Source organism: Xenopus laevis, chromosome 9_10L (assembly GCF_017654675.1).
Source record: "Xenopus laevis strain J_2021 chromosome 9_10L, Xenopus_laevis_v10.1, whole genome shotgun sequence".
Lineage (NCBI taxonomy): Eukaryota > Metazoa > Chordata > Amphibia > Anura > Pipidae > Xenopus > Xenopus laevis.
In genome coordinates this window covers 64,265,167-64,337,255 of record NC_054387.1, presented here as the reverse complement: position 1 = coordinate 64,337,255, position 72,089 = coordinate 64,265,167, and the positions used below count along the sequence as shown (strand labels likewise).

At 37.1% G+C, this 72,089-nt stretch overlaps 1 protein-coding gene across 1 annotated transcript; it reads left to right on the top strand.

Annotated features, from left to right (window-relative positions):
* The first annotated feature begins 14,704 nt into the window (after positions 1-14,704).
* nxph2.L (neurexophilin 2 L homeolog) lies at positions 14,705-71,269 on the top strand. The gene is made up of 3 exons (XM_041576916.1): positions 14,705-15,341; positions 15,475-15,628; positions 70,524-71,269. The coding sequence occupies exons 2-3, from the start codon at positions 15,575-15,577 to the stop codon at positions 71,262-71,264; spliced, it is 795 nt and encodes a 264-aa protein (XP_041432850.1). The 5' UTR covers positions 14,705-15,341; positions 15,475-15,574; the 3' UTR covers positions 71,265-71,269.
* Positions 71,270-72,089: the final 820 nt, after the last annotated feature.

The following is a 72,089-nucleotide window of genomic DNA, read 5'->3' as shown; positions in this document are numbered from 1 at the left end:
TATGTACTGCTATCTCTAGAGCGTTACTTCTTTAAAGTTGCGCATCAGTGGGACCTCATTGATAAACAGCTCAGTTCTTAAGATCACTTAATGTATTCATATTGTGCTCAGCCGTGCATCCATAACAGAAAACATAGGAGGGAAGGAAGGCTTTGCCCTCAAAGCACAACCTATACATTATTTATCCATATTTTGCTTCAGCAGCCCCCAAGTACATCCACTAGACAATACAAAGCACTTTTTCCAATATATTCTAGCAATGATCATATAAACAGCACTGAATCCACTCTTCGTATGCCTGTGCAATATCAGGAAACCAAATTGCATAGTTCACTCAACTTAGATAAAAGCAATAGAGCTGACGTAGTGTTGATAAACTGGGCTCGTCTTCTATCTGTAGATTGTAATTAGGTTGGGGCCATCTATTTTTGTGAGCCAGCAGGCCCAATGGAACAGTATTATGGAAGTTTGGGATCCATTTCAATATGCAAGGATTCATTGTACCTTTTCATACATTAATGGGGTTGTTCATCTTTGAGTTAAATTTCAGTATGATGTAGAGAGTAATATGCTGAGACAATTTGCAGTTGGTTTTAATTTTTTATTAGCTTTTTATTCAAAAGCTCTCAGTTTGCAATTTCAGCAATGTGGTTGCTAGGGTCTAAATTAGTCTAGTGACCATGCATTGATTTGAATAAGAGACTGGAATATGAATATGAGAGGGACTGAAATAAAAGATGAGTAATGAAATGCAGTAATAAAAATACATTTGTGGCCTTACAGAGTATTTGTTCTTTAAATGAGGTCAGCAAACCCCATTTTAAAGTTGGAAAGAAGAAGAAGGCAAATAATTCAAAAAATTTAAAAAAGAAAATAATGAAGACGATTGAATTTTTTTTTAGAATTAGCCATTTTATAAAATACTAAAAGTTAACTGAAAGGTGAACTATCCCTTTCAATAGGTTCATCAAGCACATTGGCACAAGGCAATGGAAGCACAGCTGCTGTGTGTATGTATTGAAGTTGTGTTCCAGGCACCTGAGTTGCTTCCCAAGAGAGAGTAGACTGTAGTACATGCCCACTACCACATTTATCACCACAGGGGTGTGGCAAATGAAGCAGCAAAACCTCGAGCCTGCTGCAGCGCATAGGACTGTAGGTTGATGAATAATGTGCAGTTTCAGTATCTATTCGCAAAACTTACCATCGTAGAGGCTGGGAGTTGAGTGTTCAAAAAAATACTTTCTCTGTTGGGCCAGGGACATGCCTTTAGACCACCAGAACGGTGGTGTGGGTGGAGTCATGCTCAGTATAAGCAGCAAGGCCAGTTTATCAATCTTCCCAATATACCAAAGACATTTTCAACAAGGCACAGATTTGCAAAGGTAAAGTCCTACTCTTGGCCTGCTGTTGGTAATGTAACCAGATTTTGGACTATGCTAGAAAACATGGCCACCATTAGTTCTAATGGGACCCTGGATGACGTATTTCAGTAGAGTTGTCCAACCTATGGTCCTTCAGCTGCTGGAACTTGTACTTCAACAACAGATGGATAATGTTGATATAAAGTATTACTTTCACATAAAGAATAACTATCACCTTCTTACTCTACTGTCATCATGTTATCCTCCTCTCACCATCTAATCCTACTCTCACATAGTATTCTTCTGTCTCCTGCATGGATTCGCAGCAAAATTACGCACTTCACCATCGGCAGATTTTTTTTCACAAAACTGTGTCAAAAATTCTTAACAAAAAAAAACACAAGAAACAATACCTATTCACTTCAATGCATTTGAAATGGGAAAAAACGCCCACTGACTTGAATGCAGTTGGAGTGAGGAATAAAGTGAGTCGCCCATGGACTCATATATGTTCCTACAAAAAGAGTCGCAGCAAAAAAGTGTAGCCATCAAAAAAAGTTGCCCATAGAGTCTAAAGTATTTGGCTACTAAAAAGTAGCTGTGACAAAAAAGATTACTGTAGGGGTCCCTACGGGTTAATCTGCCCTGCAGCTTTAAGGCCCCCACCCTTTTCTTAGTGTGATCTGCCCAGAGAGGTAATGACAACTTCCTGCCGCACTGCTATATAGTGTGTCTAGGGAGCGGACTCTTCCTCTTTGGCCTGTGGATGGTGATCCAGGTGGGTGTGCTCAGGGGAGCCTGGGTACAGCTAGGCCCAGAAAGGCCCATGTGCTTTGAAGAAGAAGTCGGGGACCAGGAAACCCCGTGAATGAGGAATAGTTGCACTAGGGCAGACTTGTCATAGTCTCTCTAGGAGAGAAAGGCAGAGAGGTTAAGAGAGAAAGAGCAGCTGAAGCTCCAATGAGGATTTGCAGTAAGGGAGTAGCTTCCCAGAGGCTCTGTGTGTTGCCTCCAGTCAGGGACCTCAGTGAAGAGGGACTGTAGGGTAGAGGCTGCTTCCTGATGACTTCCTAGAGGGAATGTGTGTGGATACTGCAATTGCCTCATAGAGGCCCTTCCTCATTGAAATGCCTAATGCCTGCAGCTCTGTGTGAGTTTTGTGCTATTGCCTCATCTCCTGCATGAGTAAGTGTGGTCACTTGCCAAGTGCATAGTTAATAAACCGTTCCTGTTTGTACCATAAGAACCTCTTGGCGCCCATCTTTTGTATGTTTGTATGCACAGTAGCCTGAGGGATGTAGTTGCACTACACTGTAGAGGGAACACTTCCACATGGCGAAGGCCCTGACCCTGTTGTGTAAGTCGCATGTAATCAATGCTCTACCCTGCTAGTGGGTATTTGACTAAATACAGCCAAATAGGTGCTACATGACCATAGCCTTTAATTTTTCAGCAGTTTTGCAAATTTGTCACCCATCACTAATCACCATCATCAGACAGCCACCATTTTATCCAACTCTCACAATCTTATTCTGCTATCACCATCTTATAATACTCTTGTCATTTTATCCTACTATTATTATTATCTAATACTATTTTCACCATCTTATCCTACTGTCACCATCGTTTCCTACTGTCACCATCTAATCCTACTCTTGTCCTACTTACCCACTCATGTCTTGTTACTACCATGCTCACTACAGTGTATCTGTTATCCACCCCACACACATTCTTTATGTTTACAACAACTTCTGCTTGGGTACGGGGTAGACATCCAGATTAGCATCCTCTCTGAAAACACTTCTAGAAACATGGTCAGTTGGTGGTGATTCTAACATGATGGTCGGTCATCGCTATAACCTAAATGTCTTTGAATTTTTCAGAAAGTTCAAGAAACTATTCTTTTATATACTAAATGTGCCGGACCTAGTAAGCAGGAAAATATAAACCCAAAAGCAGCAATAGAGTTTAATAAGGTCCAATAATGCAGTCTTCTTTCCACCACAGCCTAGTTTACTAGCACTTAATCAGTTAGAGCTACTGGAATCAGATATCAGGTACTTATCTGCATGGGCTCATGCCAGATACATGTTTTTAAAATGGTTTTGGTCATTTTGCTCTATTTGTCAGTTGTGACTCCTGTACTTTAAAGACATTTAAGATATAATAAAAATATGACTCAGTACATGAAAAACCAATTATCATTTCCATGGGTCGGATAGCAAGACAGAGTCAGTCCACTTTTATAATTCAGGAGGTGTGCATCTAGATTCTAAAATTAAGGGGGGCTAATTCAGGCTTGTTGGAAGTACTAAAGAACTCATTTATTAATGAATGTGGTCGGAAGGTCAAGAGCAGCCTCATCGATTGATGTAGTGTAGATGCTCCTAAGGAATCAGACCCAGGGGACAGTTTGACAGTGAGCACCAGACATGATAACATGCCGACGGCGAAGGTTTATAGCACAAATGAATCTGATTTGTGTCAAATCAAACACACACAATTGTGCTCATTTTAATGTATCAGTCACAATTGTGCTACATAGTAGTTATAATTACACTGAAATTATGGCAGAAGTCATTGCATTATGGGTTAAAAAATTGATGAATTGTGCCCAGAACTGCACTTTGCACACTGCTGTTACACGCGCTTATAATCCCTTAAGTAAGGTATGTAAGTATGCCATTGTTATTGACAGCAATATTTTGTTTATTATTATTCTGTTCTTTGGTTCTGACTGATCAATTATGTTTACAAATAACTTTAAACCCAGGTAAAATGTTTGTTTTTTTTCTTTTCCAGTTGTGTGCCCTTTAACAACAAAGACAAATTAATATGCATCTACACCAGCAGATGGCAGCCTCAGTCTGATCTATCGATACAGAGATGTTTATGTTTTATTGAATTCTTATTGTACAACTTTTTGTTATCTGAACAGGAAAGGATCATAGGGTACTTACCTCCATGCCCTGTGTCCTTCTAGCATTATTGATGTCATCCAGCCAGGTCACCAGCATATCTAGTGGTGGGACAACTACCTGTTGGATGCCAGGAGCCTCATAGAATATTTGGGAAGAGTACTATGGAGGAGTTTGATTTTGGTGCCCAAACTTTGGTCGGACAGACCCCCAAGCGTCTCCAATGTTCTACTGCACATCTAAGGTTACTAATTCTGTATATAGTGATTATTTTACCAGCTGGGCCAGATAGAAACTGTATATTATGTATGTTCTGTTTACTGTGCTTCTTCCATGAAGACATCTATAAAGAAATCTAGGTGATTGTTGTTTCTAAAAAAATGTGACCCTTTTAATAAAATAGAACAAAATAAATGGCATTATCGTTAGTTTCCCTTAAGCTCTTGTTCAGTATATTTGACTTACAGACCAATACGTGGATGCACCATACAGAGAAAGTTATCCGAGAGGAACTGCAAAATATCTCTCATTTTAATTGAATCTTTAGAAGTGCTGATAATTAATATTTGGTGCAAATTAATGAGGCTGGGCGAAAGTAACTCTTCCCTCTGACTATTAATAATAGAAAGGAATGCTGCGTTAATGTGCTCTCTAATGAAGCATAAAATTTGTATCCTCTCCGGAGTCAGGACAGATCTGTTATTAATTGTTATCCGAAATGAAAGTAAGGATGGCATTTAAATGATTGTTCCATAACTCACACCATAAGTCACAGAGGTAGGTAGTTGCACTGTTGGGAATACTGCCCTGGAGTGATGGTGGAGCAGAGAGAGTCACTCCTACCAACCATTGCCAGCTGGGAGATCAACTGCACTGCAGTCATTAGGTTTGTCAAGGTCTTGCAAATCCCACAGAATTTGGGATGGCAATGGGGTGCCTGATGCAAAGGTGAACTTCCAGGTTTAGAATTTGCCCATGGTCCCAAAAGTCTTTAGTTATGCCATTTGTGGCTGGTCCTACTCTTACCTGAAAAGGCTGCTCTCTCACTGATATCTACAAGCACAGCCACACATATTGTTGGTATCTATACCTACCTGTAAGGAATATTATACACCCCCCTCCATGTTTTTCTTTTTAAAGAAATGCCAAAATTGCCACAAGTGCATTTTAGTGGGAAGCAAATGAATAGTAATATAATTTTTCCCCAGAAGATGGCACTGTCTCATTTCATAACAAACCAATTAAACTTCTATTGACTTGAACTAGTCATATTTACTTATGATGGCCCAGATGCAGATATTACGACATATTAAAACATAAAACCAATTGAAACAGAAGAACTGTAAACATTTAGAGCTAAATAAATGAACAGGAAGAAAAGTGTCTTATTAGTCAGAAGGTGGATAAACTGTATAAAAAAGTAAGAGAAGTGGCTATGTTTGTATGTACTATGAGTAAACCCTGAGTCTTTGGGGTATGTGATTTGGGGTGTTCCCTGCCTGGACCATGTTAATTGTGGAATACATTAAAGACCCAAGTGTAATGTTTCTTTTATCGAGGACATCCTTACTGCAAACAGCAGCCCTATGTACAGGCCCAAACTGGCAATTTGTGGGTTCTGGTAAATTCCATAGGGTCTGCTTTAAAGGAACAGTAACACCAAAAAATGAAGTGTTTTAAAGTAATGATAATATCATGTAGTGTTGCCTTGCACTGGTAAAGCTGATGTGTTTGCTTCAGAAGCACTACTATAGTTTATCTAAACAAGCTGCTGAGTAGCAATGGCAGAAATTGAAAAAAAAAACTATATGGCACAGGTTAAATAGTGGATAACAGATAACATTATTTTCTACAGAGCTTATCTGCTATCTCCTGTATAACTTGAGCCTTTTCTCATTTGAATGGCTGCCCCCATGGCTACACAGCATCTTATTTATATAAACAATAGTAGTGTTTCTGAAGCAAACACAGCAGTTTTACCAGTGCAGGGCAAAACTGCATTATATTTTTATAACTTTAAAACAATTTAATTTTTTGATGTTACTTTTCCATTAAGATGCCATAGAAAGCCACTATTTAGTGGGCTGGTGGGGGCTATTTGAGCCTCTGTGTATTTCAAGTGCCACAGCTCATGTCACACTGCAAGGCCTTTGCCTGTAATTGTTTTTAGTGCAGGTCATATCAGTCATATCAGTCCTACTTCCCACCCTCTTTACCGCCCCACTCCATTCCTAATTTCAATGCACATTGCTTTGTGTTGCAGAAAAATTACTGCACCTGAGCCCTCTAGGGACAATGGGCCCCGTTTGACCATCTGGACTGAATTTATGATAATCTGTGGTGTCATTTACAACTGGTACAATGTAATATTGTCCAACAAAACTGCACAATTTCTTAGATAATGGAAAAATGCCTGACACAGCACTAGTCACAAGGATTTTCACTGGATAATTATGTAGTTAGGCTTGAGGTGTCCATAAAGTCAGAATTATAAAAGGTTATAAAAGGTTTATTGCCCCTTTAATTCATTTGTGGTGCAGTAATAAAAGTCACTTTGGACTGAGTGTGACAGGCACAGAACAGAGGGGCTGCTGTAAGTTGCCATAGACAGTAACTATTTATTTACTATTTATTGGGCTGGTGAAGGGCTTTTTTTGCCTCTGTGTGCTTGAAATGCCAGGCTCTATTTTGCATCCCAGTCCAGACTTATTACTGTATGATCTATGCGGCTACGGAGGTCTGGTGCTCTGAAATCCTGTATTCATCCCTGACTGAAGAAGGTGAAATAGCACAGACTGGACAAGAGATGGCACCCTATCATCAAGAAAAACTTGAGTCCATCACCTAGAGTGGGAACTTTAAGCTATTCTCCCTATATACTGTACTGTCAGGCAATGCGCATATTGCAATGTAAATTGGAGTAACTCACACACAAACTTCCCTGACACCCAGCCACAGAGAAAAGCAGAATAACAAGTAATTTACAGGTGAATTCCAACAAAAAATGACATTCTAATCTACTTTCCAGCATTCATGTATAACAGATGTTCAGTGGTGTTGTCTGTTCTCTTGGTCAGACTTTTGAAATAAAGTTAATATTCTCTTCCAGGCGTCGGCCACATTGTTTCATATGTCAGAATCAGAAATGCAGAGAAAAACAGCCAGATAGGTACTGTATTCAGTTGCATTTACACTGAGACATTTGCTTATAATTCCATTTTCTTTTATCATGGAAAAAATGTTTTGGGGTGTAGTTTTCCTTTGAAATAATAAATAACTGTTTCCATCTTGCTTTGACCTGAATCCTCATAATTATGCAAATTAGCAGCTGTACTTCACTGATGTAGTGTTTGTGCAGATGGCCTGTAGATGTCAATGTGCTCAGACTTATACTGTGCATCCTTCCTGTCAGCTTGAAAGTGAAAGTTACTGTTGTGTAATGGCTGCATGACTCATAATAAAGCAGTGTTATACATAACAAGTGTGTGCTATAATACCCTAAAGCAAAAGAGCCTTTTGCAATGCCTTCTGGGTGCTATTGTAAGTTCTTCGAATCTATTGCTGGGAATAGTTGAATCCAAAATTGTTATTGTGCAGTGTTACTTTAAGAATCTACCTTTATGGTTGCTTGACTACAGCCACCATAAGGCTTTAATGCTTGTTATTATGTTGGAGAAGGATGGGAATCAGTGACGTAACTATATGGTCACCGGGACTCCCCACAAAAAAATCCCGGTGTGCACTGCAACCCCTACTCAACTGCTCCCTATCCTACAGCTCCCTATCCTACAGCTCCCTAACCTCACTCCTGGTTGGGGAGGGGGATTATGTACAGTAGTGATGTGCTGGTTCAGCTCCTGCACAAAATCTTCGGGTCACGGGTGGGTTCGGGTTGAGCTCTTCTCCTGCTCTCCCTGCCCACAAACTAGCACTGCCTAAATTTATAGACTCGCACCTGCCCCCACCCCTTTCGCAATGTCACGGGTGGGTTGGGTGCCGATCTATAAATAGAGGGAGAATGGCAGGCCGGGTGCGGGTTTGGAGGGGAGGGGTTAGGGTCGGGTGCGGGTCGAGAATTTTCTCGTTCACCACTACTGTATAGCTATGATTTTGCAGAGAGCCCAGAACACTCAGCGGCTGCACTTAGATACTTCTGTAACAATTTAAGATAAGCAAAGATACAATTGTAACTATTTATGATAAGTAGGTTTCTTGGGAGAACTAAGACTAGCAGCTTAAAGGGTAATTCACTTTTATTAGCAAAACGTATAACACATAAAACTTCCAGAAATGTGTTCGAACTTTCATAACCTGCCAGATTTTGTAAAATTGACATGGTAATTAGGGGGTGTGGCCTAGGACCCTGCAGGCCAAAATCAAGGCCTGATAGGAGATCTTATTAATTTAACATATTTTATGGATTTGCCCAATGCACCGTTCAGCCAAATCCTTAGCACAGACCATAACTGACCCAGAGTAAAACCGACCCAGACAGAGGGGAATACGAGTGGTGCCTATAGGTATATAAATATAAACTATACACTCAGAATAATCAGAATAACTCTGAAACCATTCAGTCTGAATTCTGTTTACCAGGGTCTGTGACAGCTAGAAAACACTAGAATTGTATAATACAGAAATAATAAAAAATAAAGTCCCAAGGTAAAGAGCTGCTCTGTTATTTGTTGTGTACCATCACCCAGGCTTATAGATGGTATAGAGGGTGCACAGACATTCCTTCTCTGTATATTTGTATTTATAAATAATGGAGGGAGCTGCCATATTACCTTTCCTTAGCCAATAGATAAATATAAGCTTTCTTGGTCCGCTGCAAACCCCTCATGATAAAACATTATGGCAGCTCCTTCTCCTAGCACATATACCATATTTTAGGATCATTATAAACACTCAATATATAGACTGCAAGCTTCATGGGGAAGGAACCTCCCACCTTTTGAGTCACTTAAAGGGTTTGTTCGCCTTTGAGATTTGATCTTATTCAAATCCATGACCATGCATTGATTTGAATAAGAGACTGGAATATGAATAGGAGAGGCCTGAATAATAGTATCAGTAATAAAAAGTAACAATAACAATACATTTGTAGCCTTACAGAGCATTTGTTTTTTTAGAAGGGAGTCAGCGACGCCCAGTTGAAAGCTGCAAAGAGTCAGATAAAAAAGACAAATAACTATAAAATTATAAAAAAAATAAATAATGAAAATCAATTGAAAAGTTGCTTAGAATTGGCCCTTCTATAACATAATACAAGTTACTGTAAAGGTGACCCCCCCCCCCCTTTAACACTTAGAAATGATTACTGAAAGTCTTTTGTGATTCAACATTTCTTTAGGGAATTGTAGGGATGTGAAATAGTTACAGTTTCCCTACTTTTTAGAAATACACCTTAAGGGTTAACACCAGCATTGGGCTGGGTGTGTGGTAGGAGGAAGATTTCCCATTCCAAGTTAGTATTCCCTATGGGCGAGAGGCTTTTTGCCACCCCTTGTAACTGGTCGTTCTCGCTGCCGCCTGAGGCAAGGGTCTCACCTGCCAACAAGGAGATAGGGGATTAGAAGCTGTGGTTCTACCACAGATAGGGTGAAGTGTGAGTGAGGAACAGTGTGGACAACCCAGGCCAGGGTGAAGAAATTCCCACCCAGAAAGGTCAGAGGGGGCACTGGCGAGGTGTCAAGCTGGCTGAAGGAGGGAGGTGGCACAAAAAGAAAAATTCCTAGCTGGTGCAAAGAGGAGGGTCATAGGTCATATGACGGACTACTTGAGCAGTAAGTGGTGCAAGAAAATCCTTGGCTGGGTTCACAAGTCCGGTGGAATGTTGGGATGGTACTTGGCAAATCGGTAAAATCTGCATGAAGGAACATTTGACCCAGTGGTGTTCGTATGGAGAGTGAGTACTGTATGCTGCATAACTAATAAACAATTTCGGTTCAAGATTTCAGTGTACTGTGCCTTTATATTTAGAAGTGCTGAGGATCCCAGTGTGATACCTGAAAACTATAGTTCATCTATGGCACCTTTCCTTTCATATTCTAGTAAGGCTCATCTGAGAGGAAGAGGTGCATATAAAGCCTACACTGCTGAGAGTTACCTATTACCATGCTGTGCTGAGATTCAGGGCAGTGAGCTAGCTCAGAGTTACAGCACAAGGGTCTAAATAACATTACAACTACAAATAAATAGTATTATCAATAGTTTTAAATTGGGAATTGGGTTACAGCATGAGTTAATCACTTACAACGACACTTTACATAGGTGCTGGAGTATTAAGGGGTGCAAAAACAGGTCCCTTGATGTTTATTAAAGGAAAACTATACCCCCCAAACAATGTAGGTCTCTATTAAAAGATACTGAGTAAAACAGCTCATGTGTAAAACCCTGCTTCATGTAAATGAATCATTATCATAATAATATACTTTTTTAGTAGTATGTGCCATTGGGTAATCATAAATAGAAAATTGCCATTTTAAAAAATAAGGGCCGCCCCCTGAGATCGTAAGATTCACTGTGCACACATACAAACCACATGTAAGGTCACATGAGCCAATTAACAGACAGAGTTCTGCCTTTTGCTTCCTCACTTCTTCCTGTTACAGTTAGTGTTGTAGTATTTCTGGTCAGGTGATCTCTGAGGCAGCACAGATAGAGTCACGAAATGGTGGCTCAAGGCAAGAGATGTAAAAGGGTAATATTTATGTAAATATATATTCCAGTTTGGTAAGATTCTTTAATATGTCATTCAATTTGATATAAGCTATCTGTTGCTTAAGTATTCATTTTGGGGGTTTAGTTTTCCTTTAAGAAAACAGCCTATGTCTCTACACCTCGTGCATTGACCAGGCAGTAAGTACAGGGCTCCTTTGTAGCCTCCATCTGCCAGTATTCTCTAACTTGCACCTCTGAATGGCTCGCATATTGGAGGTGGGGGTTGGAGGGGAGATGCCAACATGTCTCCCTCCACCTGCCCCTCATGAATACATAACTGCTCACAGCAGGCAACACTGTATTCAAGGGGCAGATGTAGGATTTTGCACTCATTTTTGTTACTCACCTGTGGCAATTTTGCAAAGTACAGGGCAGGCTGCAAATAAACACGTTATACCTTTATTCACACTCTGCACTTTATAAATACAACTTCAGATATTTTTGTTCAGGAGTTCAGGTAGGAAAATGAATAGACATTTTAGAAACATTTTATATTGTACTTATCAATTAGAGAGGAAACATATTGGGGCATATTTACTAAAGGGTGAAAGTGAAAACTTGAAGTAGTTTCACCAAAAATGAAGATTCCCTCAATATCACCAATTTACTAGGAGAAAATTATCTTTGCATTGGAGTAAATTCACCTCACATCTTCAGGTGAACGTTCTCCAGTGAAAATTCAAAAAAGCAGTGAGTGTGCAACCTGCAGCCTCCAAGATCAGATAACGATGTCCTGTTTGCACTGCTGCTTTCTGCACCCTACCCTGTTAACATTCTACACTGCATTCCCTGCTTATACAATATATATATATATATATATATATATATATATATATATATATATATATATATATATATATATATATATATATCTATATATATATATATATATATATATATCTATATCTATATATATCATAACCTGGAGTTGCAGAATTACAACTTGTAGTATCCTGTGAGAAGTATGCTGCCAGCTACAGTTCTCTGATATCTGTAGACACAGAAATACAAAATATTGATACAGTGTCTGCCCACCACTGCTAAGCACACAACAAGCTCCAGACACAGTTAATAATGCCTCTTGGTCTATGACCCAACATGAAATGGCATGGGGGGAGGATTAATACACAAATCTTGGCTACATGGACCCTTGGCATTAATTCAGCTACAAATCTGGCATATAACCAGTAACTCTGTTTTATTTGCACTTTTACAAAAAGCTTCCCCTTTAAATTAGGGGTTGTTATAAAGGGGTTGTTCACCTTTGCATTAACTTTTAGTATGTGGTAGAGAGAGATATTCTGAGCCAATTTGCAATTGGTTTTAAGTTTTTATCATTTGTGGTTTTTAAGTTATTTGGCTTTTTATTTAGCAGCTCTCCAGTTTGAAATGTCAGCAGTCTGGTTGCTAGGGTCCAAATTACCCTAGCAACCATGCATTGATTTAAATAAGAGACTGGAATATGAACAGGAGAGGCCTGAATAGAAAGATGAGTAATAAAAAGCAGCAATAACAATAAATGTGTAGCTTTATAGAGCATTTGTTTTCTTAGAAGGGGTCAATGACCCCCATGTAAAAGCTTGAAAGAGTCAGAAGAAGACAAATAATTAAAACACTAGAAAAAATAAATAAAAACAAATTGAAAAGTTGTTTACAATTGGTCATTCTATACCATACCAACAGTTAATTTTATCATGTTAGTCAAGCAAGATTAACTTTAATTACACTGAATAAATTATTTGAATCTTATTTCCTTCAGTCTGGGATGTCCTAATTATGGCAAGCAGTCAGGAGCCATTTTGTGGACACTGTTATTAAGATAAGCCTTGCATCATCTCAGAATATTGTTTTTCCATTCCCATGCCCTGACTACACAATTAAATGGTTAAAGGAAAACTATACCCCCAAAATGAACACTTAAGCAACAGATAGTTCATATCATATTAAGTGGCATATTAAAGAATCTTACCAAACTGGAATATATATTTAAGTAACTATTGCCCTTTTACATCTCTTGCCTTGAGCCACCATTTCGTGATGGTCTCTGTGCTGCCTCAGAGATCACCTGACCAGAAATACTACAACTCTAACTGTAACAGGAAGAAGTGTGGAAGCAAAAGACACAACTCTGTCTGTTAATTGGCTCATGTGACCTAACATGTATGGTTTGTTGGTTTGTTTGTGAGTACAGCGAATCGTAGGATCCCAGGGGGCGGCCCTTATTTTTTAAAATGGCAATTTTCTATTTATGATTACCCAATGGCACATACTACTAGAAAAGTATATTATTATGAAAATGGTTTATTTACATGAAGCAGGGTTTTACATATGAGCTGTTTTATGAAATATCTTTTTATAGAGACCTACATTGTTTGGGGGGTATAGTTTTCCTTTAAGAGAGAGGAGGAATGTGTGGTGAGCAGTGACATCTAGGAAGTGCTGAATGCAAAGTGAAAGTAATTATTTGCCCCGCCTCAATGCCTAAGGCATAGAGCAGGGGCAGGCAATATTTGATTGACAGCTGAGATTTTTTAAATTAGTTTACAACAGCTATGAATGCTTTAATAAAAAATTTAATTTGGATTTCATGTTTAATTTAAAAAGGACTTGTATTATACATTTGTTTATGTCTGGGTGACAGGTCCACTTTAAAGATGAACCATCCTTTTAATATGTATGCCCAAAGGAGAAGTTGGGCACCAGCACTAATGCTACAGCTTCATACAAAGGCATTTCAATTTTCACATTTTCAGTACAGATTTTAAAAAAACATTTTTCTCAATACAGCCATTGGGTTTATATTGATTAAAGGTATGGAGTATAGACAAAGAACAGTGTTCAAATGCAACAAACACCAAAAAATCTGGGTCTTTAGGGTAGGGGCTTCACATGTATCCACTGGCTTGCGGCAAAACAGTGAGGTTTAAGCTGCTATTGAGGGAAACTACTATATAGTGTAGGAAATACAGGGGTGTAACTATAGAGAAAGCAGACCACACGTTGATGGAAGCCAGGGGAACAGGGGGTCTGCTTCTTCTAAAGCTGCCCTGCTCCCTGTTAAATGAAGCGCCTGCTGGAAACACTTTTTTCACATGTGCACATGCGTGTCAGCAAGCGGGGTCCTTTACTGGGCTCACTGGACGCCGGGCCCCTGCGAAGATTTTTTTGCAGGGAGACCTGGTGCTGTCTTGTTATGCTGCTGATATATATATATATATATATATATATATATATATATATATATATATATATATATATATATATATATATATATATATATATATATATATATATATATATATATATATATAAATATAGTGTACTTGTAGAATACCGGCACTTTTGGAAAAAAAACAGAAAAATGGATGCCTGGGTGCAATCCTTAAAATATGAAGACTGCTGATTTTATATACACACACACACAAATACACACACACTTGTGTTTACTTTGTGTTTTTTGGCATAAAATATTTGACATACCCCCTTACAAACTAGTGTCTGACTGGACACAAATTGGCCATGAAAGTGACCCATTTGTAAATTCATATGAGACATCTAGTTGCAGGGTCCCTTTCTCAGTTCTTGAATGTTAGCTCTTGGGTGCTTTTTTCCCATTTTTGGACAGATAATAATTATAAGCCATTGGTTGCATTTTCCCCTTTATTAATGCAATACTAATGTTTAAAAGCATTATAGTATAATATGTCCCTGTTCTGCCCCAGCCCTGCCATATTCCTTTCTGATTGCGGCTGCAGTTTGAAGTTGACCAGAGGTTATTTATGGGAAGGAAGGAGCCACAGACAAGCTTTGCAGTTCTCTGGGCAGATGTGACACACGCTGGGCAGATGGAGGAAAAGTCCAAATGAAATCGGTGTTGCACAAAAGCCGGCTGCCAGTTGCATTATTGGAGGTGTGTCTAGCTATTAATGTGGATCACGGAGCTGAGGAGCTGTGAGCTGCTGTGTGGAGCTAAATTGCTACTGTGTGCTGCTCAGATACAGCTGTAGAGTGAGTGTTTCACAGGGACCAGTCAGACTGAATGGGTCTCTTAGAATCTATTTGAAATTAGCCTATAAAGCACAAGGGCTCTAGACCCAGCCTGGCAACATCTACTTTTTCTTTGCTGCCAGCTAATAAATGGGAAATGTCCTGAAGAATTTCCACTAAGCCACAAAAGTTGGAATTCTGAACAATCGTCTCCTTTTTTATTTTTACATATGTTCTCGTATTGGGAATAAAACAGGGACTTATTCTTAATGGTTGTTGTTTTTTCCTGCATGGGGATTTGGCCCGGGAAAAGAATTGTGCTGGAATCCAACGTCTGGGATTTCACCAGGTAAATCAGTGACAACAAGGTCAGAGTTTTTGTGACATTATTGTCCATGTCAAATGTACAGGATATGTGGACTAATTTATTTTTTCTACCCACCTCTCCCTCCCTACCCCCAAATGGTTGTGTTTTCATTCAGGTTATCAGAGTGGTATGTGCCTATACTCCCACTGTGCACCCTCATGTGACTATGTACAAGGATCAAGAACCCCAAATTGTCTCCTAAACCATTAAGCAGAATGATGGATCTCCATTTGCTGTCTCTCATTGTGGTGAAGTGCCTCTTTCAGCTGGTAAGTGCCACTGATTTTCCTTCTAACAGTCTGATAATGTGACCAAAATCTGCAGAGGACACGGGTGCTGCACGGATGCACCCATTCATAGACGAGAGCCTTGTGCTTTCATGCTATGGTTTTAGTTGAAAAGCAATGTATTTTGGCAAACTTATAGACTGTTTCAAACTTTTCCTCCTCTGAACCTCTATCTGTTTTGTATCATCTTTACTTTGAGTCTCTGGTAACTGATGAGTTGGATCCTGGACAGGAGAGAAGACAACATGAACAGATAAATGCTTTACGTTGCCCTCGTGCTAGATTAGCTGATTGCCAGACAACTCTCCTTAAAGGCTACATAGTTATCCTTTGCTTTTGATATGATTGCTGAAATATGGGTGATCCTAGAGTTACAATAGGTAGGGTGCAAGAGAAGCTAATATAGGTTTCCCGGATTTGGCTGTAAGGCAAGAGCTTTTTGAAGAAGATTTGAAAGATTCAATGTCAAATATAAGACATTGACAGTTTATTTTTCCGATGCTCTGCAGTAGCTGAGACTATCCGTTCCACTAACTGATATCGGAGTTTAGCAGAATGATTCACAGGGTACCCCTATTCTTTCGGAAGCAGGTGCTGTTTAAGCAACTTGTATTGTTGAGCTGAAATGCTTGCAAATCTCAGCAGGTTGTCCCGACATCTCTCATCATCGCTTATTTCTTTTCCTGGTCACTAAAGAGTTAAACACATGTCAGTTCTATCACCCGTTACAAGTACAGGTATGGGATCCGTTATCTGGAAAGTTCCGAATTACGGAAAGGCTGTCTCCCATAGACTCTATTATAATCAAATAATCCAAAATTTTAAAAATGATTCCCTTTTTCTCTGTCGTAAGAAAACAGTTGGTTGTACTTGATCCCAATAAGATATAATTAATCCTTATTGGAAGTAAAACCAGCCTATTGGGTTTATTTAATGTTTACGTGATTTTCTAGTAGTCTTAAGGTGTAAAGATCCAAATTACGGAAAGACCCGTATCCGGAAAGACCCAGGTCCCGATGATTCCGGATAATAGGTCCAATACCTGTATATGAAAATGTTTTGAATATTGTATAAACTATTAATTGCTTAAACATGTTGTGTAACCTCCCCCCCCATCTCATTAATCCGTTCATCTTGTAGGTGAAATAGGACTGATCGTGAATTTGCTCTAAAACCGAAAGAAATGTATCTGTAAATACGAAATGTAGACTGGCATGTAACCTGTTATCTGGAAACCCGTTATCCAGAAGGATCTTTAAAACATTTATTTCTATTTAAATGAATACTTCTATGTTAAAATTATCACAATGGTTTGTACATGATGTGGAGTATAGCATAATTAATTTATATAGTGGGCTGTATATATATATATATATATATATATATATATATATATATATATATATATATATATATATATATATATATATATATATATATATATATATATATATATATATATTAGACATTCTAGATTAAAGTAATTCATCTTATCTGAACAATTCCAAGGTCCTATACACTTTGCATAATAAATACAGTTTGCATATAATATTTAATTGTGTGAATAGAATACAGTGTACTGAGACCTCCAAATAAAAAGAGGAGTTTCTGGTAGTTTAGTTTTATTCCATTACAGCATTTTGACTCCTACATCCAGCAGCCCAATAACCATTAAAAAAGAACCACCTAAGCTACCCCTGGGTATAGCGTTTTTAACTAACAAGTCCACTATTTCTCTTCATTCAAGGGTCCTTTAAGAGAACACATTGTACAGGAAGGAAATGTTTAAAAAAATTGCTTTTGCCTAATGAAAGAATATCATGTTAAGCAACTTCCCAATTGCCATTTTCAGGGGTTTTTATAGTGTAATTGCAATTTGCAGTTAAAAGTGATGTTTGTTTAACCCTTTTTATATTCTCTAGTTCTGATGCTTGCAACACTATAGTGGAACTACAACTAAGCAGCTGCCTTCTGCTACATTATTTCAGTAGTCAGAACAAGAAGTGAAGAGAACAGCCAGATACTGTTTTGGCTGGCAATTACATTTACATATAAGCGTAAAAGCACTGACAATGATTAATGAATGCAAATTAAAATGTTGCTTACAATAACTTTTTCATGTGTAATGAAAAAAAATGTTTTTTTTGGGGGGGGGGGCGGGGCTGGCAATTACTGATTTACCTCTTTTATGGTAATTTTTCCTTAGCCATCAGCTTGTTCCCATTGCAGTATGCAAGATGCTTAGATTTGGGACACCATAGTAAGGCCAATTTATTTATGTCTGGATTGAAACCAGTGGTGCATTTCCGTATATATCCAGCCCTCAGTACAATCACCATAGGATGAGATAACAGTAATAGCTTCTCAGTACAAGGCTGGGGGCAAACACTGAATATTAATGGGATAAATGAAAAGTTTGGCTGAAGACTTACACAGGGGGTAAAGTTATATATATATATATATATATATATATATATATATATAATATATATATATATATATATATATATATATATATATATATATATATATATATATATATTCCTTCATTCCTTCATTGGAGGATATGCATTCCTGCACTGCCCAATATGTGCCATTAAGTAGGTAGGGTACAGCAAACTATCTGTATGGTATCACACTAGGGCACAAACTCCTTCAACTGCAGACTGTAAGAAAGAGATAGGCAGGGTGCACAAAAGTACAGGACACAAAAAATTGTTGCAACTGGATGGCAAGCAGAGATTGGCTGAGGTTGTGAGAGTCACTACCAATCAATCCTTTTTCTGGCATATTTGCTTTGTAGCTCCATAGACTGCAGCACATATAGAGATGAGAGAAAGTATTCATGTGTGTGTGTGAGCATATGTAAGAGAGAATGAATGTGTCAAGTCAAGGTGCTTCTATGGGGGTTAATATGAATATTACCCATTTAGAGGGGGGGATATTAAGTCTGGCTTTCTGTGTAATTAGATAATTTGCCAAACTCATGCCATGTATTTACCTTACTTGTCTATCAAAATTTACACACGCACATTTATTTAGTTCATTATATTGCATCATGTTAATGAATACTGGATACTCACTGGCGCATATATGGCGCCCTATTTAGTGAGCTGCGTAATGAGCACTTGTTTGTATTACTGTTCTTACTGCATAGCTTATTTCTTATGGGGATCCTAATTAGAACTGATTATGCGTCTTATTTTAATGACTATTATCTATTTTCGTTTGACATTTTACTTTATTAAAGGGGGTCATGCAGAACCATCATAACCAGTATGGGGCCCCCCACCCTTAGGTTAAGAGTCACAGCCATAGACCAAAGTTCAAGAGATGAATTAGACTAAAGAATTGCCACACTATTCATATATTTGGAAGTTCAAGAGATGAATTATACTAAAGAATTACCATTATATTCATATATTTTTTAACCAGCTGGTGGGTGTTAAAGTGCTTCATTTGTATGTATGCACTTTATATTTGTCATTAGACATTATCTTTCCAGTTGGAGAATGAAATGCATATTCTGCTTCATTATACATTACATTACACACGGTGTGTATATGTATGGGGGGAAATTATCTCATATTGTAAAAGTTTTTTTTTTTTTTTCTATCGCACTTCCAACCCCCTTCTATTTCATATAAATCAGTTGCTGCAGTTGTACTTACCAGGCAATATTGAAAAAAAAAAATCCTTGGAGAGATTAAACACCCTCTTTAAGAGCCAGTTTCTCATATGACTACATGAGTTGATTGATTAGTTTTTGAGAAAGCGTGTGTCAAATTCTAATCCGCCTATGGATTGTGCTTTCCATGTAATGCTTTTTCCCCCCTCTCAGCCACTTTAGCAGAGCAATGAATTACAGAGCTGCAGACCAGCGATAAGGCTCACATTTCTTTCAAATTGCCAGCATCCAGTACAATGAAATGCTGTTTACCTCCTTCACATTTTTACTGGAGGGTTTTCTTGCTACCAAGATGAAAAACACACTGGGAAGAGCATGTTCTTAGCTGCTGAATTAAAGAGAGAAAAGAAGAAGAAAAAAAAAAAACTTTAGCTGGATACAAAAATCCACAAAATGCTGTTTTACGTGACTACACATTTTTTATTCCACTTTAAGCTGAAATATGAATTTTTTTTTTATAAGCAGAACTTGGGCAAAAAATACATTTTAGAAATTCGTTTTTACATTTAAAATGGAGCCAATGGTATTAATAGGTGATTTTCAACATACATTGGAATTGTAACTTTATCAATATCGTCCACATTTTTTATGGTTAACCATTGAAACAGGATTATACTAATTATAACATTGAAATCCAAATCCAGTCTTACTTCTCAATTAAAATGATGTTATTTTTTGATTTCCTTTTATTATTTTAGTTTATTGTATGCATTATCATGATTTGTACTGTATCATTGCCAAGAATAATAATAATAGTTATGGCAAAAATATTTATTTCAACTGAAATTAAAGAAATGAAACATTTCATGTTATATTAGAGTGCAACACACAGGTGCGAGAGACAGAAATATAAGAAGGGATTTGGATTAGGTCACTTGTGCCACAGGAGCAAAACTGCTGATGCTCATTGTTACCATCTGTCCCCTATTAAAAGCCGACGTTAATTAGTTGTTTTGCCGAATGTGCAGTTTGGCGACAGCTACAGGGTTAATACCTGCAACAACATGGCTGCAGATACTACATTGTGCTTCACTGGGAAAAGTCATGATAGTCATTTATTTAAATGGCGGGACATGATGAATCCTCTGCACTAAATTAAGGTAAAGTTTGTAAAGCTTAAAAACAGTTTTCTTTGTATGAGACAGACAGTAGTATCATATGTAAGTAGCATGTTACAATAACTTAACACTTATTTATGTTTTTAAAAAATATTTCCATTTTATGGTCTACAAATCTCTGGCTTAGCATTTTTAAAAGCTAGTTGGTTGCTAGTGCTTAAATACCCAGCAACCAGGCAGCCATTTGTAGGCCAGAATGGAAAATCAGTGGAGGATGGCCTGAAAATAACGATTAGAAATTATAAATAACAATAAAATGGAATCCCTATTGTTTTGGTTTTATTTTTATTTTTTTTGCTTGCTGGAGTCAGCGACCCTAATGACCAGATAGCAATTTCATTTATAGGCTGGAAACAGGCAGATAAGATGTGCTAGTCATTAAAAAAAAAGTACATAATCTATTCAAACTGAAAACTGCTTAGAAAAGGTACAACAGATTAAAACAATGCATAGGTAATCATCTGATGAGAGTTTGCTGGCCATTAATATTCCTGGGATGTTACTGTTAAACATTAGAATCCTATGAAATATAATTGAATTATTTTCATAGACAGCTTTCCTAAGAACAACACTAGGCAAGGTGCAAATTTGCCCTGGTTAATAGATGAGCCCCAGACCTTATTATGTTACTTAGTTGCTTTGTCCTTCTACTGACTATAAAATGGAAGTTTCACAGTATGATAATGTTTCACTGATTATGTTGTGAATCACTAAGACCCTATAGAGCACCAGTACAAGTGTTTGGCACTACCATAGGCACCAGAGATTCCATTCCATGCTCATTAATGCATTTATTATACAATTGCTCCCTAATAGAAGATAACAGATAATCTCTGCATAATTCAACGGTTTTAGTTCTTACAGAAGAAGAAAAACAGGGGTCAAATGACATTCATGGCTCTCCTGCAGAATTAAAAAATGAAAATGTTTCTCATATAAAATATTTACAATGTTGGCCCCCTACTATTAAGGGAGGGAGAACATTTTTGGTGGCTTAAGGCAGCCTGGATAAATGGCTTGATTTGCTTTTGCAAGCAAACCAGCACTTTCCTTAAGCATCGTTAGTTTCATCCACTTAAACTTTATGGCTGATATTTATATTTCTTCATTAGTGCTTTTATTATGTGAACAGTTCAAGGCCATTAACTTGTCATCAACCCATTCTGTGTCGCTTTAGATTTGGCGCTTCTCCTTTGTTTGTTCCTCAAAGTTCCAGTTTTGGATCAAGAATATGTAGTGTCAGTGTTCTGCTGAGATGTCTGCTAAAGTGCATCAGAGTTCTGGCACAAGACAATGCAACATAATGCCACACTGGTGTTTTATCATCTTAGCAGCAGCTTCAGACTGGGGCCTGTGTAGACAAGGTTGTACTGGAGAGGTCTTTAAGTCATAAAACATGTCTATTAGTGCTGTCATAAGATATAAACATAACCAGGCTACTTATTTTGTAATTTCTTCAAAGCACTTCTGCAATTTATTTTTTTCTTTAGTTTTGAAGATATTAGCAACCAACCTTAAATTTAAAACAACAATGCCACCATCATTTTGGCCAGCTAGCCACAAACAGCAGAAAATTCATCTAGTTAGAATAGCAACATGTGATGTTGCTCTGCTTAGAAAATGTGAGCAGGAAAGCTTCATCTGACATTGCTCTGGCTGGTTCTAAGTAGAGTCACATAACAAGACATTGCTTTTCTCACTAAATTAATTTGCAGACTTTAGCCAGCCAAAATGAACAGCAATAGGTGCTGTTTCAAATCTATTATTAGTGATGGGCGAATAAATTCGGCAGGCACGAATTCGTATTGAATTTGCACATTTTGCCACCAGAGAATAAGTTCGCGAAACTGTGGCGAATATTCGCCGGGAAAAAAAATTTGCTGCGGCAAAAATATCTGCTGCGTCAATAAAATTGGGCGTGTGTCAGAATAGTCAATGGGATAAAAATTGTGGCGTGTCAAAATTATTCGGACGGCCATTGATGTTAATGCATTTGGACAAAATAGGCGCACTAATAAAAATGCAGGCATCTGAATTGACGCATGTCAAAATAATTTTGACATCAATGCGTTTCACATATTTTGCTGGAAATGTGCAAATTTTCCGACGAAGCAAAGCGGGACAAATTCGTCCATCACTTTTCATTATAAAAGTGGTTTAAAAACTGCAAATATCTTAAAAACTAGAAAAAAACTTTTTAACTGCCCAAGTTTTTTGGGGTGTTTGATCTTAAAGAAGATCTAAACCCAACAAAAATAAATTGGTGTAACCTAATTCATGGTGCTTCTTTTTTAATTTACATTTATTTTGTTTTTTCAGTGTTTTCTGAGATATTGGCATTTAGCAATTCTAGGGTTAAGGAGTGCAGGAGGTACATAGGCAGTTAAGGTTGCTTATTCACTGACCCGACTTGCTGAACTGAAAGCTTGAAATATGAAAATATACAATATTTACAATATTCCTATTGCCGGTTTTACCTCCATTCTAAAAAGGTGTTACTAACGCTCTGCTTGCAGATCTAACTCTTCTATCTGATGCCCATGTATTCCCAAAGCCCTCCTGTCTATTTTAGTGATACTGTATTTATTATTCCACCACAGAGCTATGTAACTGGATGTGACTATCCAGAGATTTTTCTTGTGTAAGGACTCCATAGACCTCTTTGTATCACATCATGATTTTATAGTAATAAGACCCCCAAACATGTAAAATAGTGGTCATCTGAAAAATTTTGCACAATTTAGGAGAATTCACTGTAGTCTTTAGATACCATTTGGGAGGTAGAGAACAGCCAAATGGGAGTAGAGAGTTTGCAGAAAGCCCATGTAGCTTGAAACATAAAGTTGCACCTATAGTAGCATATGCACTGTTTTCTGCTAGGCATAAATCAGCAAAGAAAAATCTTCAGGGTAAGTTTCCCTTTAATCAGGTTCACAGTAATACTTATATGAGTAGCATTCTTATATTTTCTTTCGCACCCTTAATTGCCAACTGTTATAACAGACTTAAGATAATACACAAAATTATTTATCACATCGTTATGCTGAGGTTAAAGGTCTCTGTTTATAAGTACATTACAGAGCTCCTAAACATGTGATTTTCTCTTAAATTATACTAATTGCAATTACCAAGTGTCAGTCCTTGTTCCATAGATTTACTGGCTCAGTATAATGAAATATGCAACTTTAACTAATCATTGTGAAAAAAACAGTCCCTCCCAGTGACAATAACTGCTTGGCACGTCTATCTACAGAGCAGTTTTTTCCCTCTTTGTTTATTATCAGAGCCCTGGTAGACACCTTGCAACAGACACATTTTTTTGAGTAATGATTTCCATTTACCTCACCATCCACACTAAAGGGTCAAGGGGGTCAATGAAAAGTACTGTAAATTATGGGCATAAGTGCAGAGCGCTGACACTGTCTCACAGCCATGGAACTGCCCATGAAGAGAGATGTTTCATTAAGTTTAACTTATTCATCCGAGTCCTGAATAAGCATCTAATTTTGTACTTACAGAGAATGGTAATGAAAATGTACATTGGTGATAAGTATATTGATAACAGAGGGAAAACATTCAGCCTTTTGCAATGAAGGTTATTATTTCTATTTTAAAATCTGTATTTTATTATATTTACATTTTTTAATTTACTAAATTTATTTTGGTGGGCCATGAAAATATATAAATATATACATGATAAATGATTATTATTTATTTTTAGGCTTTTGAATTTAGAATTAATTAAAAAAAAAATATATATATATATATAATGTATATATATATAAAAAATTATTATGTGTGTGTGTGTGTGTGTGTGTGTGTGTGTGTGTATGTATATATATATATATATATAACGAAAACTCAGGAAAAAAGACGGCACTTCTGAAAGTTGGGATTTATCGGGGTTCCTGCAAGTAAACCTTACGCGTTTCGGGAGTTATCCCTTAGTCATAGGACCTATGACTAAGGGATAACTCCCGAAATGCGTAAGGTTTACTTGCAGGAACCCCAATAAATCCCAACTTTCAGAAGTGCCGTCTTTTTTCCTGAGTTTTTCGTTGAATTCACAGTGGGGACACTGTTGGACTGTGCACCTGAATCGAGGGGGAGCAGTGCGGTCCTTATCTTTTTTTCCACATATATATATATATATATATATATATATATATATATATATATATATATATATATATATATATAGACAGAGTTTTTTTTCAGAACCTAAATGAAAAATGCAGTAGTAGTGATGCACATAGGTGTCTTCCTTTCCTTTCTATCAGCTTTCCTTTTTCTGTATTTCATGAGTAGGTTCGTTTTTCTTAAATTATGTGAATCCTTCCCAGACTGCTATTGTGTTTTAAGAGCTAGAGAATCCTTGTGCAGACAGACCTTTACAGAACAGTCCACGAGGACTAGTAAAATATGTTCAGGAAGGTACAGTTTGGGATGTTAAAATATCCAAGTTTGCCCTTCACATTGGTACAGGCTGTCCTTTGCAGAAGTAAACAATCTTTGGAAAGCCATTTGGTCTTTAATGGACTCATAAATGATTGCATCCAACACATGATCATCCTTAGTATAGGAAGTACCCATAGAGGATTGTGGCTGAGGGGTTGTCTTGGAGCTTATCCAAAACACAGCTATGGCTAATGCAGAGTGGATCACAACAATATCTGCAGTAGATGTCTAGGTAAATTGAAATTACTCTATATTGCCATTACCTGTCTGTCATTATTGGCTGTTGTGCTGGGAGTGCTGTGTAAGCCATTGTGGCATTGGGTACTATAGGGCTGCAAGTGTTCACTGTCATTGAAATAGTAAAGCTTTGCAAAATGTGGATAAAGCTTATTTGTGAGGCAAGGCACTATCACAAGACATTCAATCATCAGCTTTACTGCTGGCCATCAAACATGTATTTAGTTGCTTACTGCTCAGTTTGATAAATAGCAAATAGCAGGGAGAATGTTTCAAGCCACCAGCAAGTGTTTTATGAAATAACACAGGAACAAACTAAACTGCCCATTGTGGTCTTATATAGCTTGCTCTCGGCTAGTTGTGCAGTGACAAGAAAAGTATTTGGATGAGAATGCCTTTTTACCTATTATGATGCCACCTGCTCTCCATCCAGGCAGTGACCAGTAATTGAGATTGGAAGCAACATAAATGAGCAACAATTCTATTGAAGCCAAGCTCAATACTAGTATAGGACAAGATAAACACATTAGATATGTTATCTTATCTTATAAGATAACATGTGCCTGCCTATAATTATCTATGCCTGCCTATAATTAAACAAGCCTTATAATATGACAGTGGTAGTATTAGTTTTATTTTTCAAAAAACAGGTTCTTTCTGATGCTGGAGGTTCAGAAAAATGTCTGTCCTAAAATTAGCCCTGGTTTCCAATCATCTAGCAAATGCAAACTTGGACCATTCCACTCTCATCAATACAAGATATGGATCTGTCATGTTTTAAGGCTGAGGATCCATTTGGAAGAATAACAATTTAGATTAGGGGAATGGAAAAAAAATGAACAATGCCCTTTCTATACAAACGTCTTTGCTCGTAGTTGCCTAGAACACAGTAAAGGGAAAGGCAGAGAATACAATATAATGTATAAACTTGCACCAAGAGAACATACACATTTGCATACAAATGCTATTTCATTCCTTTTGCAGTTCAGTTTAACTTCTCATTGTATTGATATTTTAAGAAAAGCATAGGAAAAATTTACAAAAGGTGAACTACTCCTTTAAAGATAAAGTGCACATTGATTAATTGTACACCTCTAGGCCAGACAATCTCTGTCTGATTCTGAAGTCTAGATAAATGAACAGAAATAGTTTAGGACTGGTCTTCCTTGGGCCTTCCAAAGAACCTAACATCTAGGGTTCAGTCTTGCAAGAATTAGATGAATAAAACAAAACTCCTGGAGATACAATGTAGCACGCATTGCCTCTGAGTGCTTATTATTGCCCTCCCAGCAATCCAGTTCAGATGGCAGATTACACCCAAAATTCTACCCTGACCAAACGTATTGACTTTAAAATATAACTTTTATTAAAGTGTTTAACCATCAGTGACTATAAACACCCATTGCGTGAATAACTGTCACGCCGTGTTGGACAATATCCATAAAAATACACAATTAAAAGTCACATAAGTGGACAAATGGTGGACTTAATTAAATCATGAGTGCTAACCATTCATCAGTATATTTCACTTGGCAAATTGCTAGCTAGCAATCAGAAGCCCCCCCCTTCCAATCTTCCCAATACACCGCAATTTCTGCCTAACTACGTAGGGAGCGGTTCCACCTATGCCACCCTAAGCGTTTCGCCGTTACCGGCTTCTTCAGGGCTTTTTCAGGGGCATAAGGAATTAGATGAAAGCTTGCTAAATAATATAGAAATTTAAACAATGCTTTTGGAAGTTGTTCCAAGCTTGGTGCCATTTCTAACCATTTATCCTCGTGTAGTCTACCAGCCTGTCCAACCTTGAATAAAAAATACTCATTGAATATGATCCAGTCTTTGAAAATATCAAGAAAATCATTAAGGATTGTTGCTTTTTGCATGGAGCGTCAGATCAAAAATCAAATAAATTCTGCCAACACAACATCACCTGGCAGGGACATATAAAGAGGCAAAATGTTGTTTTCATCCCTTAAGTTAATTCTCTTTTGTATGAAAGACAACAATTGATTTGCTTTAGAGCCAATCAATGACACTGCCCAATGTTATACAGCTTGTCATCCACAAAAAATCGTCTCAGTCTCAATTTAGGATACACCCAACACACTACCATTTAGTGTACAATTCACATATAAATCTTTTCCTTATACAGTTACTTTTAGGCTTCTAGCTTCTAGATGCCCAGTTAGGGGCAGGTTTGGGGAGAACACCTGTTTGATCTCATAAAAGCCAATTTTGGAGATTAGTTACAGTTCTAGTTGTCCTAAATACCATGATGTCCTAGATAATCTTGGAACTATAGCTGAATAGGTGATATAGCAAAGTTTTCATATATCTGTAAAATTAGGTAATTGCAAAATATACTTGAATTAAATTGTTTGGGCTGGTTCATGTTAGTTGTTAATGTAATTGCTATTGAAAGCAAAAATCTGTCTCTTGCTAATTACTCCTGACTACTTGCACTATTGAAAGATAATCTTGGTAGTAAACTCACTCCCAGCTAAGTCTTAAATACATTCAATGCCTTGGTAATTCTATGATTAACAGACCTGAGCAGAAGACAATCACAGAAGCATGCAAGGCATTGTGGGTCTTGGCCAAAGGAGAACAGATTTCTGCTACACCACTTCTGTAGTCAGACAATCTTAAAAAGTTGCTTAGAATTTAATTTTTTTTTTATAATGCGAAACTAATTTCATTATTTAGGTGGGCATTCCCTTTTAAGAACATTCTGATCATTGTGGTTTTTGTGGAGAATTATACCTAAACAGCCATTGCCCTTGGATTCCTTATAGGGAACTTATAATGAAAATAATAATGGTATGTGTTGTAGATTTAAACATCACTGACACTCCGACTTGGGAGCAGCAGGGGCCATAAGGGCTCTTACTCATGAGCGTTTTTACCTGCACTCCCCTGCGTTCCGTTTTTCGGCGTTCAGCCGCAGGGGAGCGCAGGAATAGACGCATTTCATTATTTCAAATGGGGCTGTACTCACACAGGCGCATGTAGGCGCCGAACGCAGGTTGAGACACAACATGCTGCATTTTTCCTGCGTTTGGCGCCTACACGCACCTGTGTGAGTACAGCCCCATTTTAAATAATGAAATGCGTCTAGTCCTGCGCTCCCCTGCGGCTGAACGCCGAAAAACAGAACGCAGGGGAGCGCAGGTAAAAAACGCTCATGAGTAAGAGCCCTAAATCAAAGGAGATGTCTGTACTTAGCATGTACACAACAGCACTGTACTCTGCACCTTGCACCAGATTCTTAATCCAGTGCAAAATGCAAAGAACACCTTGTACAGACAATTGCCCCAGGTGCAACTACTAAAGCATGAACCCTATGGGACCACTTGCAACTGGGACAATAGTAAATGATCCCCCATATATTAATATTGATTCTATTAATTTTCAAATCCTGCTCAGAGTGCTCTTCTGAATTATTTATTGTTTTTTTTACTAGTTTTCAAGATATTTTCAATTTTTACAATGCTAATATAATGAATTTGAAACAACAATGCCACCTGCTCTTCACTTTGGACGACTGGACAGATTCAGTAAAAATTATGTTATTCAGACTTGTGATGTTGCTCTGCTTAGATCTGACCACAAAAGTATTCTTCGCTGCTCGCTAACTTCATTTTCTTATGAAAGCAACATCAACAATTACAAGACTTTCCTTTTCTCACCAACTGTGTCCAGTTTGCCAAAATGCATTGAAAGTGTCAAATTCTTTATATTAGAAGAATTAAAAAAAATGTTAATATCTTGAAAACTAGAAAGAAATCATTAATGGAATATGCAAAAGTGCTCAAAAGAGCAGTCTAAGAAATTGTACATGATTTCAGCACTTATATTTCCTTTTATCACGGAGTTTGTTTAGACTAACTGTAATTTCATAAATGTATATTTTTATGAAAACTAGTAACAAAAAAATGCATTAGGTTTGCATACACACATACAGTTAATGATGAGCAAAAAAGGGAAAATGATGAAATAATGAAATATACCCTTAACATAAAACTTTTAAAAAATAACTTTTTAAAGGAGTTCCTAAAAACTCAGTTTGTCCCAAGTTTAATGAACATTTTGCTGATTAAGAACAATAATTAACGGAACGGAGAAGTGATATATTATAGGCAAGTAATATTTTGTAGCACAGTCCATATGCAATCCGTTAAATTAAACTTAAACGATATATTAAATGAAATCCAAACTAATTTATTAGTACATCTTAAATGGACTGTAACATGGCTAATCTGATTTTATTAGGCTAATGGTTTTTTTTATCTCAACTTCTGTTGATGGATTAGGTTTTCCTGATCAACTGTGTCCAAGATTTAATTGGAGTTAATCAGGCTAATGTAACATACAGAGAAAGCGCCTTACAGAGTTGACACAGCATATAAAGTTGGGCGGAATTCACAGCAGTAAGCTGTTCTCTCATCTAAAGAAATAGTGATCTTCCAAAGTTGTATGCAGAGCTAAAATAGAGAATTATATATTTCTGAGATACGTTTCTACACACCAGTGTAGGATAATATGAGCAGGCTCTTTGTAGAAGCTATATTGTATTAAAGAAGATTTGCTAGGTGTTGCTCAACCACACTTTACAGTGCTTGGGTACAAAATCCAACATACTTATTAAAATGAGAAAGAATCCTCCAATGGCAATCCCAGCTGTTCTGTGCAAATCTGCCTCCAGGTTCTTGTAATCCCAAATTAAATTATTTAATGGAAGTGGAAAATGGGCAGACAGGCCAATTCCTGGAGAATGAGCATTAATCTGTAGGCTCAGTTTTCTCACTGGTTAAAAGGGCACCCAAAACTGCATCTTCCAGTACATCCATTTAATGAGCAAACTTGCAATTTCACAGTTTGGGCTGTAAAAAAACCTGTTAAGATTTCTCAATTTATTTGGTCTGTGCCTTTTGAACTAAAAAACACTGTTAGCTGTCTAACATTGCTCTCTCTTGCATATATTGAGGAAAAGACTTTATGAAAGGGGTTGTTCACTTTTTGGAATTTCAGCAGTTATCTGGTTGCTAGGGCTCAAATTGCCTTAGCTACAAGGGAGTGGTTTGAATAAGAGACCAGTATATGAATAGTAGAGGACACGCGGAGAGGACATGCATAGAAAAATAATTAACATCATTATAGCCTCACAGAGCAATACTTTTTTGAAGAAGAAAGCAAATAAAGAAAACTATACAAATTAAATAATGAAGACCAATTGAAAAGCTGCTTAGAATCACCTTAAAATTTATTTAAAGGTGAACCAAGGTTCCGATTTGTTATACACCCACACTTCCCTCATTTTTTTACTGCTGATTAGTTTCTTGTTTTCTATTTTGCCTTTTTGATTGATTTTTTACGACACTCGCTGTAATATTTACAGGCCCACTCTGAGGTGTCTTCCCTTTCTGACATGAATTTTGCGGTTGCTTCTTCCTTCCTATTAAGATCTATATCCAAGTACAACCTTTTAAGTTGATCCTTAATGCAGTGATGGTTTAACTCCACCTCCATCTCCATCCAGCATAGGATATATGGTTCAGGGATTTCTTTTGATTACTGGTGCCCCACATGTATAAAGAAAAGTAACCTGTGACTTAAAGGGTTAATGCCAATTTATAGGCTAACCATGTGTGTTATATGTTCATATTTGCCCTAAAATTTACTTTTCTAAAGTTTAGCTAGTTCATAAAGGTAATTAGAAGAAATGTAAACCCTTGAAACAAATTGTTTTTTAAGATATTAGCAGTTTTTCCATTTATTTGAAAAAGGCCAACCTGTTTATTTCAGTTGACTGGACTCAATCAGTAGAGAATTAAACTTGAAATCTCACACATTCTATAACAGTTTTGTTCAAGAATTGGGTAACCAAAAGGTTGTGGGAATACAACGTCCAGCATACTCCAACAAGTCATCATGCAATACATGCTGGGAACTGTAGTCCAACGTGAGGGATGGATTTGTAAAGCAACACTGTTCAATAAAACTTCTCTCAGCTCATCACTCAATGCAAGGGAACCTTCCAAAGATAATCTGGCATTTCTTGGGTTCACTATATGGTTCTTGGTGATATCTATTTGTGCAGTGGGATCTGTAAAATGGCAACTGGCATTGCAATGATTATATTAAAGCTTTGCTTGTTACTTGTTTTACTGTTTGGTTTCCTCAATATTTTTAATTCTACACATCTCCCTAATGATCATGACTCCAACTTAAATCTCCTTCTGCTTACAAAACAAAATCTTATGAACACTAGGAACACTTGCCATCAGCATCCCACCAAGATTCTAGGGATTTAAATATGAGCTGAGAATCTTGAAATGTTGCATTGTAACCATCCCTACCGAGCAGCCTTGCCCTATATCTAAAAGGAACAATGCCAGAAATCAATGATGTACAAGGTTCCTAAAATAAATTCCTAGTGCAGATTGTGCAAAGTCTCAGAAAGTCAAATGCTTTGGTTATCATGAGGAAAATATAAACCTGCCTTTCAAGCTTATTCTAAAATCTACTGAGTCACATGTCAAAATAATTTAGAAAATGGGAATAGAGGGTTTTCTAAACTGCTTACTCAGCAGGACCACTGTGCTAGGGACCTGCTGAATATTTTGGGTATCCCGAGTCAGGTGATAAACTGATAAAGGTTGATGACATCATAAATGCATTAGTGAATATGTTGTTTTTTATTTATGTTTCTCAGAAATTAAAGGGGATATAGAATTTCATGAAACTGACACTTCTGCACCCCAAAGCTTTCCAAAGTAGACACACCAAATAATTAAAGATGCAAGAGGATTCTCCAATAAGAATTACCCACATTCAGACATGCAGACAACAAATTGCCTGTGAACTGACGGTGCAGGAGAGCACCTGGCACCTGCCTGAGAGCAATTTTCTGTGAAGCCAGTACAGACAATTATCTGAGGCACAAGTAGTATGTTCTTGGGCCTTACCCCACAGAAACGCAACTAGAGGGGGCGGGCCCTGGCGCAGGACGCGCAGCCGGGCCCCCCTGCCCCCCTCAGTACACCGGGAACTGGCCGGGAATAAGCGGCGATAAGTGGCGCACAGACTGCCGGGGGGCCCTGAGGGGGTGCGGGCCCTGGCTCCCCCGGTAGTTCCGCCACTGTTACCCCATAGTGCTTTGTTCACTTGTGCCCTAGGCAATGTTAAATAAGCCCTACAGGGTCAAGTGTAAATAAAGGCATCAAATTGAAGAAGTGGGTGGTGGTCAGGACCTAAAATTCCAAAACCTGTGTCCTATTCTTTATAGTTGCTCTGTGCTGCACCTAATTAATGAAATCAAAAAAAGGAACAGTAACTCCAGCAGTTTGACTGCAAAAACCTTTGTTCATGTTCCTTGTTTTGCTTTTTTTGGATTTCACTAAATAAAGGCAGCTTGATTCAACTGAGCTTCTGGTCCTGGGGTGCTTGATTTTTTTTTTTTTAATGTCACCCTTCTCCCAGAATTTTTATCAGAAAAATAGCTAACTTGAAATCCTCTGCTTTTGTGTTCCAGCACCTGTAGGTGGAATCATCCACTGTTTTCAAAATAATCTGTACTGGAATAGCCCTATTGTTTAGCCAAAAACCTCTCCCTAGTCCTGTACTGTATGTACTAATGATCAATCTCAATCTAAATCACTAATACATTTCATTACAATAATAAACAATGGAGAAAATAAGACAATACAAGGATACTACAATCTTCATGTGTTCTGTTTTATCACCCCCTCTCTTCTCTTATGCAAACAAACAATTAAGCAGCAGGGGTGTGATACAAGAGAACAAATGGAATTCACACCACTGATGCCTTTTTAAGTGACACTGAGCTGGATAAACAGCACTGGGAGAAAGCACAGAGAAGCAAGTTTTAGTGTTTAGATATGTATTAATGGGTGTGCTCTCATACAGATCCCATACTGATCTGATACTGACACAGTATCTTTGTCTGCTAATGCAGAAGTGTTAATAACGTTTTGACTTCTTGAAGCAAAAGAATCATGGTGTCTGTATACAGTTTCTCCTCTGTCTAAAGAAAGGTGCAGACTCACGTGAGATTGAGCTACCATTTATCCAATTTTTTAAGCAGAATGGCAACAGTCAGGGCCAGAACTAGGTGTAGGCAGAGTAGGCAACTGTCTTGGGTGCAGCTATTGGGGGGGGTATGATTAGAAAAAAATGATGTGATGGTCACTGGTGTGCCATTCCCATTCACCCCGTCTTGCTTGTTTTGGTGAGTGGGAGTGGTCTATAGCAGGGAGTGAGGCATAGAGCTTGCTGGAACATTTAATGGAAAGGAAATGGAGCATTTAATGGAAAGGAAAGGTTGAATCACTGGAAGCATGCCAAGTTGTTAGGAACCCCTCTATGATTCCCATCACTTATCTCCTATCCTAAGTCAGGGCTTCTTTTTAAAAAAATGCACTTACCTGGGGTAAATAAAGCAGTAAAGAAATTCTGAACTGGGCAAGCCAAGTCAGTTCAGGGGTTGCCTGGCAAACCAGAACAATTTAACAGTGTGGGAGTTCACCTGATTTTTTTTTTTAAACAGATGAGTATCTGCCCATGGAGGATATAAACTACTGTAATCTATTAATTTAGCTCCCTCCCATCAATTCTACCTTTCCTTCTCTGTTAAGATTGGATATCATTGATATAGAATATGTGTGTATGGTCTTACCCTTCTTGGCAAAACAAAAATGCCATATTTCCATATGTTATGACTAACTCTTCTTATTGCATGTATCACAAAGTCATTCATATCCATGTTTCCTAAGAATGGAAGCTGAAAGGAATTGTGTGTTCTGGCTGCATCATTTAAGCTTTCAGTAGGAATGAATGTGTGAGCATGGCCATTCCGATGTTATATGAGGTCAATTCTTTGTTACTCTGAAGGAGAGGTCAAAAGATTTATAGCAGCTACTCCAAATGGTTTGTGGACTCATATCTGCCCAACTGAACTATGCATATCTAAAGCACAATGTAACAATGGGAAACATCTTATGAATTGTGATTTTATTTTCATGAATGAATGAAGAAGAAAATTTATTGTAGGTCAGAGTTTGCCAGATCTGGCAGAGGTTTTTAAAAGGCTTCTATTATTTCCATATCACCATTTCTACTTGTAATCTTTTCTTGGCAGTGACACCTTATTCCAGCTGCTTTACAGGCAGAACACTGTTATATGTTGAACTTCTCTCTCAGTTGGGCCCGTGCACAGTAGTGGAGAAAAGCTGAACTGTGAGTCTCAACATACAACTATAACTGGGAACCAGAGATTTCAAAAAAATGATTTATCAGATAAGATACTTGCTGAGTATAACAAAGGTGATGTTTTATAAAAATTATAAGAATTATAAGAGTGGTATATGTTACAGTTTACAATGGTTAAGGTAGACAGAACTTGTAAAGTCTCACCACTCCATATAACAGATCTATATTATGGAAGCTCCCTAGAAATAAAAAATAACCTCATCTGTGGTTCCTACACTTAGGTAGGTGTCACCTTGGAGTACTACTCCACAGCACTGATCTTGCTAAACTGGCCTGTCTAACTCACAACTCCTATTTTCTAAAACACAAGCTGACTTTCCTTAATTCCTGGGGTCCCTGTTCCAAAATTTCTCTAAGGATGCTGGTCTGCTTAGGGTCCAAATCTTAGTACTGGTGCCTTATGCTTCTGGGTCAAACACATCCTCCCCTGGTACTAGGTGGAGACCAAAGAGAAAGAGTCATGTGTTCCTCCTATTATATAACCAATGGACAGAAACTAGTCTCAAGAGGCTAAATGTGAAACTCTTCCTTCCTGGTAACAGAATCAAGTTTCCTGAGCAATAGTGGAATTAAAACTTTGGGTTCCCTACATACTGTATTGTCAAGGATTCAACAGTTATAAGAAAGGGCTGAGCCTACCTGAATCTATGCTGCCCGAACTTAGGACTTTGGCTCAAAATAACTGATTGTTTTATACTGCTTAATATACAAGAGACATTCCATTTACCTGTCTAATTACTCCACATAGTCCTGCCTTGTTTTTCTATGGTGCTGTTTGAATCAGTACATTTTAGAATATAATAAATACTTCAAGTTGAATGTTAGCATTTTTTCACTCTGGGAGGTGCAAGTATAGGTTTTCTTTTCAAACTCTGTGCTTGTAATTATAAAAGAAAGTGGTGGTTGGTATAAACACCAACTAATGTAGTTGTCCCATAAGCTGACAGAAAAGGAAAAGTCTCTGGTGGGTTATTGTAGGTAGGAAGAAAGAGTGCATATCCCAGATGGAAAGCAGAATAAGTAGAGGATGCAGATGTAGACGAAACGTGAGTTTAAGAATAGTAACTTGATAGGGTATCAGGAATGTTGTGTGGAAGTGGGAAACTTATTGTAGAAGGTTAATGTTAATTATATATGAAGAATATGACAATACTCCCAAATTACCTACATTACATATACAATTAGATTCCACAAAGTAAACTGCTCAAGGATTGTCTATTTACATTTCAGTTCTGATGAATTGGGGATACTTTTAGTCTGAGAATGGCAATTTTTACAACTCTCCAGCTTTTGCCAAACAGTTCCATTGATATTTAGATTTTATACACCAGATCAAATTAAATATAAAAAAGTTAATTTAAAATTTAGCACAGTCTAATTTTCAAAGCAATTTTCTAATAAGGAAAGTTTTTCCAGTGAGATTATAGTTCTTATCTTGGGGAGAGGTTAGGAACTGTAAGCAACAATAGAACAGGAGTGGGAATGGCAAAAGGATTTCCCTGGGAGGGATATGAACCTAGGCCTAGGTTGAATGCAGTTCAAGAAAGAGAGATATGGTTTGGGGAGGAATATGCTAGGTTTTGCCAGGATACCTGTTCCCAAATGTGCACAATAAGTACAGCCTTTAGTGGCGTTTGGATTCTAATTTAAGTTTATTAAAATTAAATATTATAGCTAACATCTCTAACTGCCCTTTATTTTGCTATTAAACTGTAATTATTTATTTTCTCAATTTCTATTTTTACAAGCAAGATTAATTCTCATTGTATTTAACAGAGGTAGAATTTTGTGGGTATCACTCCAAGACTTCGGTGTCTCCTAAACATACACACATCACATAAGCACATAATATCAATCCTGAAATCTTAACATCAATGCAAAATATACACATTTGACTAATATTAGCTCTTTTTTTAAAAATACTAAAGAGGATCCTTTAAAAATCTTCAGCTTGAGCACCAGGCTGGGTCTGAATAGGGACTGATGGTTCAATCATTTTTTTCAGCTCTACTAACTGTGTAAATGGTTCGAGGCAAGACCTCTTCCATACTGGGGGGTGTATTTCTTTCATACCATTAGGTTCAACAATTCAAGCTTCTGTAGTGCTATTATCTTATTACCAGAGTAATGTGTTTTGAGTGTATATGTTCAGTCTTTGAAATATAATTAGGATGGAATTCTTTCAGCCCTATAATTCCAGTTGCTCTGTGCCTCCTTTATATGTTTTTCCCACTAAAGTGTCTCTTTATCTCTATCAAATAACATTCCCTGTATCTACTCTAACCTGTCTTTTGTACTCTCCTCTCTTTCCCTGCTCCCAAAGGCATTCCTTCTTCCCTCAATTATTAGCTCTGTTGACCTCTATCCTTCTTCACTTTTGTCTACCTTAGATATATTTTCTTGTTCATATTCTGCAGCATCCCAAGCTTTTCATCTGGTTTCTGAGTGTCATAAACCAAAATAATGTATTATCCTGTGTTTTATTGAGAACCTGCACAGATGTGTAGCACAAATTTAAGCTCTATAAGAAATTTAGATATTAGATATAAGGTCCTTGGCAATGCAATACGACTGTGGTCCCATCTGATAAATGGGGGAATTGCATAAATAAGGGATGACCAACTAGTTTGCTGAATGGTGCTTTATTCTCTCAACACCCTCAATATACAGAATGATTGGGATATGGAGGAGAGATCTGGAATTACAGACATCCATTTGACTTACAGTTGCACTTCAGTCAATCCATAGCATGCTCGAGGTTAGTCTCATCGATCATTTAGCAACTGGACTGTGAAAGGTAGACAGCACTGTCCTCCTGCATGGTTTTTACCCCAAAAAAAGATGAAATAGTATTTGAGAGGAGTCTGTATATGGAAAATATTGCTAAATCTGTGTACATGTGCCAGGATTGTCTATCTGGAGGGAACTCTATTATCATCAACATTCCTTCTAAGCCATGTGCTGGTTCAGTCATACAATTCCACGCTCAAGAAATTGTGGTGCACACTAAAAATTGTTATACTGTAGTACCTGACAGATATAATATTAACGTTCACAGTATCTTGTTTGTTAAATAATATAACCAAGATTATGAGGTCCTAATGATATCTACTGTGTGCAGCTCTGCTGAAGCAATAAATACACATAACAATAAACATGCAGGCTAAGAATGTTTCATGGCAAAAACAATTGATAATTATTAGCTAACAATAGGTTACAATTTTAGTTTTCTATGAAAATGAAATAAAACATGAATAGCAATTAAGCCAGGACTCATGCTGCTTGTGAGTTCACCCTGTAAAAAAAATTGCTGTAGTCAAAGCACCTCATAGATAGTGGAAGGTCCTTCAAGGTGACAAAACAAATAGACATTCATTTGTTTTCCATAAGCCGTGAATATATTTCCTCTTTTTGATGGTATAAATGATAGGCACGATTCAAACACAAGAAAAATGCTCATTGTTTCAAGAGCATCCAACGTTAGAAGGATGGTTGAACAGGCTAATAAGTTGAGTGCTGTCATGATGATGAACAAGCCATCCCTTGCAAAGAGTTTTTTTGTACACATAATGAATGCCTGTTCATCTTGGTTCACTTAGCTCAAGGTACTGTATCGCATAAAAATTATCGTCATGGCTTCGGACAGAGTTCACGGACAGCGTAGCCAAATTGCAACTAATTTATCCACCAAGCCTCTCAGAAAGTGAAGTAAAATCCTCCTTCTCTTTTCTGATTGATGTGTTTCCGTAAGGCGATAAAACAAACCGCTTTAATTATGTACATATCCAAGATAACAAAAGGATCCTGTAGAGTTTTTTTCTTTCACACTTTTTTTCCAAGTGTGAAAGCACATTTGCAATGTTAAACACAGGAAAGCTTTTAATATGTTATAATAAGATGAAAATTTATGTTCAGAGAGAATAAAAGCTATTACACATGAATGACTTACTTTTCAAAGACAATAAATTAAATTACTATCCCCGTGTACCAACATCTGCCAGTTTTCATTTGAGTTCCTGTAGTCTAAATGTTTGTAGAGAGAATTATATTGTGCCATGGTTGAATTATTTGCGTGATTGTTTTAACATTTTAATTTGCCTATGTACTAAGCCAAGAAGGAAATAATTAAATTAGATCACATTTGTTTTAAGTGTTGTTTTTTTTTTCAAGTTTTCATGCATTTTTGGTAATTTGATTAAAGGCAGATATTAATACAGTTAGTCCAGGTTAGAGACAGATGTAGCACCTGTAGTCATTTATTTAGGCTACACCGGTAATTGTCTTTTTCTGCATAAAGTGCACAATATGCAGCATTATGAGGCTATAAATGTGGTCATTTAGAAAAGCTATAAGCATATGAAGTGAAAAGCATCATTTAGATGAAAACAAAAGTGATTTTAAGTAGGCATTTAAACAGTGTACCAGAACAGAACCTTCAATAAAATCCTAACGTTGCACTCTGCCATTTGGGCCCACCCAAGCCTTATTATAAAAGCAAGAAAATGCTCAAATGATTATCCAGCAGGTACAATATTGGATCTGTTATCCAGAAATCTTCAAATAATGGGAAGGCCATCCCCCATAGACTACATATTAAATAAATAATTAGAATTTATAAAAATGATTTCCTTTTTCTCTGTAATATTAAAACAGTACCTTGTACTTGATCCTAAGATATAATTAATCCTTACTGCAGGAAAACAATCCTATTTGCTTTATTTAATGTTGAATGACTTTTAGTAGACTTAAGGAATGGAGATCGAAATTAAGGTATTAAGATCCCTTATCCGGAAAACCCCACGTCCCAAGCATTCTGGATAATTGGGTTCATACCTATACTTGCATCCAAATGTTCTCTTCATACTACTGTATTGTTGTGTTTAGTGCCGATCAGTAGTGATAGGCAAATCTGTCTTGTTTTACTTTGCCGAAAAATAAACAAGTCTATTTCTATAGTTCCTGGGTGTGATTTCTGTGTGTTTCTGATCTCTTCCTGACCCTGCCTGTCCCTGACCTTGTCTTGTTCTCTGCCTGTCCTGACCCTTGCCCATGTACTGATGACTCCCTCGGATCCTGCCTTGTACTGCTATATTGGTATGTTTGACTCAGCCTGTGACCTCGAATACTCTCTCGTCTCTTGAATCTGTACTGCTTCTCCTGATTGATATTGACCCAGTCTGTCCCTTGACCACGCTTCTTGCTCTCCATTCCAGTACAACTCTTGGTTCCCTTGCCTGGCCAGAACTCTTTCCCTGGTCCTCTCACGATAAGAACTGGCGGCACCCGAGTAGCAGAGGGCTCCTCTCGAAGCGAAAGGTGGTTGTTATAGGCAGAACCTTGGTTTCACCTATGACATTGGTGCTAGTGCTAGTTCTGGCTTTTGGACTCCATCTGGCCAAGTTGTTGATGTTCACACTGGAGAAGAGTTGCTCAAGGGGGGATATGATAACTATGTATAAATATATAAGGGGATAGTACAATAACCTCTCTAATGCTTTATTTACCAGTAGGTCCTTCTAGCTGACAAAAGGGCACCCATTCCAATTAGAAAAAAATGACCTGTCAAAATATTCGGAAGGGGTTTTTTACAGTGAGAGCTGTGGAATTCTTTCCCTGAATCAGTCGTTGGCAGATACATTAGATAGCTTTAAGAAGGGGTTGGATGGCTTTTTAGCAAGTGAGCAAATACAAGGTTATGGATGACAGCTCATAGTACAAGTTGATCCAGGGACTGATCCGATTTTGGAGTCAGGAAGGAATTTTCGCCCTCTGTGGCAAATTGGAGAGGCTTCAAATGGGGTTTTTTTTTTTGCCTTCCTCTGGATCAGCTAGCAATTAGACAGGTTATATACAGATTTAAGATTGAACTTGATGGACGTGTGTCTTTCTTCAATGTAACTTACTATGTTAATATGTAACTTTTATTAGATTAACCTAGAGCAGTGGTTCCCAAATTGTGGAAGGGGAACCAAGAACATTGGCAGAGGGGGATTATCTTGAGGATTATTTAGGGTGAACTGTGGGAATATTCTCATACTGTTTTTCCTTATACTCCTGAATGTCCAGCTCAGCTCGCATTGTTGTTCAATAAGGCTGTAACAAAACCTGTTTTTTTTTTTTGTATAACTGAGATGGTTTTAAGTTTTTGTTTAAATTACACATGTTTTTATTCTTCACAAGGAGGCCAAATTCAGTTACCTAAGGACAAAATAATACCCTACCAATCCAACTGATTCCAATCTACATTATCAAACACATATACATAAAAATACAGTGCCAGTCTAGGTTTGAACTCACATCAATGGCTACTGTATGACCTTTGTTTCCCACTACACTAAGTGGTTGGTAGTGGAAGTAGAGCTCCATAGGCCCATGCTAATTTTCACTGCAGAATAGCTGCCAGTTGATCTGAACATGAGCATAGTCAATGATTTAGCAATTTGAGCAAGACCAAACCTAAATGCAAATATGGCAACAGAGTAGTGAAAAATAGGTTTATTATTAAGGTTTATTATTTATTATAACATTTTAAGAAAATGTACTTTTTTGTATATATTTGCAAGTGTCTAATTAATGTATCTGCCTTTCACTTTGTGTTTTGATAACTCTGTGCATTAAATAGTCCATAATTCTGAACATTGTAAAATATCTGCCAAACTCAGAACAGGAAAAAAAAAATATGACACATTACCCTTAACCATGGGGAATCAGAACTGCATTATATATGTCAAATTAAGTCCGCTGTAATTTCTTCTTTAGCCGTAGAGATTTCACAGCTTGCTCCAGATGTTTTATTTCGATAGAGTGTAAGACAGGGTGCAAATGCACGGATTAAGGCTGTCTTATTCAAATGAATCTATCTGTGTGCCACCTGTCTTCTGCCTTCCATTTGTTCATTTGCAAGCCAATACGCAGGGGCCTTTGTATCTAAACTACAGGGAAGGTTTCATGGCTGGGAGGCAACTCAGACTTCACACTGGCAGCACAGCGGGCAGAGCAGGGATGCTGAGCTCCGGAGATTCACATCAATTTGCTGGAACGTTTACATTAATTCTGCCATTCATGAGATATCTATACGTACATCTGAAATTAATCTTGTACCTGTACATACTACCAAAGAATACATTTCAGTTAATAAATATAGTATTTGATCCATATATATATATATATATATATATATATATATATATATATATATATGTGAACTGCTCTCTTTTTCAAGAGTTTAAAAACAGCATTTTAGGGTTTAGAAGCGACACCAGATTCAAAAGCATTTTCATAGTTCCCTATGCAAAGGCAACAAGGTGAAAAAAAACTCCCACTCCACCTTTTTTTAAACCACCTGCTTTAAACCACATCCATGTTATCACAAGAAATGTTAAGACCATAACCACAATAATGGTGGTAGCACACCAAAACCAAATGTCACTCACATGTGAAAATGTTTATGTCATATTAAGCTATATCCTTAAATCCATATGCCTCATCCTCCCCTGTGGATAGCACAGCAACCCCCAGCACACAATTAAACACCTTAGGGCCCCCTAACAACTATTTCCAAATGCTAACAAATCCCAAACAGGTTCACCTCCCACAGACAGATTATGGTACACACTGGCAGTGTAGGCCAGGCAGAGTATGGAACATAGAGTTTGGCACACACAGGCAGGGTAGGGCAGGGGACAGGGAAACCTATCAGGACCATGCAAGTAACTGATCAGGAGGACCACTCAGTACATACTGTACTATGTAGTGACACAATCCAGTGCTGCAACTACAGTCTGTCTGAGGATTGAACAAGTAAATAAAGCAGGTGCTTATAGTCTGAGGTGTACTGAGGTGAACAATAGAGGGTCTTACAGGTGTGAACTATACTGGGTCTTGCAGGTCTAAACAGTTAAACTTGGTTCTGATACCTTTTAAAGCATACACAAAGGTAAGCAGTCACAGCAGCCAGACATTAATGGAGGGCCAAACGTAGGGGGGGGGGAATTTGCAGGCTGGATGCGGCCCACAGGTCACCAGGACAGCACTGCTCTAACATAAGCAATATTGCCTAACAAACCTTTTTTTCTCAGTGCCAGTGGTCCAATTGAAGCACAAGTATCTTCCACTGGGAATTCTGCTTGCTGGGTTTGCACTTGACTCTATTCTAAACCAAATCATATATGCCGTTCTGAAGTTTTATTACATGAAGGTCGATAATAGCAAATAATATTTGTACAGAAATCCCAGATGTTAGTGAGATGACTTACAAAGCGGTGATAAGGATGATTCTCATTCTCATGCCTGCTTTGGATAGTTAGAGGGAGTAAAATATAAATTTTTCGGGAAATTATATGTCACCTTTAAGAATCCTTTTCTATTGCTGATCATCTACAGTACATCTCCATTGTGCCTTTGATAAGGTGGGCAGCATTATTGACTTACAACAACACTCCATGGAACACTGCTCGACACTCTAAGTCCTGATAGTACCTCTCAAAGAAAAGCACAGATTCAAACAGTTTTCATGGGTATAGGCCTAGTTAAGGCACATCCTTGTTCCCACTAATGTCAATGGGACATATTGTCCAGTAAAATGTTCCAGCATTTTTATATTCTGTTCTGCAATAACAATCAAAGCCCATGGGATGCCATTCTATCCTGAAACATCAACAGGTTACGCACAAACACAGGTTCTTTCTCCACCAGTGGAATGCCCAAGATTCTTCAATCTGTGGCAAGGAGGGTTTGCAGGTCTCATTTGTAATCAATCCTGTAGAATAAGAGGCTTTTTAAGGATAATTGGGGGGAAGGTAATATGTTTCGTTAGTGCAAATGCAAAGGCCATGCGATGTTAGCGACCAAGATTTTAATTATTTGCATTTTTATTGACTGGTTTTAGACCTCAAAGTTTAAAACAAAACTGATATTGCAAACATGCGTAGTGCATGTAATAAAATATTTGCAATCACAAACTGTTTTTTGAGATAAATTATTTAACAAAACTCCATAGTAGGTGTTAATGCTAACGTTGCTTAATGATAGTGAGCGGTATAATATTTGCCAGCGAATGATTTTACATTGCGAGAAGGGCTAAACATACAAAATGAGGTTTTAAAAAATCACTTGAGATTTTAATTACGTTTCCCCCAATGTGTTTTGGGGATAACACCCCCGGTAGAAGTTAATATTGAAAAGTGTTATTTTTTTAGTCTGTGTAGGTTCATTATATACTACATTGCTGAATGCACAGATGTGTATATATTTATAGTAGATATATATTTGAATAAAATTAATTTGATAAAACGAGAAAATAATGATCTTTAATGCGTCTGGAATGAAAAATTGTGTTTTTACCTCAGGCATATTGAGATTAAATGCAGCAATGTATCATGCGCCTCCTTTACTGTCATGGTTCAATACATGTTTCTGTAACCACCAGGCAAGAGATATTCGTCTGAGCATGGCAGGGTCAGACCTGAGAAATTAAATAACTCACTGGCATTGTATGTTCAAATGTATTTCAGGTTAGTGGAAAGTCATGGCAGTAACCATAGAGGCAGGAACTTTTGAAAACATTGGATTTACCAGCCATCCATTGTTGTTAGTTATGTTTAACCATGGGAAGCAAGGGAAGATGAATTTATTCTTATTATCTTTACTTTCAGTAAAAAGCATCAAGACAACTAAGCTATCCAGCATAACCCTACCTGACATATCTAGCTGTAGTCTAAAATTAATCCCACCTTCAGTGCTTCCCAGAGAAACTAATTGTTGACGTTTACTGGTTCTAAATGTAGGAATATGTCAGGGTTACCTTTGGAGATTTGCTCTTTGGCATCAACCATAGGCAGGGCTATGAGTCCGCTTATTACTGTACATTGGAAAATTATCACATCCACTATCAAGAGACTTACAAATTACATGAAGAATAACAGGGAGCCGGGTGTAGACAGAGCATGAATGATTCTCATTATAGGATCTTCCTGCATTAAATGTGCTAGAGGCTCACCAGAACTGCAGAAAAATAAAAAAGTAATTGAACAGGTTAGTTAAGAGAATCTGTTGATACTCTGGTAGGATTTTATAAAGGAGTAGTGGGATATAAAGGAATGGAGTTGGTTGTGGTAGGAATGGGATCTATTTGGATTGGGGCCATGATTGGCTGTAAATGGGCATGGACAGGACAGATCTGGGACTTTGAGACTATTTATGCTATCTTTTAAGTGGGGGGTCCATCCCAAAGAGGGTTATTAACATGACCATCGAAGTAGCATGTGCCCATGATTTAGGCTGAAGCAGGCAACAAAGGGGTTATATAGTCAAATAGTTTTTTCCCCTGTTTCTTAATGCATTGTCTGTTACAACTAGGGTTGCCACCTGGCCGGCAAAAACAACAACAGAGACAGCACTAATTATTACACAGTAACAAAACAGATACACACAGGGATTGCTATGGATAGAGATAGCTTCTGACATTTCAGATAATGATTGTATCATCATCAAGGTAAAGATCACAGTCATAACTAAAACATTGCTAAGTAGATTCTTATTCTCACATTGCACAGACCTGCTCTCCAAGTCTTTTTATTTTATTAAAAATTGAGCTACTGATTTACTAGCAAATGGACCTCACCCCACTTTGAATTCTACTAGAAAATAATGCCTGCATGGATGATCTTATAAACAAAGAACATTAGTCCGATGTACTCAAAACAGGCAGGATTCTCAATTGGAATATACATTTGCATACATTGAGCCACTGGTCGCAGAGACCTGGAGGAAAAAAATCACTAATAATGGTGTTGGCAAACTATAACTTTGATGTGTCAATCACTGATCATAAAACTAATGCTAGTATGCTGCTAACCATGGTCACACAATGGGCCAGATTCAATTCAATTAGAAACTCATGGACAAGATTCAAATTGATATGGAATTCAATTCAGAAAAACTAATTTTCACATTTTATCATGTGAAAAATATATAGAAGTCTATGGGAAAAAAACTGGAACTTAATAAGGAGAAAAGTTTCTTCCTCAAATTGAATCTCATGTGATAAACCATGAGATGACTTTTTCTCACTTTAATAGAATCTGGGCCAATATTGATAGTGGAACAACACTGTGATGGAAGTTTAATGTACAATTTGAAGAGACATTTTGTTTCTAGAAAAAAATAAATAAATATGACATCTTAAATTTGAATGGGTTCGTGCTAATGAGGGAATACTTGGGTTAACAGGGTAGGGTAAGGCAGAATAGGGTGCAGCCTAAAATGTTCCAGTCAGGAGTTTATTATAAGTGAATGATAACAATGTTTAATGTTGGCCAAATTTAATAACAAAATTTCTATTAGTCTCATGGAGTAGTTTACATGCGTTCTCTAATACCAATTTACGTATATCTTGCACACTAAGCATAATAGCAATCATAATGTTCTTGCTTTTTTTTTATGGTTTCACTGTTACAGAAAACATTAACAGGGAAACTAAAGGGCTGTATCAACAATCTTATATTCCTAGGGAATAGAGTGATTGTACCACTTCCCTTGGCTAGCAGTCCTATTCCAGTTAGAGCCTACTATTCTCCACCTTCTGTGATTAATATTCTTATTTTAAGGCTAATATTAACAATACTAATTATTAGCAGCAGTGGTAGTAGTATTAGTATCAATATTAATAAAAATAATTCCAAAACTTAGATTTATTTATTCCTCGCTGTAAAGAGGCGACAACGAAACATTAGCTTTTATTTTTAAATCTCTCACTTAAAGTCACATAATACAAGCCTCCCTGACAGGCCTGTAATTCTCATAGCTTTTTATTGTGTATTTATTAGTGTCTGGGGACTTCTCTGACATCTGAGGCATGGCAATCCATAGGGTGTTTTTTTTTTTTTTAAAGTTGTATGTCTGAGGCCTAGATATACAATCATTTTATATTTGCTGTGAAACATCTGTGGTGAGCACAGTATCTTTAATATATGTTCCTACCGCACACTCGCCTTTCCTCTCACTGCGTTGGTGGTGCTGGTTTCTCCGTTGACCCCGGCCAGGTCCCTTAGCAACAGCAAACAAGAAACGGATCCGCACACACGCTATGATCAGCAGTTGGGGGGACACCCCTCTTTATTATATCACCTCGTGATCACGAGGTGATATAATAAAGAGGGGTGTCCCCCCAACTGCTGATCATAGCGTGAGCACAGTATCTTGCCTTTCTTGGGCTCAGCTAAACATATTTCATCTGTTGTGAATCTAATTCTGCTTGCTAGGCAAAACACAGGATTAAATAAAAGTGTTAAGGGCGCTGCACTGTCATTTTTTTTAAAAGGAAATTTCTTTTTGTTGTTGCTGCCAAAGAATAAATAACATAGTCACCTTGCCTGTAACATATTTATGTATACATATTATGTCTAATAGAATCAAATGTTTCTGCATGCGGAGAAGGGAGGATTTACCCACTGAAATCTGCAAAGAATTTGGGAAAAAACGTCCCCCTCACCAGCAAACAAATGATAGTGTCAAACACAGTGTAGGTATCAAGGGCTTTTTTGGTATAGGAGCACAGGCCAAAATAGTAAATATGAGGGTTAATTTTTGTGGCCATCTCTATAAGTGAAGAATAATGAAGATTTATGGAGGGTCAGCCTCCAACTGCTATAAATTCATATATTATCAAAAATTCTAGACTGGAGTTTAAAGTCTTTTATTGCTAGCCTCCACAAACAAAAATATTACCCTCTTCCTGTTTTTTCCTCTCTTCATTTCTCATTGCTTCTATGCCATTCTCCTTTATTCCCCAGCCTTGTCTTTTTCCTCTTTGTTTTGCTCCTCCGCTGTTTAGCGAATTTTGCGGGAAATTCACTTTTTGGCGAAATGGGAGGATTCTCCATACAATGAAGGGGGTCACAGTCGCTAGTAATGTAGAATAGCTAGAGGAATGCTCAGATTTGATAAGCAAGTGCTCATATAGTATATTTATAACATTTAAGTCAGGGTCAGACTGACCTGACAGATTTGTGGGAGTTGGCCTTGGAACAGACTCTCTGGTGGGCCCTAGGAGGCATAGTCCAACACTGTTAACTATAACTTCACAAAGGATATCCAATCAGGCGTGTTTCAGACCTTTATGCTGCCTGAGGGCGCATCGCTAGCTCAGAGAGCGAAATTGCGCTCTCTGCGCTAGAAAAGCCAAATTTCCGGTTTAAAAAACATAAATTCAGCTCTTAAAGTTACAGGAGCGGCTTTTTGCCGCCCCTGGTAACTTCTTGGCAGATGCCGTCTGAGGCAAGGTACTCACCTTGCCTCATGGCAGAAACGCCGCTGTATCCAATACAAAAGCTCCAGATCTAAAGTACTGTAGTAAAAGAATTAAACCTTCTTTATTAAGCTATGCAAAAAAAATGTTGTAATGCTTTTTTAAATCTGAAGCTTGAGTGTCTACTCGTTTTCCTGTAGGATTGTCCTATGCTATCCTCCCCATTCATTCAGAACAATGATGATGAGGTTGAATATATGTGGCTGCTCCTCCAAATGTTGTACGTATGTTTCTGAATTACTTGGATTGTCATTATTTGGATGGAATTTGGAGTTTGAGACTATTACTATACCCCATGCTTGACCTGATCAATCTTCTCATATGAAACTCATTTACACCCCAAATCCTGTTCAGTCCAATCTTCTACTCTTCTCAATGTTTCCAGCATTATTCATTATTCTGCTTGGCAAGTTTGAATTTGGCTTGTATCTACGGGTGATAGAAAGACAAAGATTACAAATTCTATTTATACGATTCTGATGCTTGAAAAATTGACATCATATGAAAAATTATTCCCAGTTTCTCCCAATTCACCTCCTTAATACACCTTCTTCATCCAATTCATAAAGAAAGTTAGCATCATCTTTTACCAAAATAGCGCTACAATTTTGAAGATTGTTTCAGACCAAGCAAAATCCCCCCAAAAAAATTCTATACTGTGGGCAGATGACAAACTTGTGTTTGGCACATTGAGAGATGTTTCACTTTAATAACTGTTAAATATCAGAATTTCAAAAACATTTACTACTTCAATGACCTTTCCAATATACTTTGACAATTGCTTGCTGACTTCTCTCTGTAAGTTCCAAATTTGAAGAAAAGAATTCATACGTCAATGCATTTTAGAAAGGTTCCCACATCTAGAGTGTCCTTTCTGCTTAAGTACATTATGTTTTGTTAGCTGTGCATTTTATATATTTGGTGAATGGGGAAAGTTAAGTGGAAATATAATGTCTCCTGTGACCTGACTTATTTAAATTCAGCGTTGCCAAATTAGCAAACTTTCAGAGTATTGCAGTGTACAAGAAACTGTGAATGTGCAAATAAAAAGTGCTGCTCATACAGAGCATCTTTTCACTATAAACAAGGAGATTTTTCTGACATTAGGAAGCCAGTAAACACAAGTGCGAAAGCTAACCTCACACGTGTACAGTCAAAGCTGCTTTACAACTAAAGTCAAAGTATCTCATTTTATAAACAGGATTAAACTTTAATTTCCAAAAAATTTTGGAAGGGGACAGCAAATTGGGTCTCCTGGGTATGTTCTGGTCAAACCCTATTTGGTTGCAGACAAAGTGGAATATCTTTGGTTGTGTTTTTGCCAACTGCCAAATTATCACAAAAGCAGTTGACTGCAATGACTGTGTGTTGTCAGTGTATATGACCTGGAAGCTGGTGGTCAGAACTGTTTTGGGTCATTATAAGTCAATATCTCATAACAATTGTTGTTTTTGGGATCAGAGGTAATGAGTCCCTGAAAGGGAAGGGATGTATTTGCTAAGATGTTATTGTATTGATGTGAATTGCTGTGAATAACAGATGGCTTACAGTATGTCACTTACAACGGTTTTATTGATCATGATCTTCCTACACCTAGATATTCTACAGTCTGATTTTTCTGATGCAGTGGGCAGATTATTTGATAAATGACATATCTGGATTATATTAAAGTTATCATATCATGCAAAGAGCTATTGAGCAGGCTAAGGGCCATAAAATCCTTTGGGGGACCATTTCCAGACCATGGACCTCCAATTAGACAGTCCTGCTCTACAACCATAAACCACTTCCATGTGTGTGTGTGTGTGTGTGTGTGTGTGTATATATATATATATATATATATATATATATATATATATATATCTTCTTTCTTTTAGGAGTCAGAAGCTGACATACAGTACTATCTATGCTGAGTTACAATTGTATTTGTGCTTAAAGGAAGAGTAACACCAAAATGAAAGTATTTTAAAGTAATTCTAATGTGATGTACTGTTGAGCTGCAGTGTAGCCATGGGGGCAGCCATTCAGTTATCTGTTATCTAATATGTAAATCTGCGCCTTTTCTCCTTTGATTGGCTGCCCCATGGCTACACAGCAACTATTTATATAAATTAGAGAAGTCTTTCTGAAGCAAACACAAAATTTGTACCAATGCGGGGCAACAGTATATTATAAGTGAATTACTTAAAAAAAGCTTCAATTTTATTGGCATAAGTGTTCCTTTTAAAAATGCCCTGCTGTGTGCAGATTCAATTTCAAAATGGTAGAATGCTTGCTTGGATTTACTGACCAATAATTACAGAATTAAACTCTGTCAAGCATGAAATCTAAAAGAACTTCCATTGTTATTGAAATCAGTTACAGATCGGTGCAATATCTCTTTAATTACCTGTGTGCAAGGTGATCCTTTTGTAAAAAACCAGGACACTTCACTAAAATGCAATTAACTCATTACAAATGAATGGTATTCCAATAGCAAATCCAATCAATAGGCAATCAGTGCTGCCCTACTCATTGCATCGTTAGTGTCCACAAATTCAAGTATGGAAACATTACCTGCAGGGTACTTTTAGATTATGTAGTACTAGGCTACACACAAATGTTTTTTTATTTATCTTTCCTGCATAATAAAAATTAATAACACAGATTTGTAAAACAGGGATGCATAATTGGATGGCGTAACAGGAGCATTTCTTTGAAGACTACAACCACCCACTGGCAAATGTAAATAATTATAAAGGTCCATAATACCTTTCTTGGTTTATTTACTTTTTATTGTTTTATTTGTCTAAAGATGATGTTAAGAGATGACTACTATGATATTCATTTGCAGTTTCAGTCTTTCCCGATTCTCTTTTATACTCAGTCAGGATGTCTGTGTACAAGCTCTTATAAGAAGTCAGCAGGAGTATGCTGTAGCTGCCAAGGGAACATGACCAAAAAGCACGTCCAGTGAGTTAATACTCAACATTATTAGAGGACAAGCCTCTAAATTATAGAAAGTAGAAAGGGATCCCTGATAATGTACACACCTTCATACTCATTCGCTTTCTTATTACTCTTAAAAATATGAAAAGAAACTGAACGTTCTGAAGCTTTTCCATTTGTGCAAACAAGATTCATGGCAAAATTACAGTATGTACACATCTATCTGAAATCCCCTCAACCCCAATCATTGTGATTAATGTGTTTTTAGAAGCAAAACTATTCATTTTCCTCTGCCTTTACCATCCTGTGACCCCTATTCGGATACTGATCTGTAAGCACCTCATTACCTCAAAGAGCTCTGAGATCATTGGCCTGACAGACTCATTTGTTACTATATCTGAACTGTAGTTGCCATTCAATCTATTTCTTTTAATGTTGTAGAGCACTCTGGGGATCGATTCCCTGAAATGAAGCTTATTTCACATAACCTCCTTTTTAAATAGTAACTAAACATAAAATAGGCTCTTTGGTATAATATTTTCAATTAATAGTTATAAGAGCTCATGCATGATGAATGAAAATCAGAGTGGTTTTCTTTGCTACAAACTAGAGATTACAGAAGAAACCACAAATCCCCCAACAGATCATCAGGAATAATATGCATCCATTCCATTATAAAATAATCATACTGAACTTAAACAACCTCATTAGTTTCTTATTCAAGTTCTCTAAGCCAGGGGTTGCCAAATTAGTTATGGATCTGATTCCTTAACTGGGGTCCAAACCTGTAGAAGGGGGTCCAGTCTGTAAGCCAATTGGGACAAAAAGTGTGGGTGGATTGCCTTTGATTAGAGGCAAATTACTTTTATGAACATGTTTTCATGTACTGTATCTGTAACATTGCGTTTTTCAGTATTGCTCTTTCTAAACTCACATTTGTGTCCTTTGGTTCTAGCCATCTTCTGCTTGTAAAAAATACTTCCTTCCAAAAACTCAATTAACTGCCACAATATATTTGAATGTTTCCAAGTCATTACCTACCTCCCTAAAAAGAAGTACATGTTCAAGTCTTGGACAATACTTTGTTAAGACCATGAACAATTTTAGTTGGCCGTCTCTGGACAGATTTTTACTAATACTTTTTACAAATTACTTTTACTTATACTGACACCTGAAATTAAACTTTTTTTTACATCTATTATAATATTGGCTTTGCAAGCTACTTCTAACTTTGCCATAAAGTATTTGCATGATGCTTTTACATTACCTGTCTGATCCCCCATGTTCCTGTATGAGGGGGCTGCCATATTTGTGCAGCAGGAGTCCGTTAGCATTAGAAACTGTAACTAACAGGCTGAGATGGGACAGTCAGGTTGGCAAAGTCAGAGTGTCAGAGAGTCAGGCTTAGGAACTTCAACTAACAATTATATGCAAAAACAAACCTCTCAGCAAAAAATGATCACCATGACCTATAGGTAACATTTAATGTACATTCATATGCTAAAATTAATTTTTTAGTGTCAGTATCACTTTAAATGTTGACAACCTTCTTATTTTGGATGACTTCCCTTTACATTTTGTAAGCACAGGAAAGCAGTGTTTGGTGGTCCAGATGTTGCAGAAGTTCAACTAAAAAGCATCCCACGCACCGGCTCTGCTATAGAACAGTTGGAGCAATATCTTGTGTAACATAAACTTTTCAGCAGTAGTTAAGCCTTTTGGAGATGATAACCTGAATTTAAATGGGATGTTCATCTTAGATGTAACTTTTGGCATAAAATTGTCTTTTTGCAGTTTTTTTTAATCTGATTTTCATTTTCTCTGACCTGGAATTTAAAATGATAAGAGAATATAAGAGGCCTGAGCAACTATTGTCAATTAAATAAATTTTGAGATGTAGAGAAAATTGAGGAGGAGCAGAACAATAAACGTAAGAATCACATGGGCTTCAGTGAATAAATTATATATCTGAGAGTTTGCAGAAAGTGGCCCGCTTTTCATCTTAGATTCAGAGCTTTCTTTTTCTATTTCCAACATTTTCTATAAATAAAAATAGCGAGTTGCTCTATTAGAAGTATTGTTGAAATTGGCAAATATTAATGAGATATTCAGCTGGCAAGTCTTGAACATTTGCTCAGTGTCATATTCTTAGGCAAACACGTGAAAGCATTTTCCATTTGTGTGACACTATTTTAAGAACCCTACAATTTGAAATGAATAACCCTTAATAAGAAGGAAATTATATATTTTTAACATATCGTCTGTCAAAACCAGATTTGTCAATTCAATGACTAGTATAGCTGAAAGTGGAGATAAATAATCTGCAACCTTTCATAAGAACAATCAAACCAATTACGTGGCTATTACGCATTATTTTAGTAGAGTTTCAAAAGCAGTGGCATCCATGCACAAGATACACAATTCAGACTAAGTAATAGTAATTTTTTACTCACAATGCAACTACTTCTATATGGAAGTGCGAAGGCAGTGATCAGCTTCAGAAGCTTCACTGTGATTTACTTTATTGCTGGTGGGAAAATATTTTCGGGAGATTAGTTCCTTGAGGTAGCACTGCTTTAATTGTGATTGACAAATCTCCTTATTTGCTATCATCCTAAATAAATAGCATTAAAGGAATTATACAGTGTAAAAATAAAAACTGGGTAAATAGATAGGCTGTGCAAAATAAAAAAATGTTTCTAATATAGTTAGTTAGCCAAAAATGTAATGTATAAAGGCTGGAGTGATTTTATATATAACATGTCAGTCAGAAGACTACTTCCTGCTTTTCAGCTCTCTTGGTTTACACTGACTGGTTACCCTGGTTACCAGGCAGTAACCAATCAGAGACTTGAGGGGGGCCACATGGGTCTGTTGCTTTTGAATCTGAGCTGAATGCTGAGGATCAATTGCAAACTCACTGAACAGAAATGTACCATGTGGCCCCCCTTCAAGTCGCTGACTAAAGCAGGAAGTTGGATTCTGGCTGTTTTATTAGAAATCTGTTCACTCCAGCCTTTGTATATTACATTTTTGCCTAACTAACTATATTAGAAACATTTTTTATTTTGTACAGCCTATCTATTTACACAGTTTTTATTTTCACACTGAACTGTTCCTTTAAGAACACTGTTATCTTGCTACCTTCCCATTCTGTTGTTAGGCTTCTGGGGGGCGGGGGGGGTACCACTTTAACTTGCAGTGCAGCAGTAAAGAGTGACTGAAGTCACATGGTGGAGGGCAACTGGGAAATGTGTCTAGCCCCATGTCATATTGCAATATTAAACAAAAAATATCAGCTTACTCTCTTAAGAAATTGATATAAATACAGGATTCTGTAAGGGCTATTAATTGATGCATTTTGTAAAAAGAAAAGTGTGTTTCTGTGACAGAATCTCTGGTTTGGAACAACTACCTGTTATAGTAGGAATAGCCTGTAGGGGGGACCTTTAGGGAGGATCTGGTGCCATGTCGGCAGGATGAAACTGTTTAGAAGAGGAGCATCCTGAAAAAACAACAACAAAGAAATAGATATTGGTAGATGTGTAGATTGATAAAAAATTAAATATAATTATAATAAAAACTAAAAGGGCATAGCATTATTTTAATTAGAAAAAAAGAAGAAAACGAGTCACAGAGGAATATTAAATTAACACATCCATACAAGTCATCTTACATCACTGTAACTTGAAAAATCACATTGTTTTAATTTTAATTAAGTAAAATCTCATTTGTGATCTCCTGTTTTTATCAGCTCACCAACTGTCTTCTCTTCAACTGTCACTCAGCTGCTTAATATCCCTAGGATCATCGTTTAGATTCTCACCTTGAGTTCCTAATTTTTTTTTAAAGGAAACACAATCTGTAATATATCAAAAAAATAAGACTAAGATTTATTACAGTACGTGGCTCCCAGATATGAAGTTATGGTGCTGGAAAATCTCAAACTGTGGAACTTACCCCAGAGCATTAGCTACAAAGTGTACAGCTTGAATACAAGTTAGGGTGAGAATTGGTGGAATGTCCATTTGTTCTACTGGAAACACAAACGTTAAGGCCCATTTGAGGTGATAATGTATTTGCTGCCCTAGATATTCCTGTAACTATGGCTGAATAGCTTATAGACCAATGTTTTCTTATATCTTTAAAGGGGTTATTAAATATTAAGTTAACTTTTAGTAGAGAGTGATATTCTGAGACAATTAGCAATTGCTTTCATTTTTTATTATCTGTGGTTTTCAGTTATTTAGCTTTTTTTCACTTTGTAATTTTAGCAATCTGGTTGCTAGGATCCAAATCACCCTAGCCACTATCCATTGATTTGAATAAGAGACTGGAATATGACTAGATGGGGGCCTGAATAGAAAGATGAGTAATAAAAAGCAGCAATAACAATACATTTGTAGCCTTACAGAGCTACAAAGCTGGAAAGAGTCAGAAGAAGAAAGCAAATAACTAATAAATAATGAAGACCAATTGGAAAGCTGCTTAGAATTAGCCATTGAACCACCCCTTTGACCTTGACTTGGACCTTAAAGGTGGGCTTGACCAAAAATGTCAGAAAACAACTGCAGCAGGGTTAATAGATTACTTTCTAAAGAGGTGCAAAAAAAACAAAAACAAATAAAACATGACATGAGGTTAATATCCTACTGGGCATTATGTTGGAACATTATCCACGGCTGCCATCAGCCATACTACTAAATTATCATGGCCCCTCCCCGGGGCCCCCAATAAATATCCCGCTGGATACCTTCTGGATGGACTTCAAGGAAAGGGTAGGAAATAAGCACCTAAAACTTGATCCAACCTCACCATCAAGCTCACAACATGGTTACAGATATACAAAAATCTTATTGCATTGGCCATCCTGCTATATCCTGGATATCACATCTCTCATCCTACAGGGACGTATGGGAACTCTGGTGTGTGGGGAAGCAAGTGGGGACAAAATACATTTTCATAAAGGTTTTCATTTGCTGCACCCCAAATAAGAACATTTCTTAAGCAGGTGCCCACCTTGCTTCAAGCTCCTACCAACCCCCATCAGAGGTACAGGCTCTCAGTGTACCCTGCGATAGCATCTCTAGAATACAGCCATAGCAGTAATTTGCAAACCTCTCAAATGCATCTACTTGGGGCACCCCAGCGCTGAACATATCAGCCCTTGGCAAATCACTGCTTCACAAGACCAGTAAATCATTTGCTGCAGGAATGGTACATTTGCTGTAATTTTTGTATAACTTGATTTATTAGTGTAAACATCTGTCCACTGTGCTTTATTGTCAACATGATAGCATGATACATGAAGAATTTCTCCAACAGCTGTTCGAGATTCATTAGTTCAATCCTCAGAGGATATAGATATTTCCCTTTATTAATTATTTGCAAGTCATTGCTATTACTTGAACTCTGCAAGACATAAAAGCGGCATAAATGTTCCAGTTTGCATAAACAGTTTGTTGCGCAGTCATTTTTCAAACCATATTATGTCTGAGGCACTGTATATTAACAGTTCCCTGTAGATAACACCATGTAGCTTAATTACCGACTGGTGTATTGTTTCTGGAAAAAGAATCCATAGGTTTAGTCTTCATGTAAAATCAAGTGGAGTCCAATAAAATTGTGGAGATTCAAAGCTCTGTTCTTTCCACTACAAAAATATACTTAAACAAATAAAATAACCTTTGTAGCTTTTGTTTTAGACTGAATTACATGAACATTAAAGGAACCAAGTCAGCATCAGTGGGTTTAAAGATATCCAAATTCCATGTATCCAAGAGAAATATTAGGGAATGAAAATATAACATTCCTCTTTCTATGTACTATGTCATTGTTAGAGGTGTTCTCATCGTCATCATCATCATCATCATTTATTTATATAGCGCTGTCAAGATACGCAGTGCTTTACTGCAGTTATAGCAAACAGGGAATAAATGGTGGATAACAGACAAGGATTACAGAGTACAATAGGGTTTACAAACTAAAAGGTTAGGGTACAATTGAGACATTAGGATTGTATAAACACTTTGTTCTCATTATTATCAATGTCCCAAATATTCATCCAGATCCGCAGGTATATTAGCACACATACAGTACAGCCTAATAATTCAGAGCCAAAAAGCCAAACTTGCAGAAAGCCTGTTTATAGATCCAAAGATATTGAAACATGATAGGCAGGAATTGGAGAGCATCAAGCTATGATGTGCTTGGCCGAAATGACTTTAGAGTGGTGTGAAAAAGGTGCATTTTGGGTGAAGAGCTTGGCTATTTGCATCCAGAATTGTACTGTACCCACTACACTTGCATACTATATGTACACAAGCCCTTCTTCATCCAGACGGCCTTCATTGTTTTCTGTTGTGAAGGGTTCTTCAACTTCTTTCAGCCCTTCCCACCCCAACCTTGATGACTTTGTCATTTGATTGCTCCCCAAGTTCTACCCATCATGAGCCTTGCTTCACTATCTTGCAATGATGAGATCTAAAAAGATTGCCTACAAGTTTGGCTTTATAGCTCATAATTATTAGAATGTATGTATGTGCTTTTAAACCTAAATGCCTCCAAACATAAATTCCTCAAATGGGGGTTAACACCTCTCTTTTTTAGTTTGAAGGCAAATGCTGTGTATGTAGCAGCAGGCATGTGAAAAAAATGCATTTCTTGCATTGTGAAGGGGTCTCTGACTCCTTTTAGCTCTTATCACCCTAACATTTTTCCATTACCATTATCTTTATTAGGTCTTGCCGAAGCCGCCCCACCCCCCCTTAGTCTGATAATGCTATTCCAAGACGCCAGCAGGGAGAGCATGTCCTAACAACCAACAAAAGAGGCCTGACATACCTGGAAACATGAGTAGCAACAACGCTATATTGAATTCCAGTGTACTAATCACAGATGCAGAGGATCAGTCCTCTAGTTTTGCTGAAAACCTTAAGAGAGAGAGAGACCAAAAACTAGGACAGCATAGGTATGTCCCTGTACTACTGTAAGTACAATTTAGCAGAGAGATACAATAAAACTATATGAGGGCTATGTAATAAAAGGCACTAAGTTCGCCCAGAAGCTGTAACCCATAGCACCCATGGCTACCATCAGCTGGCAGAATTTAATGGACATCTGTTTAAAAGCAAACATCTTATTGGTTTCTATGGGTTTCTGCTCCTGGGTAAACATAGTGCCTTTTATTACATATGGAGGTATAAGTGTTGTTCCTCTGCCCCCTGTTTGTACATAGTCTTTTTATGTTACATGTTTCCAAGGGGAACTAAATCCCTAATTATCTATATTTTCTTTTTGGTTATAGGGCAGCTTAACTTAATATCTGGGTTCAACCTGTGTGGCCCAGAGTCAGTGGGGCTCATTTATGCACATACAAAAATGTGCCTTCCTATGACTAGGGTTACCACCTGGCCGGTAAAAATGAAGCTTGATCCTAATGTTATTAATAGTGAAAAAAGATAAGTTTGTAGGAAGGACGGTATTTTTTTCCAGAGAAGGTGGCAACCCTACCTATGACCCATTAACAGCCAGCTGCAGGTAGAACAATTAAAGGTTTGATTGGTTGATAAAAAAAAGTTTGGTGTGACTAATCCTTTAAGTCTATATTAGAACTTGTGCAATGATGAATATTCCTATCCTAATCCTTATGTTTTATTTCAGATTTATTTTTCAGTCTTCTTTTAATAAATGTATTTAACCCACTCAATAATACATGTATTAAATAATGGCTTTTCTACTCAAATATAGCTGTAGCCCACAATGCATTTGGGTGCATCCCACTCCGTATGAGCATAATTGCTTTTTTATTTTTATTTATATATACAAGTGCTCAGATGAATCATCTCAATTTTTCACCTTTATAAATGTAATTTTGTCCTATTAATTTCGCAGCACTCTAAGCACATATTTAATTCAATTTAAGTTGCAATATAATAAAAGCTGTTCCCTGATTAAATAAAACCTGTAAATTGCAGATGAGCGCCTGCTGTTTCTCTGAGGAGCGCTGGACGCTTTTATTGTGGTGATGGATTTCAACAGAGAGATTTCATCTCCTGACAATATTTCCACTTCCGCTTCTCATCCGGGGAATGTTATACAGTATATATATATATATATATATATATATATATATATATATATATATATATATATATATATATATATATATATATATATATATATAGTATGAAAACAATTGATGTAACATTTAAATACGTCACAAGGGCTCATTAAGAAAACTGCACTTTGGGTGCTAACGAGCGTCAAATCAGCACTGACTATATGTATGATACACACGGGCGACTATCACCTCAAAACGCAGATGTCCTCTCTTTGAGGTAATAATTGCCTGCGTGTGTCATAACCACAGCCTGGGGGATAATCCTGAAAAAAACGACAGAACACACGTACCATAACCATTAAAATGGAAGTGATAAGACGTCCGGCTGAGGAGAAAAAAAATTAAAAAAAAAATTTAATTTAAGTCATGAAATACATGAAATTTGATCCTCTAACATGAAAATAACTTGATTCATTCTGAATAGTGATGAATTGAACTTTGCCATGAAAAATGTGAGAAGCTGTGGAAGAATTCACAAAATTGAGAAATTTTGCCAAAATTCTCAGGGTGCTTTTTCTCACATTTTTTTTTTCTCGCAACAAATACATTGGGGTTAATGGGAGGGTTTTTTTCTTGTTTTTTTCCAAAATAAATTGGAGTCAATGGGTGTGTTTTTTTCTCATTGTTCTTTTCCTGAACAAACGGAACAAATGGGGAAATTCTAGCCTAGATTCACAAACATTTTTATCACTCAAAAAAATGTGATTTTCACTGTGAATCTGGTGAAAAACTTGCTCATTCCTAATCCTGAATGTGAATTTAAATGGAAGTATAAAATATGGATACATCATTTCAGCCAATTCAGCCAAAATTTACATTTTGCTTCCCCCCCCAAAAAAACTCAATTGAAGAAAAAATCTTGTATAAACTCAATCAAGTTTGTTTTTTCCACAATCAAGTTTTTTTTGTTTTTTTTTTTATACTGGAACACAATTAATTGCAAAATGCTTTCATAATTACAAAAAACATCATTAGGTTGAAAGATTTAAGTTGCAAAAAAAAAAAAAAAAAAAAACTTGATTGCCTTGAAAATGCATTATTACCTTCACTTGCATATGTTGAAATGTTTAAAAAAAATAATATACTCCTCCCACTCCTTCAATTGTTAAATTTCAATAACATGAATTAAAAAAATATTTGAAAATGCATTTTTTCACTGCAATATTGAGGCGTTCAAGAAGCTCCTGTAATGCAAGTGTGTTTTCTTGCTCATTTTCCTGAGATATAATGATGATTAATGACATTAATTGCCATCTTGTTAATTTTGCATGCAGCTGTGCTTTACTATACAATGATGACTATTTAAACCTTTTAAACCAGAGTATGTAATATTGATAAAAGTTGCATTGTTTTGTGGAGCAGTTACCAAATGGTGCAGTGGCTGAGGACCCGACCTGAAGGTCAGTTAGAGTAAGATATTGGAAGAATGCTTATTTGCTCTTCTAGATAAAACTGGAAGTCTGAGGGTGAACATTAATTTGCTGTCCTGGATAAATCTTGAAACTACTGCTAAATAGTCAAAACATCAATTTTCTTTGACCTAAGAAGTCCTGGATCAAGAGTAGGAAGGGTTGAACCAAAAACAACAGGTATATTATAAAGCCAGTGTCTCAGTTCCATCTGTCCCTACATAGGTTATTACTGGTTTGGTTAAAATGTGGGGTGGGAACATCACAGGACTTATTAAATTGTGTGCTGGCTCCAGAAAATGTGTATATAAGGCATATATACTTTAAATTAACATTCCCCTTACTGATCCAATGCATGTATCTCTGGTATAAACTCAACCTGCTCTCCTCTCAACTAGGAAGCTGAATAAGGTGACCAGTAGCTGATACTTTCAGATAGAAAATACTATGGATGTGACCAAACCGGCACATGGGGGCGGAGAACAGAGCAGTGGCTGAGGGCCCAACCTGAAGGCCAGTTACAGTAAGAAATTGGGAGATGCCTATTTGCTCTTCTAAGTAAACCCGGAAGACTAAGAATGAACATGGATGAATCTTGGCACTATTGCTAAATAGCTTATCCATCAACTTATTATGACCTTTATTATGTCCCAGACCAAGTGCCTCATATGGAGGCTTGAGCAAGATTTATAGTATGAGCCAATGCCTCAGTCCTATCTGTCCCTAAATATGTTATTACTGGTTAGGCTGAGGTTTGGTGTGAAACATGAGGTTTAATAGACTACATAGTGGTTTAAGAAACGTATAAATTAACATTTTCCTGATCCGTATATGTATCATGGTATATACAGTATATATACTCGGCATGCTCTGCTAGGGAACTGAATAAGGTAAGCAGTAGCTGATACCTCCAGTCAATAAACACATATAGCCTGGTGACTATAGATGAGTGCAGTGATCCACAACCAGTGGCTTGCATGCAACATGTTGCTCACCAACCTCTTGGATGTTGCTCTCAATGGCCTCTTAGCAGGTGCTAATTTTTGAATTCCTGGCTTGGAGGCAAGTTTTGGTTGCATAAAAAACAAGTGTTCTGCCAGAGCCTTCTGAAGGCTGCCAGTCCACACAGGAGCTACCAGTCAATCAGAGTCCATAATTGACACCTTCTTTTTGCATGCTTGTGTTGCTCTCCAAATTTTTTTTATATCTGAATGTGGCTCATGGGTAAAAAATGTGGGGAATCCCTGCTATAGATGATGGCAACTGCAGGTCCTACAACAAAACCACAAGATATCTAGTGATATCACTTGAAGAATTTTTAGGCAACTTGTACCCATAGGTACACTGTTCAGCACTGGAGTCATTTATTTTTAGTAGTATGCATATTCCATTAACATTATTATAATTCGTTTATGTAGATATGATGTAGGCAAAATTTGCAGACATAAAGATGTTTAGAACAATCAATCACCAGTCAAGTTATAATGCACTGAATGTAGATTTCTAATTGGTTCTTACATAAGTCTATGACAAAGTGTTTTTTCAGTAACAAGTAATTGTGGCCTACAGTAGGGCTGAAATCCCTAAATATGGAGGATAAACCATTAACACTTACACAGATTTGCATTCTCCCCGCACGAATGAATTTGACAATTTTTGTCAGATGTAATATTTGTGCTAATAAATTCCTCCACTGTCTGCTGCTCCACGGTGCCTTTAATGGAACTAGAGAACAACGCTGAATAAAAGATATCATTATCGTTCCTGGCAGGTAACATCTCATTATTATGCATTATGCGGAAAGGTCTTCTTATTACTGACCTTAAAACTTGTACTTCACCAATAATAAGCCATTTTAAAAAAAGAGGCTCGGTGAACCTACAGGCTGGTAGCAACAATGAACTCACTTGCAATTAGAAAAAAGAGGCCACAAAAAGAATTTCCATGTCTTGGCAGATAAACAGAGACAGATAATCAGCATCTAAAATTAGTGCTCCGGCGAACTGATCTGGGGAAATGTACTACTAAATTGCTTGAATGGTATTAGAACAGGGCATTAGGGAGTGTTAAATTTGAGGCATAATGGGTATTAGTCAGGCTCAAACGATATTATAGGCAATACAGAGCTACAAGCCCAGCTTTCTATAGAACCGATGAAGAATGAGGCAAATGTTAAAGGGAATGGGGGTAATTTGTCAAAATTAAACACTAGCAATGATTCTTACTCCTTACAGCTGAGCTCCCCCTTTGGAATCCAACAAATGTTCAGTCCATCAATGTATAAATAGTCTTGGGATATATAAAATATAATCAAAACAGTCACCATGCATTGTGTTCTGGGAGTGCCCATAAGAGCAAATTAGAATTTGGAATTGCTATGTCTCTCTGGACACCCCCTTCCATATATATATATATATATATATATATAAATACCCTCATCACACACACAGTATGCCATAAATAATCATATCCGTATAAATAGTGTTTTAATACATTCTCACCGGAGTAAGGTATATGGCAGCTTCTACTCATATTTATGAGTACTCATATTTATGCATATTTATTTGATTCACTTGAATCACAGTGTTCTGTTATTCATACAGGAATTATTTATTATGAGCAGGGTTGCTAGTTTTGGATATCTATGGGGAGCACCATAAGTCCATACACGTTCACCTCTACTCATGGTCCATGCTGGTCCACTAGGTGACACAAGGGGGCAGATTAATCAAGGGTGGAATTGAAAATTCAAATTTTTGAATTAGAATTTCTGAGTTTTTTTATGGCCAAACTGGTCAAAGTAGACTGGGGAATTGTTAAAATTAATTTCAAATTCTATTTTCGAAAATTTATCATACACTAGCCCTTTAAGAATTCAAATTTTACTATTCGCCACTTTAAATCTGCAGAATTGCTGTTTTAGCCTATGGAGGACATCCTGGGATCAATTTGGAGTTGTTTGCAGCCTTCCTGACATTTAACTCAAATCTAATTTGATTTGAGTTTGCGGGTAGATCCTATTCACAAGTTGCAAAAATTTGATTTTTTTTAAAAAAAATTGCAATTGATCAAATTTCAATATCATGGGAGTTCATGGGAGTTTTAAATAACTCCCATGAACTCAAAATACGGTCCTTGATAAATCTGCCCCCAAGGTGTCTGGCAGGTGCAAAAGAGCCTTAAGCAATAAGCAGGTGGTAAGTACAGGGCTCCTTAGTGCGTTGTATCTGCTAGGGCTCTTACAGCTAAATGATGCACAAGTTAAGGGGCATGCCTATGTGCCACCCATGCTGTGCCCCTCCAGTATCTTGGAGCAAATTTAGGGAGGGCAAAGTGCAAAAAGCACTTGCTTTTGCAACCTAGCTACCCCCATTCATAAATTAGTCCAATATTTTTCCTTAATTTATTGCTTTTGTGCCAGATTTTCGATTTAAACTTGTGTATTTTAAGTAATAATTTATTTTCAATTGAAGTCGCCTCAGAGTTCCATGAGCTGTAATAACTAGGCCTGTAGCCTTTATATGGTCACAGAACCCCTTTAGTGACCTCTAATATCCTTATAATTTACAGTAGGGCAGGAGTGCCCATACTTTACTACTGCGAGATCTACTTTTAGTGATGTTGTCCCATTATGATCATCGTTAACAGCATTCTTAGCATTCTGTTCCATGGAAAATATTACTTATATATTATATTGATTTATGATATAATTTATATTACTATATTTAACAAACAACTATTTCTTATGTAACCTTAACATAATAAATATCTGAAATAAAGCATGAAACAGGAGGGTAATTTAGACACTCATCCGTTTGTTGAGTCTTGAGATCTACTGATCACCAGCTAAAGTTCTACTGGTAGATCCCGATCTACTGTACCTTTTGGGCACCCCTGCAGTAGGGGGTACATTATTTCTTATAATACATTAGTGATACTCAGAGTTCCCTGTATAACTCAGCCTGCAGCCATATGTCTTTATATGGTCACAGAACCCCTCAGTGATTTCTAATATCTTTATAATTTACAGTAGGGGGTACATTATCCATTATAATATTAGTGATACTCGGAGTTCTTTGTATAACTGCAGCCTTGTGCCTTTATATGGTCACATAACTCCTCAGTGAGTTATACTATCCTTATATTTTAAAATTATATTATTCCATATATATATATATATATATATATATATATATATATATATATATATATGTATTGGATATACATGTAACAGTGTCTTGGCTGGAGGAGACTGATTCAATGGTAAACTGAGTCAGAATCAGCAGTGAAAAAAACTGCCATATTTAGGCAAATAATGTAAAGTTGCATAGAATTGCATTGGCATTTACCATGCACAATTATATCTGGGTTTTTAGCCCAATATTCAAAAGTTATTTGTGTTTTATAACAGTAGCAGAAGTTTCACATAGTGGAAAGACAAAACTTTCCAAAATTCTCTCAGCTGGAGAAAACGTAGTTTGATTTCTTTTCTAATTTCTCCCTCTCCTTCCTTTGGACAAAAGGAAAATATCATTACTCAGAGTTAATATGATGATGGATGTTTTGATGGTATCATATTTTATACCTTTCCTGTCATTTTCTTATGTTATTGATCTGACTTTGAGTACAGGGTCAGTGAAAAGATGACTCCGGTGTAGGCTGCACCACTAATCATTAGCAAGAATCCATTCTTCCGTCAGCAGATGTTGCGTTTCACTTTTGTCAGCAAGACAAGTAATACTATTAAGTAAGTACAGCAATGGTAGTTTCATTTAAGATTAATTTACAGGCACAAAATGTAATGGGCTGCAGGGTTTGAAAGCTGGAGACTTATTTGTTGGAGCAATGTGTCGTTTTGAATTTATCAGCCGTCGTGAAATTGCTAAAGTAACGTGATTAGGCCGTTACAAACAAGGGAAATCTCATCATGTGGACACAAGTACAAGGTTATTTTTATGAGATTGTATAATACAAGATATGGATTCACTGAGATCTAATTCTAAAGTATTTTGCCTACTTTTTGTTGGAGGGGGTGGGGGGTTGATGAACATAAAGGACTTGCTCAGTAAAATGAATACAAATTGTAGGGTTCACAAAGCTAGATGATGCATTAGCAAAGTTATAGCCAATTAAGATGCAATTACAAAGCTAGCCAATGATGATGTAATAACAAAGCTATAGCCAATAAAGATGCAATAACAAAGCTATAGCCAATGATGATACAACTACAAAACTACAGCCAGTGACAATGCTTTTAGAAAGCTATAGCCAATGATGCAATTCAAAGCTATAGCCAATGATGACGCAGTTACAAAGCTAAAGCAAATGATGATGCAATTACAAAAGCTAAAGCAAATTATGATGCAGATAAAAAGCTAGCCTATAGCCAATGATCATGCAATTACAAAGTTAAAGCCAATGATAATTTAATTACAAAACTAAAGGTGATGATGCAAATACATAGCTATAGCCAATGATGATGCAAATACAAAGCTAGCCAATTATGATGCCCTTATAAAGCTATAGCCAATGATGATGCAATAACGAAGCTATAGCCAATGACAATACAATCAGAAAGATAGCTAATGTTAGGAAAGTAACAGAAGCTATCAGCAAAATGATTTCGAACGTTATATCATTTTTATAATTTGTGATTTAATAATTCCTAATATATACAAAAATGTTTGTCAGAATAAGGCAAGCATGAAAGAGACTAAAAGTATCGATTACAAATACAGTACAGTAAATTTTTGGAAGCAAAGCACCATGGTTGTTACTCAAAATGCAGTGTTTTATCATCAGAATTCCAGCATAAGTGCAGTCATTAAGAGAGTTGTGGCTGCTTTAATTGTGCTATAACTACCGCAATTGGTTACGGCCTAATTTAAGAATGATTGAGCCTTTAGGTACTAAAACCATGCAAAGGTGTCACGATCGGCTCCCTAAATCCAGAACAGGTGCTAAGCTCCCTGGTCATGGCTATGCTTCCGCCTGTAGTAGCCACCTTTGGCCTTGAGAGAAGCCCTAATTAGATGCCGCCGGGTCTTAATAAGAGAGGAGCCAAGCAAAAGTTCTGGACAGGTGAAGGGGCATGATCGTTAGTGAGGTTTAGGATGGAAGGCATCAGTTCAGGAAATAGATAAAAAGCACAATCAGGCAGGCCAGGGTAGGTACAGGCGGAATTCAAGGTCAAGGTCAATCAGGCTGGGTTTGTTGAAAGGATAATCAGGCAGGCAAGGATCAATACTGGTAGAATCAGAATAGTCAGGCAGGCAAGGGTCAGTTTTGGCAGAGTTCAGAATAGTCAGGCACGCAAGGGTCAAAATAGGAATCAAACAGGACAAGAATCACACCCAGGAACTAACAAGTTAGACCTAACAACGGGCAATGACCCCTTTTAAACATTTGAATTTCATGCCACACGGCTTGACAACATCACGCACACGGCACGTAAAACCAGGAAGTGCGCACTGTGCCTGCCCAAGTGCTTACCGGCGATCGAGGAGGAAGGACCACGTGGCGGCGTCCCCGCCGGCCCACTAGACCGCCAGGGTACTTACATAGGATTTCAAAATTTTTGTGGAGTTTCTTGATTCAAATACCTTTTCCCAACCACAAAATTAAAAGCTTGCCAGGTTTTAGGTGCCGAGCTTTTAATTTTTTAGAAAAACCCACTCAGGGAAAAAACTCTCTCCAGGAAGCTGAGGTATTCAAATTAAGAAACCAATTCTCATATGTTTTTAGTACCTGAATGCTTGAGCCCCCCCCCCCCCCCAAAGACTGGAGAATTCTTAATATTAGCCCCTTAATGGCATGCAAGTTGTAAGTAGCATTTTTTAGAGTTGCAATTGCTTCAGTTTCAGGTTAGAGTGCGTTAGTTTTGCCGCAAAACTGATGTGTCTGTTGATGTTCAGGATGGTTTGCCAGCATTTTATTTTAGTACAGACATTTCAATTCAAGAGAAGCGCACAATGTTGCCTACCTTAACTATATGGAAGTGCAAGGGGCATGTTTTGATGCAAGTACCTTTAATGAATGGTGTCAATAAGGGCAATACTTGCCTCCATTTTCGTGTGGCCACATGAGATTGTTAGATTTGTCAGCACATTCATTAAAATATGACATGATTATTAGGCAAATTCTCTCAGGTTTGTTGTGCACATTTAAAATATTCTAATAAACAATTACCATTTATTTTAAATGATTTAACACAGATATTTCTTAAAGTGTCTATCTTCTACTGTTACTGTTGTTAACATCAATAAATAAACGTCCCTGTAAAGTATTTGGGGCACTGTAATAAAACATAAAAAATTTGCTACAGGTCTAGCCCATAGCAACCAGCAGGAAGCATTTACTGGTCAGCTGTTTGAAAGCAAGATCTTCACTAATCAATGTGTTGTGACATCTATGCAGAACATTAATAAGATGCAGGAGAAAGTACAACAGGCTAAACAAGTCTCTTGTCAAGGCTCCAATTAATTTGTTCTTTTCGGAATGAAATGTTCAACACTCTCAGTTCTGTTCAGCTCTTCAATTCATCACTGGCACTTACACTACAGGGATGATTATTCAGAGATTCAGGGGTCAAACTGCTACTCGTTTGGCCTTTGCAATGTGTTTAATGGGTCTTTTTGTTTTAATTAACATAATCATGCACGGCACTCCAGCAAAGAGGTTTCCATTCAGCATCTATTATATGTCGGCACTCGAAGAGACACAAACAAACGTCATTCCCTATTATACAGTCTAATATAACAGCTTCAGTTTTCATTTTATTAACAATCCAATTCATTTAGGATATGTTCAAATACAAATCAAATTGTTATTCTTTTGGTTATGTTCTTGTCAACGCAAATGTAAAGAACACTATACTTAAAATGTACTATGTAGAAGTAACTGTCCACCTTTAAATGAACGTTTAATAGGGCAACATTATATTAAGACAATTTGCAACTGATCATTTATTTGTCTTTTTTAATGATCATTCTGTCCTGAGTCCTGCAAATTTCCATTTGGAATTGAATCCAACCTCTTGCTATGGTCCCAATTTCTCTAGAAACATAAAAAGTGGTTTGAATGATGGACTGGAAGATGAATAGGGACTGAATAAAATGAATTGCCTTGAGAAAAACAATATTATGTCACTGTCCCCAGATAGTATATTAGGTTTTGGGAGATAAAAAGACAAATCATAAAAATCTAATTATAATTAATTTATTGCAAACTTCTCCTTTCAGATTAAATTATTGTTTCTGAGAAGTTTCCTTTGAGGTAATGCCAAACCAAGAAAGTTCTGTTATTTCTGCACAGCATCAACCAAAGTGGCATTATAAAATATCACTATAATGTACTGTTGCTTTGCGCTGGTAAAACAGGTGTGTTTGTTTAAAAAACACTACTATAGTAGTACTACTACGGACTGCTGTGTAGACATGGGGCAGCGATTCAAGCACAGGATACACAGTTGATAACAGATCTAAAGTTCTGAAGAATTCCATTGTACTACTACAGAGCTAATCTGTTTTCTGCTATTTAGCCTGTGCCTTTTCTCCTTTTTTCAGCTTTGAATGGCTGCCCCCTTGGATACACAGCACCTTGTTTATATAAACTATTGTTAAGTTTCTTAAGCTAATACACCAGTTATACCAGTGCAAGGTAACACTACATTTTATTGTCATTATTTTGAAACACTTTCAGTTTTTGGTGTTATTGTTCCTTTAACTAGAATTGTGACACAGTAGGGGGGCTACAGGAGATAATAACGAAGGCTGTGACCAGACAGGTTAAAACAATGGCAGCTTTGAAATTGTAAACTGATGCCATAATGGAAACAAATCAAAATGTCAATATACACACTAATTGGTTATGGTTTATTATGTGTAACAGGTTATTATGTATAACAGGTTTTGCAGTGTCAGTTTAGTGTCTTCTAAAGCTAATACTGATACTATATTGATTAAAAAAGGGCATTGACTTAAGGGATGTAAAACAATAATGTTGTCTTATAGATCCTTGGTACATCTTCATCTTGAATATGCAGTGTGGTTTTGGGCCCTTTTAATGACCTCAAAAGAATACTAAGTTCTACAGCTGAACTGATAAAGAGAATGGAACTGTGGGGAGAAGGGTTTGTTTTAGTTAGGGAAGAGGTGCTTTCAAGAAGAAATAACTGTATACAAATACATTAGTGGATACTGTAAACCAAGGGTCCCCAATTTTAGCTCATTCAATCATAAGGAATGTTGAGAAGCCACACAAGTTATTGAGGCTTATCAAACAAGGGCTGTAATTGGCAATTTGGTAACTCCATGTGGACTGCCAGTCTGTAGGAGGCTCTGTTTGGCATTTACACTTGGTTTAAATAAATTACCACCAGCTTTAATCCAATCAAAAGGGGTGGTAAGCAACATGTTGTTTACAAATCACTGGTTGGGGATCATTGCTCTACATCAGGGGTCCCCAACCTTGTTTACCTGTGAGCCACATTCAAATGTAAAAATTGTTGGGGAACAAGACAAGCATAAAAAAGTTCATTGAGGATGCCAAATAAGGGCTGTGATTGTCTATTTGGTAGCCCCTATGTGGACTGTCAGCCTACTGGAGGCTCTAGTACACCAGTTTTTTATGCAACCAAAACTTGCCTCCAAGCCAGGAATTCAAAAATAAGCTCCTGCTTTGAGGCCACTGGAAGCAACATCTAAGCGGTTGGTGAGCAACATGTTGTTTGCGAGTCACTGGTTGGGGATCACTGCTTTAGATAAATAGAGGGGAATCAAAGACACAGCGATGGATTTTCCTGATATTATGCAATGCATGTATAAATCTGTTGTTGTACTCACTATATAATTCCATTTTATCAAGGATGTTAGCATTTGTTACTGCATGATGTGAAAACTAAAAGGTAACTTAGGGAAACACAACTGCAGTTGAGGATTCAGTTAATAAATTCTACAATAACTGGAATTTGCACTGTACTTTCCAAATGTTATTGAAATCCTAAAATTAGTGTGGGCAATATGCTAGCATTTTGGAAAAAGGAACTGTGATTGTGGAAAAAAAATATCTTAAAAAAAAAAAACTAATTTAGAAAAGACTCAAACTTGAAAATCAATAAATCTGCCACCCTGTCTATTTCTGTGACTATGAATTTTGGATCATTTATTAACCAGTAATCCATTAAAGTGAATCAATTGTAATTGGATGATGTCTAATGTTTCCCCCTTGATGTAAGATTCAGGTATGAGTTGTTTCAGCCAACCACAATATTTTTAATTCTAATATTAATTCTAATTATTGATCCCCCTTTGTATCTTTCAGATATTGTGTGACAAACAAGGATTACAATCTCCAGGAGTGCTGAAGTGGGAAGACAATGACCCAGCTGAAACGTTAGTTAACAACATTGTCCACTCAAGACTCCACAGTCCACTTCGACTATTCGTCAAACAATCTTCTCTTCCTCGGCAAGGCCAGCTGTCATACTTTAACACCGTTGAAAATTTCTGGCATTGGTTATCTAACATAAGTGATACCCAAGAGTCCCTTGTGAGAACTAAGCGCAGACCTATAGTAAAAACAGGTAAATTTAAGAAGATGTTTGGATGGGGAGATTTCCACTCAAATATTAAGACTGTAAAATTAAACTTGCTCATCACAGGGAAAATTGTCGACCATGGTAACGGGACATTCAGTGTTTATTTTCGACACAACTCAACCGGACTGGGAAATGTTTCTGTGAGCCTGGTGCCCCCTTCCAAAGTGGTAGAATTTGAGGCGTCTGCGCAGTCAACACTTGAAAACAAGGACGCCAAGTCATTTAACTGTCGCATTGAATATGAGAAAACCGACAGAGCCAAGAAAACAGCTCTGTGCAACTTTGATCCTGCAAAGATCTGCTACCAAGAGCAGACACAGAGCCATGTGTCCTGGCTGTGTTCCAAACCATTTAAAGTCATTTGTATTTATATTGCTTTTTTCAGCATAGACTACAAACTTGTGCAGAAAGTCTGCCCTGATTACAATTATCATAGCGAGATGCCATATTTGTCCTCTGGTTGAAGAACACCTAACTAGAAAGCACTGTCTGCAGTCAAGAACGCTACCATTGACTGCCAGGGGACATTCTCCTTTGGAAGCTTCCTTTTAGCTTCTTGGCAAACATTTTTATTTCTGTATGAGGTGGGGGAAAAAAAGTAATTGTGACAGTGACTCGCATACCGATTTTATTTCATAATGTTCAGATGTTTCTGTACCTTTGAAGTGGAGTAGTCCAAAATAAGAATCAGGGAGTATACTTATGCATAAGAAGGTGGGAAATATATGCATGATATAAGCACTGCTTTTGCAAATGACCAGACTTGAATCAAACTCATTTATTGTAATGACAGAATGGGAGATAATGTTGCATAGTTCAGAAAAGAAAACTGAAAACCATAAGAAAATGCATTGAGTTCAACCCTTACAAAAATTCCATATCTTTATGGAGAGAACGCCCCACTTTTCCTTATTTGTTGGGTTCAAAAAGTACAAGCCATAAGGCTAGCACTGTCTCTGACACAGAAAGTGACGTGAGTATAAATTTAAATTAGCCTTGTTCATTCTTCTCTACAAATCACACAATCATATTCATCCAAGTAGCATTACCTTATGACATAGCTTAATAGTGCTTTACCAGATGATTTAGAGAACTACACATATATAATATATTTATATATATATTAATATATATATTAAGAGTTAATTTCTCTGTGCTTCAGAGCTGTTTCAGTTGTTTCTTTTTTCAAGATTCTCTAGTCCACAACTGTAATTTTCTATAAGAGCGTTCTAGTCCAACTCATTGTTTGTGTTAAAGAATCCCTGCCCCACCACATGTTGTAAGCTGCA

What these genes read in the sequence shown, in the direction of transcription:
- nxph2.L (XM_041576916.1), top strand. Translation starts at nt 15,575, where the DNA reads ATGATGGATCTCCATTTGCTGTCTCTCATTGTGGTGAAGTGCCTCTTT. An exon ending in TGAAGTGCCTCTTTCAGCTG is followed by an intron (nt 15,629 to 70,523) that starts GTAAGTGCCACT and finishes TGTATCTTTCAG; the next exon opens with ATATTGTGTGACAAACAAGG.